Genomic DNA, 72,089 nt, shown 5'->3' on the forward strand with positions numbered 1-72,089 from the left:
GCGCGTCCGAAGAAGGCGCGTTTGCTCTACATATATGGTGATTGTAAAGGAGAAAAGAGACGCCTACTTCTGCAGCCCTTAAGCGAGCACGGCGCAGAACGCGCGTTTGTTCTCCGCCGTGCGTTCACTCCCCGTGAAAGACGCGCCCCTCGCGCCCTTTTACTCGCACATACAGCGTTCGGCGCGCGGCGACGATTTCATCTCCAAATGACGTCATACGGAACCTCACGGCGACGGCGACGGCGACGCCGACGGCAGAAATCTGCTTTTGAGTGTCCATATAATTGCTATCGCAATAAAAATTACGCCATCTTCCCGTAGGGGAACCCTGAGTAGTATGCGAAGCAGCCATGGGGTCGACTCAAGGTAGTTTTATCAGCTGTATAAACTTGGACATGCAGCAGCACCAGCAACGCGCAGAACTGTTGTCGACGCCGTCGGCGTTTTGCCCGCGTTCGCACCGAACGCGCGCGGCGTTTGTGACTGTTGCCGGTGCCTCTGGGGCGCCTACCGTCGCGTCTCTAACCTAAGCTGCTTCGCATTATTGCGCGCGGAGCCGCAGGTGTTGCCATTCGTTGCGCAATCCGGAGAGGAAAGGAGCGTTGGAGAGGAGAGGAGGAATGCCGAGAGGAGAGGAGACAAGGAGAGGAGAAGAGGGGGAGGAGGATGCGCATGCGCAATAGGGGTGTGGACGCACGGCGGTTGGATGGATGGAGGGAGGTAGGGAGGGTGTGACATAGCCCCGAGCATAAGATGCTTCGCATCTAAAAAAAAGTTGTCGCAGTTTCACCAGAAAGGCGAAGCATCAATTGCGATAGCAAATTTGTAGAGAGCTATACGGAGTAATGATAGTAGCTTTATCAGTTGTATAAACTTGGACATGCAGCAGTACCGGCAACACGCTGAACTGCTGTCGACGCCGTCGGCGTTTTGCCCGCGTTCGCACAAAATGCGTGCGGCGTTGGTGACTGTTGCCGGAGCCTCTGATATAAATAGGCACTTGGTGCCACAGCTAAACGTCGCCTCCCTTCCCTCCCCCCCCCCCCCCCCCCACGGCCTTTCGCGCGTCGGAAGAAGGCGCGTTTGCTCTACATATATGGTGATTGTAAAGGAGGAAAGAGACGCCTACTTCTGCAGCCCTTAAGGAAGCACGGCGCAGAACGCGCGTTTGTTCTCCGCCGTGGGTTCACTCCCCGTGAAAACGCGCGTCCCTCGCGCCCTTTCACTCGCACATACAACGTTTGGCGGCGCGCGGCGACAATTTCATCTCCATTGACGTCATACGGAACCTCACGGCGACGGCGACGGCAACGGCGACGACGACGACGACGGCGACGACGACGGCAGAAATCTGCTTTGGAGTGTCCATATAATTGCTATCGCAATAAAAATGGAGCTGGGCAGGCCATGTAATGCGTACGGCATACATAACCGGTGGACCATTACAGTTACAGAATGGGTGTCAAGGCAAGGTAAGCGCAGTCGAGGAGCAGGAGGAGGAAAAAACTTAAAGGCCAGCATAAAGGCCCAGTAAAGAAGAGCGCTTGCTCCACTCAGTCGAGGACGGCACAAAATTGGGTGGGGTGATGAAATTGGGCAATTTGCAGGCGCAATTTAGAATAGCTAGCGCAAGACAGGGGCAAGTTGAGTTCGCAGGCAGAGGCCTTCGTCCTGCAGTGGACATGGATATAGGCTGATGACGATGATGATGATGATGATGATGTATACCTCAATCACGTGACCGGTTTTTCACACTTCACACAGACAGAAAGACATGAACTTTATGTGGTCCTGAGGAGCCAGCCCCCTGTGGGAGATCCGTAGTAGTCGCTGGCCGAGTACGCCGCTTTTGAGGGCATTGTCCCAGTCCGCTTCTTTGTTAAACGGTGCGTTACGTAACGCAGAGCATTGTCAGAGCATGTGAGTCAATGTACAGAAATGCACACCACAATCGGGCCAGTGTGGTTCTATATTTGGGGCGATGCGACTTAGAAAGCCCCTCGAAGGAAAGGACCCCGTTTGGAGCATTCTAAAGGTCGACGATTGAGGCCTGTTAAGCTTAGTATGTGGTAGTGGAAAACTTCTCTTCTATAACTGGTAGTGACAAACTATTTCGTGGAATGTAAGTAATGGGTCGCTTTGCTTAATTTCATCCAGCCCCCCAAAAGCTTCCATACCAACGCGGCGGACAAGATCTCGCGCACGGTTATGAGCAAGCTCATTGGTGTTTGGGAGATTTATAAGAATATTCGAACCCATGTGGGCCGGAAACCACGTAATGGAGTGAAAACCAGTAACCACTTTATTTCTGAGGATGGCCGTAGCCTCTCGGGAGACTGAACCTGACGCAAAGGCACGTATGGCCGCACGAGAGTCTGTGTATATATTGGGACGCGCAGGGTCCCTCATTGCCAAAGCTATGGCTCTCTGTTCTGCTACATCGATGGAGATCTGACGGACAGAAGCCGCGTTGATAAGTGTACCGTTCGTATCAACTACTGCTGAAACAAAGTTGCTGGTCTTTCGATATTGGGCCACATCTACGATTGCTGCCAAGTTTGGGCTATCTGTGAGTGTCTTTAAAATAGCCCGGGCGCGAGCCTTGCGTCGCCCAATGTTATACTGTGGTGGAACTTTCCTACAAAGAGGACTAACAGCGAATGACGCCCGGATTGTTTCCGAGAGTGATTCCTCATGGTCGTTAATTAAGCTTGGAGCTAAGTTGACTGAGTCCAGTAAACGTCTGCCGGCTTTGGATGTAGATAGCCTGACCATTTGGGCTGTTCTTTGGGCCTCTATCACCTCCGAGACGGTATTATGCATGCCCAGCTGCATAAGCTTCTCTGTACTAGTGGTGACTGGTAATCCCAGTACTCTTTTAATGCTCTTGCGCATGAGCATGTCTATTTTCTTCCTTTCTGTCTGAGTCCAATCTAGGGCAGATGCCACATAAATGATGCAGCTCATCAGGAACGCGTGATATATCCTGAGAAGATTGTCCTCTCCGAATCCCCTTTTCGATTCGAGACTGTAGACATGAGCTGGAGCATACTCTCCGTTTTCAGGTGATGCGGGTAATTGTCTTTGTATTACAGCCTCTGGCGTCCAGTAACTGGCCCAATATCCTGTTCGAGTTGACTCGAGGAATAGCCTGAGCATCCTTCGTGTGTAAGGCAATAGATATCCGTTCCATCGGAGCCAAACCCCTAACGCCCTGTCTCGCCGACCTGTACAGCCATACCTCAGACTTGGTAGGTGAGAGGCTGAGCCCTCACCTACCAATTCTTCCGTTACATTTAGTGCTTGTTGTAGCGCCTGTTCAACGTCCGCGTCTGATCCACCTGGACACCAAATCGTGATGTCAGGCATGGCCAATGTTTTGCATGGAGGATAGGCGCTCCGAGAGTCCCCGCATGGCAATATTAAATAAGAGAGGGGAGATTACTGACCCTTTCGGGGTCCCTCTTGCCTCCAACTCAAACTCATCAGATTTAATTTGCCCAATTTTGATGGTAGCAACTCTATCCTTAAGAAAGGATCTAACATATGTGTCGAATCTCCGTCCCAAGTTTAGCTCTGAGACCGCCTCAAGTATGAATATATGTGAGATATTGTCAAAGGCCTTAGCCAGATCCAGGGCGAGTATTCCCCTAATATCTCTAGTCTTGCGGTCGATGATATGGCGTTTGATGAGAAGCATCACATCTTGTGTGGAGCCTACCACATTGTAGGGAAATAGTTCCCGGCCCTCGGTATACTTCGAAATCCTATTGTGAATAGCGTGTTCTGCAACCTTACCCGCACAAGAGGTGAGCGAGATCGGGCGCAGGTTTTCCGGGGCTAGAGGTTTCCCTGGCTTAGGAATGAGGACCACCGAAGCAGTCTTCCAGGACTCAGGAACCGTTCCCGATTCCCATATCCTGTTGATTTCTTCCGTCAACTTCGTGATGGACTTATCATCCAGGTTGCGAAGGAGGCGGTTGGAAATACCATCCGGCCCCGAGGCCGAGCGGCCATTAAAGGGACGCTAAAGTCAAATATTAAGTCAATGTGCAATGTTACAATACGATCACAGAAACCTCGAAACGGTTGTTTTGTGCCAAGAGAAGACTTATTTTATCAGAAAATTGCGTCTGAAGCGTCCGCGTACCTCTAGCGCCATTCAAATCGCCCGCCCTCCCGAGCGAGGAGTGGTGACGTCATGTTCTCATAGTGACGTTGTGCCACCGGTGAGTAAAAGGCCGCCCGCAGACGGCGCTACGGCTTTTTTTGCGGAAAACGCAGACGCACAGCCAGAAACAGAGCCAAGATAGAGCCGACGGCAGTGCGAGAGCGGAAGGAAAAGCGTCCGCCGTATTGTAAACATGATCGTCGACGGTCGTTGCAATGGACCTTGTTGACGACACAGACAACGACACATTGGCTCGCGATGCTGGGCTCGATTTCAGCGATTTAAGCTCCCATTAGCGTGACATACTGCTGAGGGCTCGCACTGCCGGCGTCGTTGCGTACTGCGACGGCGGACTCGACACCGGCTTTTCCGAGCGCGAAAGCAGCGGCTGCGAGGATTCCAGCAATGCGACGTCGGGCGACGAAGCTATTCGCCGTCTGGACGTGCCGTCGCGCGGACTGTTCGGGCATCCTGCGACATCACATGGACGTGGCATTCTCTGCTGCTTGTAATTTCAAGTGTGAGTTTAGTGAGCCAGTAACTCCAGCGCAGCACTACGCAATAACGGAACTACTGAAACTCGAAAGCGCGCGGCGCGGAGTCGAGCGAAAACGAAACCTTTACACCACCTATGTCGTTATCAAGGGTGACGCCAAAGAGTTACTTTTTCTAAGAATCTAATAGAAGTAGACAAGTAGTATTTTATTCCGTCTTATAATCCAATGGAATGATGTTTTTTATCCGAGTGGTTCAGTACTAGCGACATAATCTTTTTGAGGAGTGCCTTCGTCATCGGGTAAGTACCTGAATGTCCCTGGGGAGTCTCTTATCGTGTCCTGCATTTACCTCAATTTCTCATTAGTAAAGCTCTGTTCGCTGATTATATTGGGGCCTTAGACGTTCTAGAGCATTGCTCTATTACTTTAGCTTGACTTTTTATTTGCCTTTAGTGTCGCTTTAAGGTTATGTAATACCTCTCTGATCTCAGCCTCTGTAAAGGGGACGTCCAGCTCCCCCACCTCTTCCCCCCGGTAGCTGGGATAGTCCCGATGACCAGCCGGGCCCATCGGGAGATATCGATCAGCCAGCTCCTTGATGAGGGCCGTCTCTGAACCTCTTTTCTTCTTGTGCCTCCGCACTATCCTATCAACTGCAAGCCTTTGGTTACTCTTTGCCTGCGAGTCGTCAAGAAAATGTTCAAGGAGGTTCCACTTTACTCCCGCGCACATTCGCCCATCCACCGCCGAGCAAATCTCAATCCTTTGATGCTTAGCTAGTTCCTGCGCAGTACTCTTCAATCTCTCTATTGAGTTCCGCTATTTTCTTCCGGAGTCTGCGGTTGAGTTTGTGTTTTCCAACGTGCCTGAATGGAGCTTTTGGCCTCCAGAAGGTGCGTTAAATGCGAATCCATTCTGGGGACCTCAACCTCCGTGCTGACCACCTTAGCAGGCTGCTGAGAATCTTTCTTTAATCTTTCGAAAAGGTCGCCTATGCTACCATATTCTTCGGTGTCCTCTTCTGTGATTTTACGGAATGCATCCCAATCCCTGACTAGAAACTCCCTGAGAGGCGCGGCTTTGACCCTGACTAAGATGATTATGACGAAGTGGTCACTACCCAAGCTCTCCTGAAGGTTTTGCCACGCCACCTCGATTACGTTCTTAACGAATGTAAAATTCGGTGTCTTATCCCGTGCTACGGACGTCCCCATCCGTGTGGGGAACTGTGGAACCATGATTAATTCCAGGGCGCAATCGTCCGCGGGTCGAACGAGATTCATTCCTTTCGCCGTTTGCCTTCTGTAAACCCCATACAGTGTGCGGGCATTAAAATCTCCAGCCACGATCGACGGGGAACATCTAGCTAAAGAAGATGCTTCAGCTAAGATGGAATGAAAGGTCTGCCTCTGCTGTGATGGTAGGCTGTATACACTGAGTATGTAGACGCGCTGCTTAAGCCAGCCATTGGGTATGGTTTCTACAAGGAGTGCGTCAGCCCTGGATCTGCATAGCGGCATTCTATGCTCCTTGAAAGAGCATTTCTTACTAACTAGTTTGGCTATCCCTCGTTTGTTTTCATCCCGCCCCGCAACGGCTCGATAGCCCGCCAAGAACGGAGACTCACACTAAGGTTCCTGTAATAATAGTACCTGCGGTTTGACCGCCTGTGACTTGATATACTGTTCTAGTGGAGCCTTGCGCCTTTGGAAACTGGCGCAATTCCACTGCCAAACTACCAATTCATTAGTATTCCCCGCCATGGTGCCTGCATTACATTAAGAGCTCCCTAGGGGCGCTACTATACCATCCGTGCCCGACATGGTCCGTACTGAACCCTGGTTCGTGGCGTTTGGTGTACCCATGATCGCTAGCTTTGTTTCGACCACGCACATTCTCAGGCTGAGCATGTTAATACTCTCCATAATCTGCTTCATTGACTTCTGTAAATTCTCAAGAATTTCATGACTAGATTCGCTGTCCATAGAATCCGACTCGTCTTGCGGAACAAGGGCCTTGCATTTGGTCTTGTTAGCCTGGGACCCTTGCTCCTGGGTGGAAGGTTTCTGAGCACTAACATTTTGTTGGGCGTTCGCCTTTCGAAAAGCATCGAAGTCGGCCCTCATTTGCTGCATTTCCGCCTTTAGACGAGCATTTTCTTGTAAGAGAAAAGCGACCTTCGGGTCCTCCCTTTGCTCTGACATTGCTACCTGCGTTACCTTTTTCGGTGTCGATGTCTGTGGCTTGACTCGATCCGCCCAGGTAGGCTCCTCCTGGATCCGCACCTGGGAGTTGGATCGAGGGATAGACCGAAAACTTTATTTGGTCCTGCAAGGCTATGGGGTGACCCATAGAAGGGCTAATCCCACGTCGGGACCGGAAGACGGAGCTTCGTGGCCGCGTCGTGGGCTTGCTGGACTGCCGAAAGCTGTTCAACCAGATCCGGACTGCGAATGGCAGCCTCGAACCTAGCATGGTCCTGAGTGTAATCGGCATTGGTGGTTCGGTCGCATGGTCAGAGCATATTTTTGAGGTCAAGTGGTTCGTTACAGTTCGCGCACTGTGTATAGGGGAATCGTTCCGCCATGTAGTAGTGTAGGCGTTTGGGTGTGGGTGTGGGGTGTGGGAGTTGGAGCACCCCCTGGAACGGGAGCTCCCCCTGGAGAGACTATTTGACTGACCTTTGTTACATTCAGGCCATCCCTCGGTCTGATAATGATGCGTATACTGTCCCTCGGGAGTCGAGGAAGCCTTAAAGCGGCCGCGAGGCGTTTCGCTGCGCCCTGCAGAGCGGTGGTACGGCTATTGCCCTTCCCGCCAAAAACGTGCTGCACTGCCCGACGAGGTGGAGGCCTCAAGTCGAGTTTTCTTCTTGTTTCTTCTTAACGCCGTGGTCCATCCTGGCCTATTCGCTTCTTCGTGGGTGATGTCCACCCCTTCAACCATCTCTACTTCGGGTATCCGGCCCCACTTCACCGGGGTTAAGCCTAGGCCTACCCACGTCGCCTCGCCGTGGTCGAAAGATCTCAAGCTCACAAAATGGTGAAAAGTCCACCTACCAATAAAAGTCCGATATCGGTAGGTTCCTTGCGACTTGGTGCGTCGATAAATACACAGTTTTCGTGGGTCCTGTTCGGAAATCCGATCAATAACATTGATGAAAGCAGGAGCCGTCGAATGTACGTCCGCACTGCTCGGCGCCTTCTTTTTTTCCTTCTTATATTTTTTCCCACTTTGGCGCTCTATAATGCTAACGCTTAAAAAGCGCCTTTGTTTGCGCAGCCAAGGAGTAACTCGAGCTGCAGCAGGGTGCACGTCTCCTACGTCTTTTAGACGTCATCCTTTGTTTGCACTGTTTCTCCGCCGTGTTAAGTCTTTCGAATGCTGTAGAGACGCGGGGGCAACATTGCTCGAACCTCCGAGTGTTGTTGGAAAGCCATCCGCGAACGTAAAGGAATGGATGGCTTCAGCACAGCACGGCACTCCTGGCCACAAGACTACACGTGCCATCCAGGCCAGCGGCGTAGAAATCTCCTTCCACTGGCTTCTCTCACATATAGTAATCTCAGGTAACGAGAAAGTAAACGCATTCGCCAAACGGCTTCACAAGTCCTCAATGGCAGTCAGCAAAGGAGTAGCTGCCTTGGAATCGTCGAGGCATTAGCTTCGACGGCTTTATGCTAAGCTTCTACCCAGACTCCAGGGTGGCTAGAAGCAAACCCCCGCCGGTGCTCCTGGATCGAGCCTTCACCAAGAAGGAGCGGACACTCATGCTGAGAATCCGAGTCGGCTACTGCTGGACTGCTGCCCGCAAGCACCGACTGAGGAGGACCTGCCTCCCCTGCTTGCACAGACTCTGGGAAATGGTGGAACACTGGCGCACCTACTGCGTGACTGCCCAGCATACACATAATGACGATCTTTTGATAGAGGGCTGGCAAGAGCTGCAAACTAGCTGTCAATAGTAGGCTTGGTGCAAAAGTCAGCTGTGCTACTAACTTGCATGTAATCGAATTGAATTGAACATTTAATTGGCGTTTTTATTTGCAGTGTTGTCGTCTGCATTAGTGCAGGCGGCTAATGGCTTTCCCGTTGTCACGGCGGCTCCCGAGGGTGTTGCGATCACCGGCTGCCTGCCGATCTCGCTTGAATAAATCATTTCATCCTCCTTTTCTCCCGAAGATGCACACTGTTCATGGCAATGATAATGAATCAAATTTTTTTCCGGTTTCACGCCGAAAATTCTGTGCTGCTGTGGCCATCCGTTTAACCACCGGGCTTCTTGGCCCGCGTCAGCATATCGAGCGTCCCACTCCTATGGCCAGAAATTTATTCGCTTAAGGCTTGTCGAGCTGAGCACCATAAGGGAACGCCGCGCTCGACTCAAAGCCGGCGAATCCCCTATGCTCCTATACCGAATCCCTCATACCTCTTTCCACGTGCAGAAGCATCTCTTATCCGACAATCGCAGACCCTCACTCTCCCGAATGATGCAATCATTCATCGCATTGAGCGAAGAACAGGCGACCCCATCTGCCAGGTCTGTGGGCAGCATCCTAACGCGGTACACACGTCCTGGGAACGTCCATGCTCCAGCGCTTCACCCCACACCATCACACGCGGCAACGTCCATGCCTTACAGCTGGGCGAGCCGGTCCGCACCACCCGAACACTTGCGCCAGATTCTGCGGCTTCTCCTGGTGCGCCACATCCGCCACATCCAGGGGCCGATTGCAGCCGTCGCCAATGCGCCACCGTTCAGCGCCATCTCCACAAGCGGGAATGACTCGAACTTGAGTCGTCATGCAACAAAGTGTTCTTCCTTCCTTTCTTCTTGGCCAATACTCCGTAGTGGGTACGCGCCATGGTATAAAGATCAAGCAAGAAAGTCAGCAAGCTGATGCGGTGGTCTCGCGGGCGCAGGCCAGGAACAAGAGAAAGACGAAGATAGGCGTGCTGTGATGGCCGTCCAGCGGGTCGAATGGACCGCAGCACGGCGGGAATGAAGCCCGGCCGTCGAGTCCAGCTGCGGGAAATATGAAGCTGCACTTGCTCTGCTGTTCACTACTCGTGCTGTGCCGAACAGGTAACGTCCGTCGTGCGCGTTTCCTGCATGGGTAGCTCCAAGACGGTGTAGTGCGGCGAGATATTGGCAGCGGCAAATCTCTCCGGCTTTCCTTCCGTGATTTGTCGAGGGTACTTGTAGTATTTAGCGACGGTACATATCCACGTTTCCACATAACGCTCGCGCACAGCTAGGGCGGTATTCGCTTGCCGAACGACGGATACCGGGTGCCGCGGCCACAGCGCACATTGTTTGGTGTTGTCTAGTCGCACTGCAGCTCATGTAATTCTTGCGAATGCGTTTCATCTACTTAGGTAAAGCTACAGAGTTAGAGTTACGCGATACACTTTTAACGTCACAGCACATAGATTCTACAATACGCTCTAAGCAGCAGTGAGACTGACCGTGAGAGATCAATCACATACTACAAGTGCGGAGCATCTGCGCTTTTTACTTTTTTCTTTTTGTTCTCTTGTGCCTACTCCAGTAGAGTCACTCCAACCCGCTAGCGGTGGACTTAACCTCAAGCTTTCATCAAAAATAGCTTTCAGTGGCTTTTCTACGTGTGCGAAGCGCTTATGTACTCTCATGTTGCAGTGGTGATGGAACCTTGCAGCTTTGATTGCCGATGACCTTCTAGTTTCTGAGGAAATGTAATAATCCCCGAGCTCGGTTCGTATTTCTTTATCACTACCAGAGCGACCACCTGCATTCCTGTGAGAGCTGCTCTTTTGAAGTGTCGTTTCCTCTATATCTGAGCATGCGCCTCCTCTTGTGCAGGCTGCGCGACAGACGGGATCTCCAGCCTTTTCTCTGGCCCCGACGTGCGCTTCCTGGTGTTAGACGATGTCCCCCGCTCCAGGGAACCAATCATGCTCGAGCAGAGGTCTTACCCTGGAAGAGCGTGAGTGTGCCCTCCTCCTCCTCCTCCTCTGTAAAGTGGTGTACAGAAGGAGTTACATTACGGGCTGCATAGCTGACGCAAGCGTAAGGTGGAGGTCAGCTGACGCTTCAAGCGTCAGCCAAGGAAGAAGCTAAAGATCACTCTGTATACGAGTAATATAGTGAAGACCTATAGGCATAACGTTAGGGTGACAGGAAGACGTCGGGGCAAACGGCTTTAGCTGATGTTATACTTGAAATGAAGCGGAAGAAACTGGATTGGGCAGGTCATGTAATGCTTAGAGCAGGCAGCCTGTGGTCTATTAGAATAACAGAATGAGTGCCATGGTAAGGGTGACGCCGCGGAGGACAGCGCAGGCTTTGGTGGTGTGATAACGTTAAAAGCGGGTGCCCTAATATACGGCTGGAAGGAATTGTTGAATTTATCTAGTGACTAGATTCAAAAACAATGGGCAGGTCCTGATGGCATCCCTGCTGCCTTTCTCAAACGATACGCTGACGTTGTGGGAAAGTTTCTAAGAATAGTATTAATCAGATCAATAGAATCCAGTGAGATCCCAGATGGATGGCATATGGCTTGCGTGATTCCGGTACAAAAGAATAACTGTCAACTAAAGATGACCAATTATCGTCCTATGTCGCTTACGTGTATCCCATGCAAAATGTTCGAACACATCTTAACTAAACACTTAAATCAATTTCTCGGTCAGAACCACATCATCCACAATAAACAACGTTTATTAGTGGCACGAGCAGCGAGTGACACTCTTGTTTCTTAAGCAGCGATTTACGGTCGACCACCGACTTCCGGTTTGTGCAAAATTAAAAAAAAAAGATGTTTCTCAATTCGAAATAAATCATTAAAATGAAAACTGTACGAAATGGATGGTTCTACATAATGTTAATAATAAATATGACATCAGAGCATAAGTTGAGTTACAAATTGTGTTAGCTACGTGAGAGGAATAATTAGAAAGAACTAAAGAAAGCCTAACTGCCGTACATCAAAGCACACAATCATACACTTTAGACACCCACCGCATCAGTAATAGTTTGGCTCCATGTGCGTGGCGGTTTTCCCCCCGTTCCGTTCGCCATGTAAGTAGACGACGAGGACGCCGGGCCAAGTCTTGTGTACCGTCGAGCTTTCGACGATGAGGACGCCGGGCTTAGTGTAGTGCAGTGTACTGTAGTTAACATCGTTTACATCAAGAATTCACCAGAATTCTCTGTGCCGTACTTCACTTTAATAACACAAAGTTAACACAGGGAAAACACAAAGTTAACCCAAGGATTACACCAGGGCACACCAACGCCGAGGTGCGAGTGCCACTACCCGACACCCAATTCAAGGATTAGGGTCGCCTCAAGATTTTTTGGAGTACCCCAGGGGTTAGTGTGTTGAGTCCGGTGCTGTTTAATTTATAGAGTAATGATATTGTACATCCTTGTACATCCATAAATCTATTCTCAGACGACTGTGTTACCTTCCATAACATTAATTCTGCAAGGGATCAAATTACGTTAAACAGAAATCCTAAGCTTCTAGCAAACTGGTGGGAATCCTCAGACGTGGTCATAAACTTTGACAAAACTGTTTACTTTTGCATCACTAACAAAATTAGTATCTCTGGGTTTACATACGATATCCGTGGAAAGGCCCTGACACATATTGAGCAGCCTAAGTGTTTGGGTGTGACGATAACTTCCCGTTTAAAATGGTCAGAAGATATAGCTAACGTTTGTTCTAACTCTAGATGCAAATTAAGGTTTTTAAAACACAAATAAGGCAGCTCCACCTGTCAGTTAAGATTAGAGACATATCAGTCAATGCTCAGGCCCTCTCCTCAATATACCAGTTTCATCTGGGACGCCCATACAGCAACCGATAAAAATGAGCTAGAAAGAATTCAACGCCTCGTCACCCGGTTTGTCTATAACCGCTTCAGGCGCATTTTCTCCGCCTGAGATTCTCTCCTCAGCCAAATGAGACTCGTCGAAGGATAGACGCAAGTCAGCGAGACTTTACTTCTTCCATTCACTCTATTTTGCAAAGTCGGGTATAAAATCAGAACAGCATATAAAAAAAGGATATGGCTAGAGCATCTCTTGATAAACACAACAAGAGTGTGAAGCCTGTATTTGCACGCCAAGACTGTTACAGGTACTCCTTCCATAGAACAGTAGATGACTGGAATTCCCTGCATCATAATTTTAAGTTGCTTGTTTCAGTAGAGTAGTTCATGCGCTATTGTGTGTGCGTGTGCGTGTGTTTGTGTGTGTGTGTGTGTGTGTGTGTGTGTGTGTGTGTGTGTGTGTGTGTGTGTGTGTGTGTGTGTGTGTGTGTGTGTGCGTGTGGTGTGCGTGTGCGTGTGCGTGTGCGTGTGCGTGTGTGTGTGTGTTTCACATGGTTGCTTTTGTTCTTTTCGATGATCCTGGTGTGTTGTACTTTTTTCAACGTCTGAAACGTTCTTATAATTACAAACTTCATTAACAGTTAGTAGCAGTAGCTGTACATTTCTGTTTGCCCTCTCCTGCTTGGACCCATTGTGGTTCGCAGTGTTCAACAAATAAATTAGTTTAGGACACATTACATGCATATTGACACGCGCACAATGTTCAACCTTCTTTCGAGGACCCCTTTTTACCTGCTAACAACTGTAAGGAAACAATGTGGACAGGACAGGCGCGTCTGTTCTGTCCACATCGTTTCCATCTGCAAGTTATCGCTAGGCGCAGAACGCGCCTGTCTGCATTGGAACTTTCTCGAAATGATATCTGCCCCTGCATGGATTTGTTGTGAAAACAGTCGCACCCTCTTGGATAGGCCGTGTAGTGCGAACAAAAATTCTGGGCCTATCCTGGAGGTAGTGCAGAAAGGGTCGAAGCTCAATGGCACATACCCCGGTGAACTAGCGAAGCTGTTTAAGCTCGAGGATGGTCCGTCGAGTGTACGCCGCAAAACCTCCGCTTGGCGATGACGTCACCATGCGTCGCCTAGCAACGCTTCGCCCCAGCTGCGCCGACCACACCGAGCCTTGCCACCGCTGCGTGGGCGTGACGTCATCACGCGCGCCGCATCGCTTCGCCTTAGCTTTGCCGAGCCATGACGTCACCGCGCCGTGCGGAGCGGTTGCCGCGGCTAGAGGCGGAGCTAAGCCGTGACGTCACTGCTCCGACCCACGGGATATATAGCTCCATGTCGCCGCCGCGGCGGCAGAAAAGCCCCGCTGTCTCCGCGCCGAGCACATCACCGCGAAGATGGGGCCACCGAAGAAGAGCGTCACTCCCGAAGACGAGGAAGCACGGCGCGACAGCTGCCGCGCCGCTTCTCGAGAGCGCGTGAGACGACTTCGTCCGATCCCGAGTATCTCGCCGCCGAAGCGGTGGCGAAACGTCGGCGATTCACAGAAGTTGCGGAGTTACGAGTGGCCCGCATAACCGAGCAAGAGCGTTTGAACTCCCAGATACTTTAATGACCGAGTCTTCGTTGCTCCTTGGGCTGCCGATGATTTCGGGGTGATCTTGAGCAAAACAAGGCTTAACCTTGCAAAAACTTGGCCGAACCAAGATAAAGCTAGGTGGGGTCGCCAACTTTGCTGTTTGCCCAGTCTTCGCACCACTAGTGTGAAGCCGTCCCTAATCTCTTTTTTTTTTTTTTTTGCACAGTTGCCACCAATAAATAATTAGTTTTCTGACTCACTTTGTACTATGGTCTAATTATTCGCCGTCACGACGATGTGACAATATGATAGCTGGCACAAGACAGGTGTTATCAGAGATTGTTGGAAGATGTCTTCTTCCTGCAGCCGTTTTGTCGCTGTGACATGGCTTCGGACACCACCTATTTCATATTTTTAAGTAGTGGTTGCTTAGGCCTTTATTATCTTTCTTCTTTTCAGTTACGGTCGCAATGCTCTGTTTTCGCGCGACGATGAAGACAGTGACCTCTTCAGCGAAAACGAATTTCTCGAAGACGACACACGCGTTCGAAATCACGTAAGTTTCCAAGGGCGGCGCTCTCGTTTGCGAGGCCTGTGCTGATCCCTGCTTTCTATTATATAGCTTCTGATAAAAACGCACGTATTAAAGAGCCGGCAGATCCCACGCCCTGTGGGAATCAATGTCATGCGAAGCAGTGTGAGGGGAGCCTACCAAGTTAACGGAACGAGCATGAGAGCACCACGACCTAGGTGGCTTTTTCATGACCTACATGACACGAATGTCATGACATTCACGTCATGAGTCCTGAGGAGTCCCTTTAGCAACGCCTAGGAGACCTTAAGGCGAAAGCCTTAGCCATGCTCATGGCCATGACTTCAACCACTGACCTTTAGACTTTTTCTTCATTTAGTACCACATCTGAACCCATTCCATTGGTTTTTGAGTTTTAATCTTTCTTCGCTGAGTCGTAGTCATTTTTGCTGAGCCATGGTAATGACTATGGCTTCTACCACCATCCTTTAGTGTTTTTCACTTAGTACGCACGTCCGAACCACTCCAGTGGTTTTTGAGTGTTCATCTTTTTTTGCTGGGTTATTGGCATCTTTGCTGAGTCATGCTCATCATTATGACTTCTACGACTGTCCTTTAGTGTTTCTTTTACTTAGTACCTACGTAACAACCCATTTCAGTGGTTTCTGAGTGTTAATCTTTTTTCCCTGAGTCATTGTCATTTTTGCTGAGTCATGCTCATGACTATGACTTCTACCCCCATCCTTTAGTGTTTCCTTCCCTTAGTACCGACGTCAGAACCCATTTCAGTGGTTCTTGAGTGTGAATCTTTGTTTTTCTGACTCATTGTCATTTTTGCTCATGACTATAACTTCTACCATTATCCTTTAGTGTTTTCTTCACTTAGTACTCACGTAAGAACCCATTTGAGCGGTTTCGAGGGTTAATGTTTTTTCGCTTAGTCATTGTCAGTTTTGCTAAGTCATGCTCATGACTATCACTTCTAGCATCATCCTTTTGTTGCATTCACTTAGTACCTACGTCCGAACCCATTTCAGTGGTTTGTGAGTGTTAAATGTTTTTTTTTTGCTGAGTCATTTTCATTTTAGGCGGCTGTTTTATGACCTATATGACACGCATGTCATGACATGACCTATCATTTATGTTGGTCATACACTGTTGTCATACTATGCCAATTTTGGTAAATACCAATTTAACGATACGACCATGAGAGCACCAAGATGTAGGCGGCTAGATAGATAGATAGATAGATAGATAGATAGATAGATAGATAGATAGATAGATAGATAGATAGATAGATAGATAGATAGATAGATAGATAGATAGATAGATAGATAGATAGATAGATAGATAGATAGATAGATAGATAGATAGATAGATAGATAGATAGATAGATAGATAGATAGATAGATAGATAGATAGATAGATACTGTCGAAGCGGCAAATGTTCACCAAGAAATGCTTCACATTTAAAGCGTGCTGTTTCATGTTATACTCAGGGAAGAACATAAATTCTATATCCGGTGGTTTATTGGATTGGCCACCGGATTGGATTGGTCACCGGATTCGTTGAAACCACCGGATCAGATATATTTCTCATTCTTGAATCGTTCAAAAAAAAACCATTACACCATTACATCTTAATAGTCATAATTGGAAATACATAATTCCCACTATAGTACAGCTTCGCTGGTCTTCCATATCCTCCCCAGTGGAAGGGCTGACAGTTTTTTTAATCATCTTTACTTCCTGGGAGATCCGGCAGCAACACCCATGTACCCATAATAGCGCATTAATCAAGCATTGCACCCCTGCACTTAGAACAGCCGGTAGTAACACCCACGCACCAATAATTGCGCATTAAACCTACATTGCATCGCTCCATTCAAGAGCTTAAAATAAGATTCGGTGCTTTTCTTGAAATATAGTGTAAAAACTTAATGTTATCATGAAATATTCGTAGCTAAGAGGAACTGCGCCAAAAAAGAAATGTAGAAGAACTTGTACTAATGTTGTGGCTTAAACGAAAGGATTCCGCATAGGACTGCATATATAACTGTATGCGTTAGCGTTTCCATCTATGTCTGTATTGAGCGTAGAATAATACGTCCGACCGAAACGACTATTTTCTGTGGCAGTGGAGGCAGTCCTAGATGGGCTTGTCTTCCAAGCTCAAGTCACATGGTCGCGAAGGCGATGCTGAAGTGCGGTTACAAACCAATGAGCACCGACATCAATTCCGGTCGTGCGATTGAAACACGACTACTCGGGGGGCAAAGCACTAGTTGATAAAAAATATGCATCCAATACGTCAAAAATGGAAACATTTGAAAACGTACAGACAATGTCATTACAATAGGAAAATGTGAAGTCACAGGCTGTTTGCTTCCCTCCACCAATAATTATGAGTACGAAACAGTGCAGGCTTTCTGAAGTTTGCTCGTGGTGATGCGTTCTGAGATATGCCGCGATTTTATTACCGTATTTAACACTGTAATGTCGTCAAAACTCTCTTATGCGTAGCCATAAGAACTAATAGCAATATATGTAGTATTAGCCTTATAAGACTTGGTCGGTGCCTTTTATTTTTTAACTGCTTTTTCACTAAATATTATGTTTTAGCTATGTCTTCAGTACCAGAGAAAAACTACAGGTGGCCCCGCGTGCTGTGCTATAAAAGATTAAAGTGTAGTTTTTGTGAATTATTTCAATCTAATGTTGATTTCATCTTGACGCCGAAATAACAGATGTATGTTGGTATTAAGGACATATGCATAGGGTACTTAATTCAAAATCTGGGTGAACCCATTGATCTGAATTAATGCGAAACTCTCACGGCTCACCAATGCAATGCGTGGCCGTTATAGAATGAGGGCTATAAGTACGGATGGATTTATTCAGGTTCGATTGTGACGCGATGTTGTGGCGAATATTCTCGCTTACTTACGCTTTATTTGTTCTGTTGTGGGCTCTGTATATGCGATGTGATGTGAGCTGGCGCAGTAAACGGCTTGACACAACAAGCCTCGAACGGCAAACGTTGACTTTTAAATGCAAAGCATTTCTTGGGCGAACATTTGGCACTTTGACAGTATCTATCTATATAGCCGCCTACATCTTGGTGCTCTCATGGTCGTTTCGTTAACTTGGTTGGTGCCAAAATTGGCATAGTATGACAGGAGTGCATGACTAACATAAGTGATAGGTCATAACATGCGTGTCATGTAGGTCATGACAATGATCCAGGGAAAAAGATAAACACTCAAAAACCACTGAAATAGGTTAGTACGTGGGTACTAAGCGAAGGAAACACTAAAGGATGCTGGTTGAAGTCATAGTCATGAGGATGACACAGCAAAAATGACAATGACTCGGCGAAAGAAGATCAACACTCAAAAACCCCTGAAATGGTTTCTGACGGGGGTACTAAGTGAGGGAAAAAGGTGTCTAGTTCATACTCTCTAAATATTGCTTTAGTGCAATGCGTTGATTAAGTCAAATACCTAGGCGTCACTTTAACGGCGGCATTAGATTTTACATCCCACATTGACATAACAAGCGCTAAAGTGTGCCGCCTATTGTACCTTTTCCAGAGGAACTTCAAGTATGCGCCCAAACCTTTGAAGGAAACTTTGTATCTCACAAATATTAGGCCGGTGTTAGAATACGCTTGCGCAGCATGGCACCCCTTCACAAAAGTTATTGGAGATAAGTTAGAGCGTGTTCAGAAAAGGGCTGCAAGATTCGTCACGGGCATCTACGACTACAAAATTAGAGGTTCGCAAATCAGGGAAAATCTGGCGTGGAAGTTGCTCACACACGCAGAAAAATAATCAGGTTAAAGCTTTTACACAACATTAACAGCGGTAACACAGGAATCGATAAGAACATATATTTAAAACCACCTCATTATCAGTCTAAGAGACGCGACAATTCCAAGAAAATAAGGGCCTACCAAAGTCGTATTAATGTATTTAAGTTTTCATTCTTTCCGCGTACAATTGCAGAATGGAATTTGCTCCCGGATGAGATAGTGTCTACACCCAATTTTTCATCTGCCATAGAGAACTTTACATGAATCTGTTTTAGACAATATTTCCTGTGCACCGTTTCATGCATTGTGTAAAAAATTTTATAATTGGATGTTTTTGGTATTGGATGTGTTGTCTTTCTCTCTAATTACTACGATTATATTTTTAATACCATAAATTATATGATGCTGTTTTTCTTGAAGACCAGTCTTTGGTCTTTATGTTTGTAATTAGCCTCCCTACGATAATGCCCAACTCGGGTGCTGTAGCTATTTGTAATAAACAAAATAAATAATTAAAAATGATGATGGTAGAAGTCATAGTCATGAGCATGACTCAGCAAAAAAAGATTCACACTCAAGAACCACTGAAATGGGCTCTGATGTCGGTACTAAGTGAAGGAAACCCTAAAGGATGGTGGTAGAAGTCATAGTCATGAGCATGACTCAGCAAAAATGACAATGACTCGGGGAAAAAAGATTAACACTTAAAAATCGCTCAAATGGGTTCTGACGTTGGATACTAAGTGAAGGAAACACTAGAGGATAATGGTGGAAATCATAGTCATGAGCATTACTAAGCAAAAATGACAATGACTCAGCGAAAAAAAATTAACACTCAAAAACCAATGGAATGGGTTCGGATTGGTAGTAAGAGAAGGAAAAGGCTAAATGGTAATAGTCGCAGTCATAGTCATGAGCATGACTAAGGCTTTCGCCTTAAGGTCTCTTCGGCGCAGCTAAAGGGATTCCTGAGGACTCATGACATTAATGTCATGACATGAATGCCATGACATGCGTGTCATGTAGGTCATGAAACAGCCGCCTAGGTATTGGTGCTCTCACGGTCGTTTCGTTAACTTGGTAGGCTCCCCCCGCACACTGCTTCGCATAACATCGATTCCCACAGGGCGTGGGATCTGCCGGCTTTTTTTTTCTTGTGATGTTTGTAGCCAATAATTAACTTGTTCACGTGCTATGAGCTGCTGATTTGAATATTTTTATGAAACATTGCGAATTGATTGACTGTACACCAAGTCGAGATTTGTAATTACACTGTAATTATGAGGACTCGCTAGGAAATGCAGAAAGGATCATTCTACCGCCTTGACTTTCTTTCAGTTGAGCCTGCAGTGCCTTGTAATAAAACTACGTAACTTTGACGTGTTTATTGACAGTGAAACGTAATTCCTTACTCAAGGGGTTATACATATTGCCTCAATTTCATTTCCCTCTATTTCACATCCCACGATTTACACGTACCACACAATTTCTAACGAAGCCATCATTATCGCGTTGTTAGTTGTTTCTTTTGCACGCAACACCTATGGAGCGTTTTCATTCACCACTGCTGCAGCAGTTATCTTCCTTGTGAGAAAAACTTCGCCATCGCCCATGCGGCAGTTTTCTCTTCATTGCGTTAGTATTTCCTCCAAAAATGCTCGTTCAAAAGAAATGACCCTCATCATTTTAACGTAAACGCGAATTACAAAGAACGTACTGTTATGTTTACATATTCTTTAGGTTTCATAAGTCTGCATTTCACTTTTTAACGCATACACTGTACTTTTATTCCTTTTTTTTGTTATTTGCGGCCTGTGTTTTTCTTTATATTCTGTATAAATGAATTTCCCGCCCATTGTATAACCGCTAGCTTCTATTATTTATATATGAATTAATCTTTCATTCAGGATTCTTTTTTCTTTTTCTTTTTCTAAGGCTATGCGACATATTGACCATTCTCAGAGCCATCCTGTGTCATGGAGTCCCAACTTTATATATTAACCATGTATTTTATTTTATTTGGCTACGAATCGACAATTATTTCTAGTGTGTTCACATCGTAAATGACCGCATGTTATTCGCTACAATTACATGGTCTTGCTGAATCTGCTACAACGTATTGTGTTCTCCGCGCTTGTCATGGACGTTATAAGTGACGCATGTGATGAGTTATATTGTATATTTGTAAGTTGATGTTACTTCCTATATATTTCGAATTCAGTGCTTTGTCCTGTTGTTTCACGTAGTTTTCTTTTTTTTTTTGCTTTTTTCATCAGCATCATTTATTTCGCCAGGAGTATCAGTAAGGGTACCCTGGTTCAATAAAGTGGAGGAGGGGGAGGGGGGGGAGAGGAGTTGCAGTTTTGTTTGTATTTGTGCCTTTGCTCAGTAACTTTCTCGCCGAGTGCAAACCAGCTATCCCGCGAAGAGAGTCCTTCCTTGTCCCTTTTCTCCCCTTGGGCTGAGCTGAAATCGAAACTATACGTTGGTAAATCGAAACTATACTATATCGCAGGCCGAGCCGTGGCGGGAGAGCAGGACCGGTGGCTGGGAGCTGGAGGACATGCTAGCCAGGCGCCGGCCCCGGGTGTTGGCTCGCAACAAAACCCTCTGGGGAGGAGGACGGGGAGGAGGTGGGGGAGTCCGGAGGCACTCGTTCAGCTCTCTGCTGGACGAGTTCGGTGAGTGCGCCGGCGCGGCTGACATTTTGCGGTAAACGCGGTTTCCTATCTTCAACTTTGTATAACGTCTGTTACAGATATACCGCTCTGGTGAAAACAAAACGCTCGCTGTGAGAAGCGAGCCACACGCGGGACTCGTTAGAGCTGGTTAGTATAGGCAGATCGAAAACATTGATAAGAACGCTAAGAGAAGATAGAACGAGGGACACACCGACAATGTCGCTGCCTAATCCGTGTTCCTCGGTTTGTTGAGTGTGTTACAAAAGGAACGGAAACCTCACAAACAATTATTTGGCGACTATCTGCCAGATGGCATGCTCGTACATTCTCACATCTGGGCTCGCGGTCGCTTTCAGATAGCACTTGTGTCCGGTTGCCACATGATCTGATCCCTCGTCTCGTTGTTTCGCTTTTCTGCTCCATTTTTGTGGAACTGTCACTGCAGTGGAAGCGCGCACCTCGTGAGCACACCTTTCAGTGCACCCTGCGAGAAAATTCAGAGCCCTTCCACTATGTGAAGATGGAAGACCAGCGAAGCTGTTGGTTAAATATATATTTGTTTTTCAGTTTGTTGGTTATGTTAAATGGTTGAAAAAACACAACACATAACTTCGTTGCGTCGCCGCGTGCCGTATGCTGTATGTGCGAGTGAACGCGAGTTTAGGCGACTAGATTCACACCACCTTGCACCATCGGCCGCAGCACGTTGGGCCGCTGCGCGTTCGGCTTCTCGTCGCTTTCGCATCAATTCGCGCTGTTGAGCGCTTCGGCACCCCTTGAAGGCTTGCTCTTCCTTTTCGGAGCGAGCGACACGGGTCTTACCCATACCGAATCCAAGGGGCAACTGATGACGTCGCTAGGAAAATGACTATGTCAAAAGAGAATGAGACACAGCTATTGGTTGGTAGACTATTACATTTTATCACTGAAGTTTAGACACGCATCTTCATAGACTAGCGTTTTGGCTACAGCGTTCATCGCTGCGGTGCATTGTTTTTGTCTCTTTGGGTCCCACGTGTGACAAGGGTAGTTCAAGGGCGCGTTACAGGTCCCCGAGCCCACAGGGACATGTGCCATTGAGCTTGGACCCTTTCTGCACTATCACCAGGATCGGCCCACTTTGTTATTCTACGCGTCGTTTGGCCCGCGGGCGCGATCCGCCAGAATCTAGCCATATACAGCTTCTCTGTAAAAGAGGATGTACAGGGTCGACCACATCTAAGGTGAACACCTCATTAGTATTCAAGACATCATAGAAGCTGATGTTCAGTACATAATTTGAAAAATCATTATTGGGTTTATCGACTTCATGATTACACATCGTAAAACGAACATTTCACTCGTGAAGTAGAATAAACGCTGTAGTTTTACCAGCTTGAATACTAACGGTGTTCACCTTAGATGTGGTCGACCCTGTGCATACCCTTTTTATAATTAGTTCAATTGCTTCATGCACGTGTACCTTCATGTCCGATAATTCACCAACTCGGTGATAGAGTGCGTTCACTCCGCTTACGCACAAGCGAAATGGCCGTTCTCCGTGGGAATGTGCCGCATCGCGGAATACGAGCATCCTCGTAGATGAGGCTTAATATTCTAAAGGCAGTTACTGCCGCAAGAGCTACGGCCAGCACACAGTCTTTTGGGTGCCTCAGTGCTTTGAAGCCATCGAGTATGAGTAACTACCAAAGTTTTGAGTATGCAACTAAAATATGTTGACTCCGTCCGGCAGGGAGGAGACGAAAGTTGTAGGCCATTTTGAATGGCAACAGGCATGGCTATCAACGTTTGCTTTAGCGTGATGCCTCCATCCAAACTCTACATAACCAAACGTGTTACGAGGAGCACACGCCCTGTTACATTATATCACGCCGGTCCGACGCTGGACAAGTGCGCCTCAAGATGAGTGGTGAATCTGGGGGCTGACGCGAAATCGCAGCATGTGCTTCCAAATAACTGTTTTCTCCTCTCGCTAGGCCGTGTTACGGCGCTGATGTCTGCACGTGAAGTCCGAACGCTGGTTGCCCATTGGAGGCAAAGCTATACGCGCATACATGGAGACCGACTAGCGGATACAAGGTTCACTACATGCAGAACTGCATCCTGCTCGGAAAGATGGCTATGGAAACAGCGGAGCATGCGCCTCGTTACAGCCACATTAGGAACCGTGTGATTGTTATATATATAAAAAATGTAGCGAGGAAAATGCATTCCTGATGCTTCACTTTTCTTGTATGTCTTTGGAACTGCGTCTCAGAGTGTTTTTTTTTTTTTTTTGCAATTATGGGGCGCCCTTTGTAACTCATGGCACATCAAATCGAATCAAACTGATTTCGCGTCACAAAGATGATAGGGGCATGTATAAAAAGCCTCTACAATGGCTAGATTACAGCTCTGCGCTCCTTAAATGCACTTGGCTTTTTTGCTACATACATAAAAATGATTGAGGACTTTAATCTAGAAAGTCTAAGAATTGGGTTGAAGATGAATATGCAGAAGACAAAGATAATGTTCAATAGCCTGGCAAGGGAACAAGAATTCAGGATCGCCAGTCAGCCTCTAGAGTATGTAAAGGAGTACGTTTATCTAGGTCAATTACTCACAGGGTACCCTGATCATGAGAAAGAAATATACAGGAGAATAAAATTGGGTTGGAGTGCATACGGCAGGCATTGCCAAATCCTGACTGGGATCTTACCACTGTCGTTGAAAAGAAAAGGGTACAATCATTGCCTTCTACATATGGGGCAGAAATTTGGAGGTTAACAAAGAAGCTCGAGAACAAGTTAAGGACCGCACAAAGAGCAATGGAACGAAAAATTCTTAGGACTAACGTTAAGAGACAGGAAGAGAGCGGTGTGGATCAGAGAACAAACGGGGACAGCCGATATTCTAGTTGACATTAAGCGGAAGAAATGGAGCTGTGCAGGCCATGTAATGCGTAGGATGGATAACCGATGGACCATTAGGGTTACAGAATGGATACCAAGAGAAGGGAAGCGCAGTCGAGGTCGGCAGAAAACCAGATGGGGTGATGAAGTTAGGAAAGTGGCAGGCGCAAGTTGGAATACGCTAGCGCAAGACAGGGGTACTTGGAGATCGCAGGGAGAGGCCTTCGTCCTGCAGTGGACATAAAATATAGGATGATGATGATGATGATGATGACATAAAAAGCAATAATTAAGCATGACGGCAAGATAATGTGGGAAAATCTAGGAGGATATAAAATATTCTTATATCCTCCTATAGAGGAAAATTAAAGATGCTCATGCGACTCACTTTCTTTCGTACTATATTGCTCGTTCTAACACTTGTGCATGTCGGTGAATCTTCCATGTCTGTGTGCGGTTTCGCGTCTGTTCCTGTATATCTATGCAGCAGTATCTTTGTTCTAAAAAGTGCAAGTCAAACGGAAAATTGCAGCATTAACCCAGTGTTGTGTCAGCTAGTAGCTGTAGCAAGCGCCATTAGGGTTGTGATGCCCTCGTTTGCCTGGCAGATCCGGCCCTCGCTCCCCGAGCCCCAGCCGACCAGAGCGGCCTTGTTCGTCTCGGCGTGCACCGAATCTGGTACCCCGGAGGCCAGGTACCTATCGAGGTCAAGCTCAAGCCAAGGGATGACTCGCGGTCATACGTGGTAAGCTATATACTGCGCTTGGTCACTACGATGACACCTAGCGGGAGAAGACAGAAAGTATTTTTTTTTAGTATTTGCTGAAAAGCATTCCAAAACAGAGCATTGCGCTTTAACTTCAATCGAGCCTCATTCATCTATAACAGAGCTATGTCGCTTAGCCAGCTTACCGACCTTTAACGCACGAAAAAAGGTCAACATATTGAAGACGTTTTTTAACACTCGCGAATGGTCACATCGGCCTAGCATCCATACGCTGACGCAGGGGGCCTGGTTTTACTATCGAGGCACCCTACGCTGGTGTGCTGAGGCGCGTACACCTCAAAGGTGCACGAAGTGCGACGAAAAAAAAAAACCCGTTAACATTTATTGCTCGAAGTGAATATTGTCCGTTCCGTTCAGACCACGGTATGCACCACAGCTGGTATGCACACAGCTGCTCAGTGGGAACGCCAGTGTTTGTGCGCGTAACGCTCATTCCGGTAATGGAAGGCAGAACGCTGTCCTGTAGGGGCGAGGTCGCCCAAGCATCAACGCCGCGCATCTCTCTTTCCGAACGTTCACTTACGCTGTCGTAATTGGCCAACGCCGCTCATCCGTCGGTGGTTGTTGGCACGGCAAGGCTGGAGCGAAAATGGGAACAGTGCCTAGTCATTGCATGACGTAGGAGGCAAAGCGAACGTTCGGAAAGAGAGATGCTTGCGCTATTTCGTCCCCTGCCTCTGATGCAGAACCAACTGAGCGAAACGTGAGGGATTCAGCGAAGCGTGAGGATTTTGCAGGTGTTGGTTTGGTGCATGAGACGGTGCCAAACGCCCAGCGCGTCTCGCGCGTCCCTAGATATCCCCTAACCCTCCACACGCGGACCGCACCAGCGCCGCTGATACCTTAACAGCATGACCGCGGCGATGGCGAGAACGCGCCTCAATTGCCCTCAATCGCAACAATATTTTAGACCATTTATTATCTAAATTTAAACCAATTTGATGCAAAAGTGAATCCTAAAGGTAGTATTTAGAAAATGAAATGCGTCGCCGACGAGTAACTAAAAATGGCAAGAGAATAAAAATTACCGTCGATGAGCTCATCTCGCCATGGTGATGGGCCATTGTTATTGTAAAAGCGCGCAGGAACGGTTTTGGGTTAAATCACCCAAAATAGTTCGAGTAAACTGCTATTCTATATTCATTTCATTCCATTCTATACAGGAAAACAGGCCGCACGATAGTCGAGTTCGGGCAGAATGTTTCAGAGCCAGCCGTTGGTTCCCACTCATGCAGGTGGTGATCGCGAAGACGGTGCCGGACTTGAAGAACCTGACAAAAGGTGGCGCAGGGGACGCACGTGCAGGAGGCCGACCGGAGCCCGGCGGCGGTCGCGGTGCCGTGTCGGTACCGCGAACTCAATCCATGTACACGTACCGCGTGCCAGCACCGTACCTGCCCACAGAGCCGCGTCACCTGTTCGTCACGGTTCTCATGCTGTCGCCCGGACCTGGCGTCGACCTGCGTGTCTACCGGCGTTACAAGCTGATCGCCGTCATCGGGGACTGCCGCTTCCTTGACGAAGAGGAGTACGACAAGTCACCCAATTGCAAGGTGCGCGCTACGCCATTCTGCGGAGGCATGCTGCAGGCCCGAGAATCCTTAACGGGCCCTTCGCCAGAGGTCGTCGGAACGTTAATTAAGTTGTACGCTAGGAATTGTAAGGGGTCGTACGGTGAACATTCTGTCACGAGAACTTTTAACAAGAATTTCGTAGCAGCCGAAATAGAGGCAAAGGAAATGTCGTTAAGTAATGGTGAGAAAAGGCGAGCTACCCTCTCCACACCAAAGACTCTTTCGCGTATAGCATCGGCCAGCGCCTGCAACAGGGATGTCGCTGAGATTTTTCTGCTGGGTGGGCCCAGCATGATTCTCCATTCTCGTTAAAAAGGAGGGGGGGAATAGGGGGTGCAGGAGGGCACTCAATTACTTGACACTCCACGGTGGTAGGATAGGGGCAACGGCGAGGCAGAAGAATATATTGGGGGGTCGACCGTCATCCCTCGCCCCCCTTTAGAGCCGCACTTAGTTTGGAAGCGACATTGCATAACCCTACTACTGCTCTGCTACGGTCCATGAGTAACGCTACCTGGCTTTTCTTGCAAACATGATGGGCGGCTTCGGAGATCCACTCCACTAGTGCGCTTTCCTGTGAACACCAAAAGTGGCTGATGACAATGGATCTTGCCATGAATCTTTACGTGAATTGAGACGAAAGCCAGAGTGGTCTTTCAAGGTGGCTTAGTAGAGAACATTTTTAGTGCTATTAGCATTCTTTGGGTACTATACCCCGTTTGCGGTATGTATCTATGTATTCAAGTATTTCTACGCGTCTAATCTCTTTCCTGCCAACTTGGGTAACTGGGTAGTCTACGGTCAAATGGGTAGAGCGTCCGGGCTGCTATGCTGAGGAAGCCGGGTCGAAAATTAACCGTTGGACCAACTTTGGTCACTGGCTATGTAAGTAACTCAGGCTATGTGGTGCTTTTTAATGAACCTCTCTGGCGCCAACTTGGGTCACTTGGTTTGTGCCACTGTGCATATGCTGCTCTTCGATGAACCTCTTTAACGCCAAATTGGGTCACAGGGTATGTACCACTGTGTCTGTGCCGCTCTTCCATGAAAAAAAAATACACATTAGTAGTCTGTCCGGGGCAGGGCGCAAACGAACCTGCGTCACATATATTCAGGCAAGACTGTCCGAATATCTATTCACACATGCGCCACGCGCGGATTTCACGGCCGCGCCGCTAGATGGCGCAACATGCGCAGAGGGAAGCGCGAGAGAAGAACCCTGGTGCATACGCGCCTTATACATAACACGTCTCTGCGGCGGCAGTGTGATGTGTCACTACAATGCGTCGCTATTAATCGCATTAACGTCGGCACTCACCGTGAGACGGGTTCTGCCGATTTCTTTTATTCTCTAACTTCCTTTGTCTTTCTTTTCTCTTTTTCCTTTTTTTTTTGACACTAGCAGCCAGTCCACCCCTTACTAAACGTCTCTTAGCCAACAACCCACGACGGAAGACGAGACGACGCATCAAATGGAGGAATGTTTAAGGACACAACATTTATAGTAACGAAGCGCTCGACATAGTCTGAACATCCGTGACAGTGGTTAATGAAGTGTGCGTGCGCGTGTCTGCGCTCGCAGAGTGCCATGGTGGCGGGTCGCACCGAGGTGTTGTGCGTGTGCAAGGTGGACGCGAGTACGACCACGCAGCGGCCGGCATCGCCTGTGCCGGCGGTCACCACGCCTACCACACCGAAGCTGCAGCTGCGCGAGAAGTTCAAGCCGCGCAAGACGTTAGAGAGGAGGCTCTTCCAACTGGTACGCACGCGCTGTGTCACTCCTGACATGCATACCTTCGCCTATACGCGCGGAAGTTTCTTTTTTTCTTTTTTGACCAGCCTCGAATGTTCTGTTGGTATCATATCTCGTTTTCACGCGGGTTTCGTTTCGCGCCAGCCGAACCTGACACCCATCAGCAACTGCACGTTGGCCCAGAGGACCTACTTCCACAGGCTGCTCCAGAGGGAATATCCACTGGACAACATAACCAGTAAGTACTTGACGTCACATAAGCACGGAGGTGATTGTAACGTCTTCGTTTCGATATTGGCATCAGGCGCTGCCTAATATTCGGCTTTATTGCCTCCAACATGTAGAACCTATGCCAGACTCGATCATATGAGATACAAGTGATTTATGGTGAGGATCGTAAAGCCATGCTCGAAAGCCGTCCGGTTCACTGGGCAAGACGTGCGGTCCACGAACGTGTCTTGTCCGCGGACGCGTCTTTCGCTCCGGAGCCTTTCATACGCGCGGCACATTTTTCGTTGTTCACTAGAAAATACAACCCGTGCCGGAACCCGAAGGTACTACGTATAGCACCAGAGGTTGCACCGCGAGGCTCGATCCCCCGTTTTTTCTTGTGTACGCTTGCGCAGTGGTTACATAGATTTGACTTGAGACCCCAAAAAAAAAGGCGTTCACTCTGGTGATTGTGCGAAGGGCAAATATCTTTGCGTAAAAATCACACGCTTGTCTGCAAATAGAGGAGGTTAAGGTTCTTCTGGCGCTCAATACACGCATATCACCGAAGTACATGCAACATGCGCACCAAGATGTTCCCGAGAGGTCTAGTCTACAAAGGGGCACCTCTCTTGAGTGGACATTTGTACATAACTGATACGCATACTGTCCTAACAAAGAAGGGGGAGATTGCATTAAAGCCGGAGTTCAACCTTTTCACCTTCTCTCATTTTTACGATAACTACGAACGCGCTGAGTTCAAGAACGCCAGCAGTATATACTACGTCCGAGAAGGAGGTATATACCTTAATCCACGTTTTTGAACGTAGATTGAATCCTGGTGCGGGGAATGTCGTCGGGACTTCATAAACGAACGCATCCGGCAGTGTGGTGGCGATATCTGTGCGCAGCTGCTGAGCTGCTGGCCGTGCAGATCATGCAGGCGGAGAACGTGCTCAACAACCAGACGCTGTACTGGACCTGCAACGCCTTCGCGCCCATCGACGAGGACCGCGTTATACTCGAGAAGGCGAAGGTACGCGCACTCGGACCGGGTCATCATGTTTGCGCGCCACACTGAACAGGTCCTTCTCAGTCTCAGTGCCACACATTTCGCGCCAAACATAGTTTTCTACTGAAACTACCAGAGGAAACTGTGGCGCCGAGATATTTTGGCCACCATGAATATGTCCAGTCTTTGTTGTTGTAGCTTCGTATGTTCTTGCAGCTTTATTACGCTTTATCTGTCTTTATTGGCCTAAATTTTCAAGCAACCATGTCATTATAAACGCGTGTAGGCAGTAAGACTAGCGAGCATCCATAATCATTGCGATTTGTTGCATTTATAACGCAATATATTGTTGAATATGATCAGTTTGCAAAGTCGCAGTGCCATTTGAAGCCAGGATTGAACTTTAGGCAGATCAATGTACTGCCCATTATTCGACTGCTGGCTTAAAACCGCCTATTGCTTGCACCTCCTGTAGACGCCAGCGCCAGATTTTCCTCTAGTAGCCTTTGTAGAAATTAAAGGCTGTGGCGCCAAACACAGCCTCCGATATGGCCGTACAGTGCGGATAGTTTTCGGAAGCCGCCGTACAGCGAGCCCTTGGTGACGCTGCTATAGCTAGTATTGTTAACATTAGGCAACGAATCGAATAATTGGAAGTAGCGCTTCAGTTGCCTGCTTAAGGTGCGGCCATAGTTGAGACTTGTTTGTGAACAGCGCGGTTAGACGATGTGCGATGTGAGCTGCATGAGTCGCCTTGTAAAAATGCACATGGGACGAAGGAAATAAGCCTGACTTGTCGTTCACTGCTCCCCAGCCTCGTGCTATACATGAAGAACACAGATGGAACCGATCGAAGTTGAGTCAGAGCATGTGTAACTTTTCTTTAACGTTACATACGTCGTACGTTGCGTAAAGAAAGAAAGAAAACGTAGCGTCAGTCGCACAAGTCAAGAAGCGCCAGTAATCTACTAGTCATTGTACTGAGACGGTGAGTGTAGTCTGTAGCAGCCGTATAGATTGTATGTGTTATATATATCTCGTAAAGCAAGCCTGTGCACCCAGTGGCCGGTGTGTGGGGGCAAAAAGCGACTCTTCCTCTCCATAGCTCAGGTCTCTCTCGATTCGGCGGCTGGAGGAGATCCTCTCGAAGCACTACCAGGCGTGCCCCCTGGTGGCCGCGGGAACCGTGCTCGCCATGCAGGGACCCGCCATCGAGGTCGACTACCGAGTGCACGTGAGTGATGGGCTGCACATGCGCAGATCCTATTCTCTCTGCCGCTCATCAACGTGTACAATGATATTTAACAATTATTAAGGAGACCACGTCGTTTCGTTTGACGGAGCCCGTGCAGTGAGGGAGAGGGCACTGACCATGCGGATGTTGATGCGTTGATACCAGTTCGATTTCGAGTGTCGTGAATGAATAGCTTAGAGCGTTGCTACCGCGCCAACGCATAAAAGAGTGTCATGCCTGTGCTTTTAATGTATTAGCATGAGTGTCAAAGGGGAAAGTGTGCGTGTGTGAAGTGTTGGAAGCCGGTCACGTGACAGAAAAAAATTTATACATACACCTATGACGCATGATGACGCCATGTCATATGAACTTTATTAACGGCCACAAAAGTGTCTGCAAAGGTCATAATGTTCATGATATTTGTACTGTATCATGATACTGATGCTAAAAAATTACGAAGTTTACCACTGCGTTTGCTGTCTACACAAAAATTCAGCTTTGTACTTCCAGTGTTCGGCGGCCACCGTATGCTCGAGTTGTGCCACCTCCTCCGCAGCGCAAGATCGTGGCGTTGCTATAGTTTTGCTGACCGCTATCACAGTGCGCGTCTGCGCCTTCCGTTGCGTATTTCGCTTTATGTGTAAAGATTGTGCACACAAAGACTCACTCGAACGCAAGCAGACGCGCAGCGCGAATGTGGCGTTTGTCGTTTTCGCAGCTATAGAATTAAATGGGAGACGTGCTTCAATATAGCCTTTTTTGCTGAAAATAAACGCGATACCGCGACGTCGCTGCGTAGTTGTTGGCTGCAAAGGCGGCGAGAGTGAAGAAAAAAAAAACATGCACTGCGCTGGTTGTTGCAAGACGAGCAACTTCGGCAAGTATGTTAGGTGGAAGCCTTAGTTTAGTTTAGCTTGTTGTAGGCGCCAAAACCGGTAGTGGCGCCTACGGGAACGTCTAAAACCAAATTTAAACTGCGCGCCGTTCAGTTGGCGAAGCTTTGCGGCCGCCGTAAGCTCTTCAGTGCAAGCCACTGAAGAAGGAGCGGAAGCACCGCGGAGGGGATGAAAGGCGACTCCGCTTCTTTACTGAAAGCATTGAAATGCATTTTGCTGCAAAACATTTCTAAGATTGTGTCCTTTCATGTGAAACGCTTTGCACGACATCGGTTAAAAAGTGTTGCAGGGCCCCTTTGACAGCATTACTGCAAACGTTCGTAAAATCTGAATTCTGTGGACAGGGCAGTATACATCAATGGCCAATCACTGTAGTCCTCGTATTCATCATAAATTAAGTACAAGCGCAGGCGACTGATTTGCCATCGTCGTCTCCTGCGCAGGAGGCAGCGGTCAACACCCTCCGCAAGAGCGTCCGCGTACTGTCACGCCTGCCGACCAAGACGAGGCGTGTTATGCAAGAACTGCCCAACGTCATAAGGTCCGTCGGCACGGTCGAGGTGTCCACTGTTAGGGATACAGTGCCTTTTCCTATTTTCTTAACAACTGTAACTATTCAGGTATGTCGCCAGAAGGTTGGTGATGCGAGCCCACGACTTGGAGTGGTGTCTCGTTCGACGCCACGGATGATATAAAGTTTTCGTAGTCAACGGCGTGGTTTTTTTTTTTTTTCGCAGAGGACATCAATGAATGTACAAGTGAAGCAAGCACAAAACCAACAATTCATGAACTCTATCCAAAAACATGCCAGGACAACTTCAGTTCTCTAATAAGCTGCCGCCGAGTAGGCAACGGGATCGTAGGATATGGAGCATTTAGGCCGTTACATTTAGACGAACTGGAGTGCTGTGTTGAAAGCCCACATCGACAATCCGCGAGAATATTTATCTGTAAGAAAAAAAGAAAGCCTAGCTTCCTCGAAAGTGTGCTGGTATACCACCAAAATTTCTAAGAAGCTAGAAGCACCAGCTGAACAAACGGTGTTTGGTGCATCGGGAATTCCTGGCGCGCTTAATCAGTACAACCAGTTTTTCATTTAATTATTGTGTATGGAAGTGTTCCAGCTTTCTGTAGAATTATATCGGATACGCGGGGAAATTTGATGCACCCGAGTTCAGGTTGAGGTTTGGTTATTCTACAATCGTGTTAGCTGTTGCCCTTCTAGGCAAAAACAAAAGTTGGCTTATTAAACCATACTTGCCCTTTCTCACTTGGGGGCTTCGTGAGCTAATGTGTTTCACTTGGCGGCCACTGCTGACTTCAAGTACTAAAGCACTTAATATGCAAATAGTAAATGGGATTTCATCGTTGCAAAAAATTATCGCAGAAAGCGAGAATAACAAGGGGCTCATTTTATTGTTTCCTACAAGCTCACAAAGCCGGCAGACAATAACATCAAGAAAGGCATAGAGGAAACTAACAGTCATTTTTATTTGAACTGTAGAAGTAATAAGGAATGGGGAGATGAATGAGGACGAAAGGACGACTTGCCGCAAGTGGGAACTACATCGTCCACATTATGCATGCGATGCTCCATCATGGGGCCGTATTCTGTAAACGGTTCGCTTTGGAATCGGTTCACTTTCACGAACACCATTCGCCTTCCGCCAGAATGCCACTCGTTGATTGGTCACCCTCGAGGCGCCACGTTCCAATCTTTCTCCGAGTGACGTAACAGCCAAAGCGAACCGGTTGCAAAGCGAACCGTTACAGAATACGGTCCAAGCTCTGTCGGCTGCCGTCCTGTCGTCCACATCGTTGGGTATATGTGTATGGTACAACCTTCCAATTTTTTAACCAGAACGCGCCATAATTGACCGCCCCTCTTTTTTTTCTCTCTCTCTTTGTTTTAGGACAATACCTTCACGTGTTCATATATTTCCTTTCTTTTTCAAATCTTTATTCACTGGCGGATGAGCGGGCTCCAGTAACACGACGAGAGAAAGAGAAGCGCATCGCAGATGAAGAATCTTAATCTACACCTATTCTCTAACCGCCTTTTCAGAAACGAGACTGCGGAGATAAGGGATAAGGCTGACTCCTCCTAATGGGAATAGCGTAGCAGACAACGCTCATTGCGGACAGTGCTTGGTGTGTTTGCGCATATTGTCGCCTATCTCTCCGCTTCTATAGCCGTTATGAGGCGTTGACATGCCGTGCGGACGACACCTGTGCGTTCTGATTAAAACATTGCAAGGGTGTACTACCTTGGGAATGTTAACGAGCGCCACTAACGGCCACGGCGGTGGATGAAAATTCTTTAAACCGCATGCTTCACATGTAGTACATGAACTTAGGCACAAAAATGTGGCCACTAAACCCTCGTATGTTGCATCTTGGCATCAAGGCTGCCATATTTAATAGCTTACGGCGCTACACGACCATCAATCCTATAACTTAAATTTACTAGATAATATAGACAATTTAGGCCTATAGCTATAGCTGCATGCGAGGGTCCTTTGTAACGGGTGGCCCAACTCTCTCGCATTTCCACCTGCAAATGTCGCAAATCTGCTCTGCAGGTCCGTCCTGAAAGGGGAATCCCTTATCCTGGCACACAGGGGAAGCGTTGAGACCCGTGAGGTAAGCGAGCCCAGCTGAAATTTCAGGTTGCACCGCTATTTGACCTCAGTTAACACTGAGACGCCTACAAGCTGTTGTGTCTGTGAAACGCTCGCTTTAAGGGCAGCTCGCGACACGTTCACAGGCCAACGAGCTTGGCAGTCCGAGGGGACTTCATGTAACCTGAAATTTCCTGGTCGTTTTTGCGATTTCAGGTTCCTTGAAGCGCTCCTGGACTTGCCAGCCCGGACGGCCCAATCTAGCACGCATGGCTCGAGGTAAACATTCACGTTACCTAATTAAAGTGAAGAGAACAATATCACTGACGCAAGTTTCTTTTTTTATCTATTTGTCAATCCTCCAATGTCTGTCACTTCAGTCTACGTGTATGTTTTTATTCGCGTTCTGATGCGAAAAACGTTTTGGTGTTCTCACATTTGTTTAACTGTTGACGTATAACATAGATGAGAAAACCGTGAAGTACAGTGGTAGTCGAGAACACTACTATATGCGATTCCTAGGCAAAGGCCACGCATTATACCGTGCGTCCCAGCTATAGCGTTAGCCAAGCCGTTCAAGGAACAAAAATTTAAAATCACTTTGCAGCATGCGAGTATAAGACCTATGGTGTTCAGTCGTCAGACCTCTGACGACACGAATACTGTGTCTAAAAATCGTATTTTTCACCGTCTTTTTAAAACATATTTTTCTTTAAACGGCTTGGCTGACATCAGCTAGGACACCCTCTAAAAGCGCTTTTTTGCTCACTTCGGTAGTCGTCGTGCTTTAAGCGCACTTGGCCACCCATCAACAATAAATCTACGGTTTATATGTTATTACGTTAGTGGCGCTTACATTACGGCGTTTAACTATTTTGAGTTACCCGTCTGCAGTGCGTTTTTTGTACTTTCTGACACACAGACGTTGACCGCTGAATTTTCTATGCCTTCGCCTTGCGCGCACGCTTCAGCCGCTGTTTCAGCAGATCCCTGGCGCAGAGTACAGCGAATTCGCATGCCGTGTAACCCGTTGCAGCAAGTGTGCAACCTGTCGAGCGAGGCGATGGCCGTGATGGACGACACCGTGAACCTGGTGGTGCAAACGCAGCAGGGCGGCAGCGGCGACCGCGCCGTCTACATGGCCAGCGGCATCTCGCTCTGGTACTCGCGCGTCGATGTCGCCCAGATGCGGCGCAAAGCCCGCTCTACGTCAAGCCGAGGATAATGCTCACCTACGACAAGAGCCTCTACGCGTACTCGAAGTCCCTCTCCGTCGTCGTGAGTCGTTTTCTCCAGACACGTGCGAGTGAGTGAGTGAGTGAGTGAGTGAGTGAGTGAGTGAGTGAGTGAGTGAGTGAGTGAGTGAGTGAGTGAGTGAGTGAGTGAGTGAGTGAGTGAGTGAGTGAGTGAGTGAGTGAGTGAGTGAGTGAGTGAGTGAGTGAGTGAGTGAGTGAGTGAGTGAGTGAGTGAGTGAGTGAGTGAGTGAGTGAGTGAGTGAGTGAGTCAGTGAGTCAGTGAGTCAGTGAGGTCGATAATTATTATCTCATACACTTATCTTTGATAGGTATATGACCGAATTTATAGACTACTGGGTCCAACAGTGTTTTTCCTTCTTTTTTTTTATTAACCTGTACACCCGCACTTTCTCAATATATTCGCTGCGAGCCGCGACACGATGGTCGAAGGCAACAAGTTGCGCCTCTTCGCGGTCCTCACGCTCGGCATGGCAGGACAGCGCCTCGCGTCCCCGCATATTCATCCACTGTACGAGCTAGTCACTGTCTAGCAGTGCTTAAAATGTATTCAGTGCTGTTGCCAGGACATCACTGCCTCCACTCGTTTAGGGTAGCTTTTTCGCGCTACATTACTGTAAACGCGGAAGCCCACCTCGCCGAGAGCGCGCCGTGCTAGAAAGCAGTCACGCAAGACAGGCGGAATTGCGAATCGTTGAAAGCTGCAGAGCATACTGCCCGGACGCGGTGCGGCGTACGCGATTCAAGAAGCCATCAGCTACGATAATCAGTGACGGCGCGTTTGAATAGTTAAAACACTGTAATCAGTTTATTAACTCGTTTGTCATCTCCTGCCATTTCCGCAAGTAAACGTGTCACCGGGAAATAGGCAATTCTTCGCCTTGGAAAAGCAGCGCATACGATGGAACCACAAGACAGTAATGCATAAAGACAGACCCGTCTGTTAGCGCAGCTTTTACAAAATGATGAATTTACCTACTGGCCCATTCAATGACCTTGATGAAAGGTGCAGTAGTCGCTCATTAAGGCATCAATCTGCCTTTATATAGGAACGACATCCCTTTCTGATTGGCATTTGCCTTCTCCTAAATTACAATCATTCTTGTGCGCAGCTTCCCGGTTTCTTGTACCATTACCATATGACTGTCCTTTCAGGTTTCTCAGCTTGTATAGAACACCTTAGTGCGGCGTCTGTAACAGAGGTGTTAAAAAGAAATGGGTGCTGCCAATATTATGCTCGCGCGTGTAGAAAACGCTTGGTTTCTCAAGCCGAGACATCTTACACTTCCTACTCGCGCTTTCTTTTTATTTTTGTTCCAAGAAATCGTCACCAACCTTCGGAAACACGACATGGCGCACAAGTTGACGAAAGCTGTTGCGACCACCAGTGAAGCTGACACTATGGCTGTAGTCTCGGCCCCTAACTTAATGTTGCCTCATACCTAACAAGCAGCCACAGTTAAATGACCCGACCTACCATCGTGGCGCACTGGTGCATATCCCGAATGCTTCTGTTGCCCAGGTTACGGTGTACCAAAAGAACCCGTTCCACTGCGCCATGACCATGGGCCCGATCACTACAGACTTGGTGAGGCCGTACATCAGGGACGAGGCGACCGGCATGCGCATACGCGGCACATCCGACAGAAGGCGTACCCTGAAGGTGGCGCTCCAGCCCGAAGGTAAGCCTCGCTCCAGGTACCCAAGTTGGCGCCACTCTAGTATTGCCAACTTCGAGCGCTCGGTGGGCGTACGAGAGCAACGCCGTGGCGAACAATCTTATATGGGCCTATGGGCTTGCTATATCTACAACGGCTCAGGCAGTACGGAACGTTTCAGCATATCGTCTTATCGTTACTCTTATAGCGTCATCCATCTGTGCGTTGCAGCTGATGTATACTATGACTCACACGCGCAGGCAGCGCCTGGCGAAGCGGGACAATGACAACGCAGCTTAAAGCGTTCTAAAATGAGCAATTCCTTGTAGTCGCTTCTATAGTGTACCGAAGTGTGTTACTCATGCGCAAAAACTTGTGCGTATGCCGTTTCGACTGCTTTTGCCCTTGCGAAATTGTCTTGCCCTCTAGTAATTTCTTATTCAGATTACCCTATGAGGGTTGAACAGGACGGACTACAATGTGCAAGCATTGTACTCGCAACCACTCGCCATCTACAACGTATTTAAAGGGCAACTGGTGCATGCTCGACTCATTTTGTATACAATGAACACGTTAGGGTTCCGAAGCGTAATACCTTAACATTTCGACTTCCCAGCGCCATTATGAGATGGTTAAAGATTATTATTTACCCCTTTCACACATGGCGTCCACATTTGTGGACGAGACCTTTTTTTTGCCATTTCTGTGCAGTTGTAGCAAAGAATAGAGCACAATCATTAAGCTTAGGGTAAATGTAACATTATGCTAACCTAAATTATACTTCCATTTTACTTCTGAGTGATATATATCGTTACACAGTACCGCTTTGGTGAATGCACTACCGTGTTTTACGTGACATTTGACGGGGGGCATGTCGGTGGCAACCTCGAAATATCTTTTTTTTTCTCGAAACATTTGTGGCCGATAAATAACTTGTGCATGTAATTCGAGCAGGTGATTCAATCCTTTTTACGAAGAAACGTAGCATGGCTGACTTTACAATATTCAAATATTTAGTTACTCTGTGCATTTTATGATGAGTCATCATAATTACAAACAGTCATTCCTTGACTTGCTTTAAGTGGAGTCTCAAGCACCCTGGCATAAAATTATGTATGTTTCACACATGTATCGACAGTCGATCATTAATCGTCTCTGAAGGGGTTACGCCTTTTACCTCCCGGCTCTAAAACAAGCGATACTACGAGCTCTTACTTCTTTTCTGTCTACTTTTAGAGGAAACTACATCTTTAGGCCCTGTGACATCCCTCAACCAAGCTCGTACACACAGCCATTCATTCCTTTTCTGCACGCAGTTACGCACGGCGAAGACGCCATGGCGCAACTCACGGCTAGCACCATGATGATTGTCAAGTTCAAGCTACCCAAAAGTGACGGCGCCATCGTGGTCAAGATTCACCCCGAGTTCATCAAGTACTTCTTCATGGTGCGCGTTCCTAGTAGCAGCTTCAGCTGGTCTGAAACAGTTTCCCCAAGTCCAGATCTCGCTTAGTTTAACGCTTAACCCCAACACCCCTGTCTTCAATCACTTCCATCTTAGCAGACGTTCTAGTAGATCTAGCGATCTTAAGATTGTTTGGCGGCAGCAGTGTGTTTACCGAGAGAGGGGGCATTTAGAAGATTTCTAATAAAATATTCGCGCATCTTTGGCAGATACGGATATCTAAACGTAATTAGCACGTTCTAGTGGTTTCTGGTTGTTAATTTTCTGATACCTCTGCAAGAAAAATTTAGACACTGATTTTCTGTTTCCCTCTTTGATAATTTATACCTCCTGATTGAACCCGTACATCATATTTTATTAAAACGCAAATATTTTTTCAAAATGTATTCGATTAACACTTTACCTTAAAAGTGAGAAAATCTTGCCGCCATATTGAGTTAAATGCGTGCTCGAATCACTTTGTCTAGCACGAAAATGAATGCTGAAACGTCGACGAGGATACAAGCGCAAATTTTGCATTCTGTGGAGGTACTGATCAAACCATAGACCAGATCCAGCCTACTGTGCACGTGCGGTGCGTTACTGGATGGCAGCGTTTAAAATTTGAGCTTCTGCATGGGAATCATGTCGATGACCCTCATTTTGTGGCGAAGCCCTTGCAGTCCTTGCAGAAGGATATTCCTTGGATACAGAAGTATATTCCAAAAGGATACAGTCCTTGTAGAAGGATAGTACCTCTGCTAGAAACAAAAATGTGGTTGATCCCTCTTATATAGGAATCGGTATAGAACACGAAAGTGAAACGTGTCTTCACAGAAGTAGTGTAATGTTTATTGCACATTGATATATAATGTCTATTGGTGTTTTGTGGCTAAAGCGCCCTTAGGCGTTGATGCACCCACGCTGACGCCTGGTGGCACGTCTCCTCCATCACGACTACCAACGTCGATGACCATGAGCAACCGTCGTGCATATGGAAGCTGCACTACGCTGCACACGCTAGCACAACGCGAAAGACGAAGCACGTAACTGACACACTAATACAACGCGCAAGACAAAGCACGTAACTGAATCGTCACCGAGTCAAATCAGCGCGTACAGCGCGTCGTAATTGCAGCCTCCGCGATCAACTTCAGAAACATTTTCAGAGCTAATTGCGGAGGCCACGCTCCGCTGTGCTGAGTACGGTGAACGCCACCTAGGTGGCGTTGGTAGTGCTTCTTGATGCCAGCGTCCCTTCGAATGCTGGCATCGAGGCGTCGTAGTGCTGAGACCACCGAAGCGTTCACTGTCGGTGCGCGTTAGTGTCATAATGCAGTACTTCCCTTTTCTGCTCGTAGGCGGCGGCACCGCCCCGAGCAAGAGCGCGGGTACACGGAGGAGTGTTAGATATATAAGGCGCGTCTGTGTAGCTCTCTGCAAATGCGTTTGTGGCGCAATGGGTTAAACGCTCGGCGATCTATCGTCGCGGACCGAGAGGTCGTGGGTTCGATTTCCAAATTTTGCATGTCTGTGGAACTTTTTCTTCTGGTTTCTTTCTTTGTATTATGTTCTATGACGTATTTCCGTGACGGAAATACGTCATAGAATGTGGTTGAATGTGTGTGTGGTTGGTTGAATGTGTGTGTGGTTGTGTGTGAATGTGTGTGTGGTGGGAATGTGTGTGTGGTTCTGCGTCATTTCCGTGACGGAAATACGTCAGTGAAGTCTTGGTGGACCCCGGCATAAAACACTTTCGTGTTAAAAAAAATGCTGCTTCGATGACATCCTCCATAACTGTCCTTGGTGGAGAACAGATTTTACTCAAATTGTCAGCCGCTTACATAGATAGTGCTCACTTTGTGAGCCTCACTCGCGCTCAATACGAAGCTCACTATGTGAGCTTTCGCTCTCTTAACTTTTCTTAGCTCTGCTTTATAGAACTGACGTTCACCATGTGGCTCTATAGTGTCTGCATTAGGTTCACAAAACGTCCCTTCTTTCCGTAACCAGAGTGAGCTACTCTTCTTCGATGCTGTGGCAGGTCTTAATTTGTAACAATCCATTTCATTTTTTTCCTTCTCATTATCATCCGTTGCGTCGAGTGGCTGACCCTGCAGCGATAACAGCGGTGCAGTGACGTCGTATAGCCAATGACGATGGTTGAAGAAAGTATAAACTGATACAGATTGTTACATATCTTATAGACATGGCAGTCGTGGTTCCAGTACGATAAACGTCTTCAACGCCCTCAGAAGTTCCCCACATTCGATGCGACTGTTCACAGAGTAATTCAAGACGGAGAACTCGGTCGGAATCCCGGCTGGCTCTTCGCTCATCGAACTCTTTGTCCTCAATGGTGTCGCAGGCATTCGTGCACACGGGCTCGGAGCCCAGCACCCGGGACCTGTCGCAGGGCCAGATGTACGTCCTGCACCCGCTCGCCAGCTTCGTGGTCGTCATCCCCGAGGAGTACAAGGCGCGCGAGGGCGACGAGATGTACGTCACGTTCGTGCCGTTGGTCGAGCGGTCGGTCAAGGCGCTCAACTTCAAGGACGTCAAGTACCCCTTCTGGCACCGCAGCGACATGAGCATCTGGTACTCGGTATCGGCCATACACTGGTACTGCGTCAACAAGAGTCCCGACGGTAGCAGCCTCGGCACGAACGAGGCCTGCGTGGTGAGCCCCACTTCTTCAGTTACCTCCTCTCCTCTACAACTAGCGATGGTCCTGTCACCCCGGTAATACACCTGGAGGTCAATAAATTATCTTTTAAGTACAGAAAAGGAGCGTACGAAAATTCTATGGAAGGTAAAGTGATAGACCCAAAGTTTAGTCAGGGAAACTGCACTATGTAGTATACATAGATGAAGCGCAGGTAGGCGATGTGCCGGTTGAGGTGAAGAAGCGGAGCTGAGCAGGTAGGCGGTGGTATAGCAGAGTAAAAAAAAAGGGGGGGGGGGGGGCAAGGTAAGGAAAAGAATGGCAGCAGATTACATTGGAGGATGAGGTTAAGAAGTCTTCCCAATATAGGGTATGTTTTCGTGAACTCAGGAGTGGACAAATGAAGATACTTATTCAGAGAGGCATTCTTGCTGGCACGAGCACGAGCTTTTGCGAGGACACTTTTCGAGCAGTTCCGAGTGTTCCTGTTAGCCCATTGGAGAGTAGAATAGGAGAGAGGCGTGAAAAGGCAAGAGCCTTAGCTGTAATTGAGCTGGCTTCTTCGTAGAAGCGCGCGGGTACTTCACAAAGCGGAGAACAAGCGCGTCAGCCACGATCGTCAGTTTATTTTTTATTTTTTCTTCCGACGTCACTTCTCTGCCTATCTCGTCCACATATCTCTCTACATACGCGCGCTCCACAACTACCCTATTATTTTCCCTATACTTTGCCGTTGCGTGTAGCAGATTATATATACACTGTCTGAAACATGCGTTTCAACGAAGCACGTTCGCCGCAGTTCTCGAACGTGAGCCGGCTGGGCGAGATCATCTGCGAGTGCCACCAGAACGCGTCGGCCATCGCGGGCACTTCGACCAAGGTGTCGTTCACGACGCACCTCAAGCCGCTGGAGAACGTGTCCTCCGAGGCCGGCGGCCCCGGCGAGAAGGAGGAGCCCAACTTCTACTTCCTCCAGTACCTCATCCCCATCCTGCTGGCCGCCCTGTGGGTCAACTTCGTCGTGCTCTTCTACTGGACCATGAAGATAGCCGAGATAGACGAGCAGACGGTACGCACGCCCGCGTACTGTACATGCAAGCTCATGCAAGCACATGCAAGCACATGCAAGCGCATGCAAGCACATGCAAGCGCATGCAAGCGCATGCAAGCGCATGCAAGCGCATGCAAGCACATGCAAGCGCAAAAGTGCGCTGCGTCTGCTTTTCATCCCTCCGCGCTCGGACATTTGGTGCAGTGGGGAACGATTTTGACGGTGACGTGTACGCACACAGCGAAACGTCACCGCAGAAAGAGTCGCTATGAAAGTGAACTGAACAGGCTCGCTGTTCGGCAAAAACGTGGTGTATACAGAGATGGTGGCGCGTCTATTCACCCGAAACGTACGCGTATAGTATGAGGTCGCATGAGCACCGCCCGAATGCACGTGCTACGCGCATTTTTTATAGTGCCTATAGTATGTAAGGTTGGTGCGAATGGCTACCAGAATAAGCTCTCTTTAAGATAGAAGTCGGCGGGACGAGATGCAATGTCGACTCTATACCTTGAAGACAGAAGGCCTGTTAAATGTATAAATGAGCCACCAGTCCGGAGCCTGTGCTTTCAGCTCTTCGAGCTGCATCTTTCTTGCGTTCGTTTTTATTTCATAAAGTGAGCCTTACCAAATTCCACTGGTGTTACAGCGACATCTGTCAGCGTTTTCAACCATCCGTTCTCGAAGCGTAGCAATCGACCTACCCACCGGCTTATATGTATACAGCACATCTATGGAATCGAATATGATCGAATACTGACTGCATTTCAACTAGCGCCCTCTTGCATGCGAGCAGGAACTTCGAAAGACCACGATCATTCGCATGAGAGGACCAGCGTTATTAAAAAATACCTGCGGCATTTTGAAAGCTGGAAAACAGGATGATGCGGTTGGCGGAGCGCTGCAAAAAAGAATTGTCGTGCACCGACAGTGCATTACACCTTTACAGAAGCATTCTTCCGAGCACCGCGGCTAAGGACCATGAGGTTATTTCGATCGCAACCAAAGTATGTCGCCACCGATTTGCATGTATTTCGTTGTGCTGGATTGCGCGATTCTCCTCCTATTTTTCTGTAACACGCTCCAGCTCCCGCGGCCTAGCACGCTTTTCTGGTGTCGGTGGAGGCTAAAGTGGCATGCCGAAGCCGCACAAACTAAATATCAAAGAAAGTACAGCAAACTGAGTTGTCACTGGGCGCCGCATTGCCTATCACTTCGATGCCGAGTGATACATCGCGAGTCTTCTCTGCGCAATACTGCGATAACTGTCACGGGCTCGGTGTTTCAGGAAACTTCGTTTTCTTCACGGCGAAAGCTGCTCATATTGAAAAAAGCCTTCTGCTAGTAACTAAGCCCACCGTGCGAGTTCCATGTCATTTGGAGCGGCAGCCAGCATTCAGATTTCGAGCCTTTTTGCGAACGTTATTGACATTAGTGACGTTATTGCTATGGTATCCAAAACTCGTCAAAGCGCACAGGCCAACAAGAGACGAAATGTCTCCCCTGCAATAACGTCAAGCGCTGCCTTAACGTCTGTGGCACTGCCCTTAGGAAACCTTGCACAGCCGGCAAGGGCGGCACGCGCATAAAGTTTTCATAGAACGTTATATAGAACTTTCATAGAAAGTTTCATAGAGCTTTTTTTCTTTCCTGAATTCGTGTTGCAATCTTCACTGTGGACTGACGGCGTTGTCTTTCAGTTTCGATCTCTCTCTAGTTTCCGTTTCAGTTAACGTAGTAGACGGTTGCATTATACAGAAAGGAACAAGTGCTGTGGAGTTGTTAGCAGCCGTGTCCGCATGGACATCTGTGACATAAAACCGTCATCTGTCCATGCTTTTGTTCAATTTTCTCCCTGCAGGGGGCAACGGCCATAGCGCCGGAGAACAAGCCTGGCAACAAGGAAATCTACGTCTTGATATTCCAGACCAGTTACGTGCAGGTAAGCACGCGTGGTTGTGCGTCGCACTTTCCCGTCTTCAGATGACTCCTGCTAAGTCAGGGATCCCATGGCAAAGTATAGACTGTGCTGGTAATATTGTAGCCGTGCGTACATGACCTCGCTGTTGCATTTGGTAATGAAAAAAAAAACATGAGGAAGGAAAAGGCATGCCGTTTCTTGTATCTCTATATTCAGTAGAGAAAACTGAGCTGCTGAATTTTTTTTATACGTATAACAGCAACCATTGTTGGCGCACGCTTGAATTAAAATAAACAAGGCGTGAGAGAAAAGAGAACTAAGTATGAGTGCCGACGCGCATTTGATCTTTATCAGAACGTTGTTATTCTTTCTGGGTTTTTACGTGCCAAAACCAGTTCTGATCATGAGGCACGCCGTAGTGGAGGGCTCCGGATTAATTTCGACCACCTGGGGTTCTTTAACGTGCCCTACAACGCAAGCACACGGGCGGTTTTTTTTTTTTTTTTTTGCATTTCTCCTCCATCGATATGCGGCCGCCGCGGCCGGGATTTGATCCCGCGATCTCGTGCTCAGCATCTTTATTAGAACAAAACGTCGCGAAGTGTCTAAACACTTTGGTACGTTTCATCTCACTACCAATCTTTCCTAATTAACACTGCACTTACCTCCGTATAGAAATCAAATCATGGTCGAGAAGTAAAGAGAAAAAAGTCAGTTTCGCCCGAAAGGCGAAGCATTGATTGAGATAGCAAATTATTAGACAGCTATACGAAGTAAGGTTAGTCGTTTTATCAGTCGCATAAACTGCTGTAAACACTCGCTTACAAGCTAAATTAACAAGCAATTTGTCACGCGGACACGAACACATGTCACCCGATGACTGCGGACACTCGTTGTCAGAACGCTGGCCTGATTCAGACCGGCAGCAGCGGCGAGCGAATTCCCCTACACGAACTAGGCACAGCGCACGCGAAGCCATCAGCTATCCTATAGTTCGGCCAACCTTCGAACCAACGGCAGATTGCCTCCAAGATAGGACGCTCGCGGCCGCGCTCAGTAGAAGAGGAGATGCATCACTAACCTGTCCCCGTTCAAACAGCGCAGAAAGCTTCGCTTACATCTATTCCCACAGTGTGTGGGATCTGCATTGTTTTTTTTTTTTTACAATAAAATACGGCCTGCTCACCGCTCTCATCTGTTTGGTGCGACTGACCGGCGTCTTTGGAGCATTGTTCACTGCAAACCACATACAGACCTCATAAATGCAACAATCAGCTCGCCTCGTATGAAGCATTGTTCACGATAGAAACTACCACCCATGGTGATCAGAAATCTCGTTATCGATGTCTGTTTTTTTTAAGTATGTACGGCAGCAGAGTTAAGAACGGAACGTGAAGTGTACGGCTCTTTTACAACACTCCGTTTGTGCTTCCCAAGGGAAAAAAATGTTGCTGTTTAAAACAAAAAATTTGCAGGTTTTACTTGCCAAAACCACGATGAGGCACGCCGTAGTGAGGGACTCCGGAATAATTTGGACCACCTGGGCTTTTTAGCGTGCACCTAAATCTAAGTGCACGGGCGTTTGCGTATTTTTCCCCCCATCGAAATGCGGCAGCCGTGGCCGGTATTTGATCCCGCGGCCTCGTGCTTAGCAACCAAACACCATAGCCTCTAAGCAACTATGGCGGGTTGCTGTTTAAAAGCGGAAGTCGCACTCGAAGAACAAATATTATCAATTTATGTTATGCCGAAACAGCGATTGAAACGATGCCATTGGGTGACATCACAAAATTTGCCGCCTTTTCGCGAATTGTGACCTTTTTTTTTCTGCTGGAAGATCCAACGAAAGTTACCAGGTTGAATTTTCAATATATCGGAGTGTTAGCTATTTAGCAAGTATAATCGAACTTGGTCCATGACACTGAAGTATTAAAGCGCCAAACAGACGGCACAAGAAGAGACACGGACGAGCGCTTACTAACAACTGATGTTTTATTGAAAGAAACACAATATATACGCAAATCTGGCGGCGTAACTCACACGTTGTCGAAAATCGCATGGCAACCAGGCAAAAGGCGATAAAAAGATTATAAACGATGATGAAACTCGAATAAAATATGACGTTCGCGACAATGACACGTGGTGTATAGAGCCACAACTCCATAAAAAGACAATGGTTAAGCGATGTTTCTTTCAATAAAACATCAATTGTTAGTAAGCGCTCGTCTGTGTCTCTTCTTGTGTCGTCTGTTTGGCGCATTAATACTTCAGTAACATGCACCAACTAGCCCAACAAAAAGTTCTGCTTGGTCCATGACGTCACACTTCGGGAATATAGGTGCGATTTTGGCAGCAGTTTCGCATGTCAATTTCCAGGGTGCGAAGCTTACACTTTCGCTAACAGTGATTAGCATCCTCTTTATCAAGAGCAAGTGACCCCGACATACTATTGTCCCTTATTCCTTCTGTTGACAGTTCTCAGTGATGTGCTTGAATTCCTTTTCATCGGCATAAATGGGTGAACAGGGTATGGCCACTCGATACAGCGTTTCGACAAAGAGACGCAGGCAAGTCCTCTTGTCGAAACGTTGACTGCAGCAAATGAATGAATTCTGGGGTTTTACGTGCCAAAACCATGATTTGATTATGGGGCACGCCGTATTAGGGGGACTCCGGATTAATTTTACCACCAGGGGATCTTTTACGTGCCCCCAATGCACGGGACACGGGCGTTTTTGCATTTCGCCCCCATCGAAATGCGGCCGCCGCGACCGGGATTTGATCCCGCAACCTCGTGCTTAGCAGCTCAACGCAATAGCCGCTAAGCCACCGCGGTGGGTGTTGACTGCAGCAACACCCCTTGTTCTACTATTGACCACTCAGCCTCTATTTTCCGGCGATACTCACACGTTTGCAGCAGCATAGGTGCTCATGCTTCTTCCGTATTACACCAAAGCTGTTAGCCTCTCGTTGGTCCGCAATTTTCGTGTCCGCGGCCGTTAACAAAAATGTGGGCCGATCCCGGCGGCAGTGCAGGGCCAGGAGCAGTGGCTCGTACCCCCGTAAGGCAGAGGATTCAAGCACTCAGCAAAGTGAAGCAAAATCTGCATACATTCTTCGGAATCACGCATACAACTTACAGAACAGCATTCGTTTCAATAAAGAACAAGCTCAAAGCAGGCATTCGAACCACATAATTGGTGATAAGGCGTTCCTGATAACAATGCCAAGCACGTAGCGCTCCCCGCATACGTTTCCCTGTAAAGATTACTGTTGCGCAAGCTGCCGTCATCTGCGCAAGCTGCCGAAGTGACGTCTCTAGCATTTCGTACCTAAAAGAACCAGCCTAGCAACTGGTTTCATTGTTGTAGCACCGCTATGGGTAAGCAAAGCGTAGGTATAGGACTTCCGAGGTGCAACGTGCATACGAGGAGTGGCAAAGGGAAAAGGAAACGGCAATATGACCAGCGGCGGCGTGCTGCCAAAATGTCCGTTACTCTCATCGCTCTAAATTACCATTACTACCATTACTCTAATGCAATAAAGCAGTGCATACCTCCCTCAGCAGTTGTATAGTGGTATTTTTCATCAGCTTCGCTGTACATACACTTTCGCAGGGCCGGTATAGCGAGTCATTTTTGTTTTTCTTGCTTTCTTCACCTAAAGGGTTCTCATTCTATTTGCTCGCGTACAAACAAGCTCGTCTTGCGCCACCGCCACTTGGCCCGTCGTGTCGTAACAGCCGCGATCTCGGGTGTCGTGCCACGCAGTACGCCGAGACGACGGCCAAGATCCAGGTAGAGCTGCACGGCACCGAAGGCACGTCGGGCAAGTTCACGCTGCGCGACCCCCGCTGCAACCCGTACTTCCTGCTTGCCGGCAGCACCAACGGGCTGCTGCTTACCACGCAACAGACGCTCGGGAACATCATCGTGCTCAGCATCTTCTCCGACAGCGAGGGTACCAGGCCGAGCTGGTCAGTATATAGCACAGGCGGCTTTGCCAAGAGTTTCCATATGCCAATGATATATACTATACTATAGAGGCAACTCTGGCACAGCGATCGTTCACCTGCCATGGAAATGATCGTTATTGTGCATATATTTGTCTGATATTCGTGCTTGTGAATTCGGACGTTGTTGCGATTCTATTTACTATGCGCTTTATCTGCCTTTCTCGGCCTATATTTCCAAGAAATCCGATTTTTGCAAGCGTAAAAGGCAATAAGAATTTCCGCGCATGCATAATCACTACAACGTGTTTCACTAATAACGCAATGTGTTGTTGAAAATTATCCATTTGCATTGTTGGCACGCCTTATAATTGAAGCCAGAAAGACGAAGTTCAGGCAAATACATGCACTAAACATCGTTCGCGTGCTTGCTGAACCACCATGCTTGTAGCTCCCATAGGTCAGAGTTCCCTCTAGTACTAAAATTGTTGTATGTTCAATGGCAACGGCAACTTGTCTATTTAATTCTATAGTACGTCACCCGTACCCATGCCAAGGTGTACTTATCGCGTGTTTTAGGTGAACACACAGTGTTTTACAATGTATAACATGGAGCATGACACGCCACGGCGGCTCTGTGGCTATGGCGTCGCACTGCTAACCACGAGGTGGGTGGTTCGATTCCCACCGCGACGGCCGCATTCCTATACAGGCGCAATGCAAAAACAATGCAATGTGCCTTCGGTGTACATTAAAAAAATGTACCTAGTGGTGCAAATCTAGTCCGCAGCCTTCCACTACGGCGTCCCTCATTGGGCAGTTTTAGGGACAATGAAAACCTACTTTTTTTTTTTTAACTGGAGCATCTACAGTGTACATGCGCACTAGATTCGGTACGTACATATGGAACGATGAAAGGTGAAGACAAACGCCCTTCACTAAATATTTAGTAATGTTAACGTTACTAAATTTTTTGCGGTCCGTGTTTGTCTTCATATTTCATCATACTGTTCTGTCCCGAACAAATGGTATTCCGTTATACACTGGACATCATACCTATGGCTACACGGGAACTTCACGGCGCGGCAGGACCCGATACGTATTGTGCAGATACCATCGTTAGGTATACCGCAAGAGAGAACAGCCGCAGCAGAGACATCTTGCGCACACTTGAGGCGGAACAACGCGTAGCCATGGGTTGGAGCCTAGGGACCACGGCTACAGGGCCGTGACTTCCTCACAGTACATGTACAGTCTGAACCACACTTATCTAGAGTGGTCAGTTGGCCGATTTGGCCGCCATCTTTTGCGTACAAAAGGAAAAAAAGCACAGGCCCACGCCACAATGAGACCACGCATGGTAACGCCGCGTTCGCTATAGGACATACATATATGTGGAATCTAGCGGCTACCGCGAGGTAATGGCTGCGGACGGTGGCGCAGTCAGCATCCGGCCACTCGACCGCTCGTCGGAAAGTTGCGTAGGATTTCCAAGAATCATGCGCTCCCTTATTCCAGATTCAATGTATCAATATAACGCGCAATGTGGTGTTTATCTACAGTAACACTAAGACACCACTAATAATTAGTGAAGGTTAACGCCGTGGAGAGTTCAGAATTAATTTTTAACGCCTGTGGTCCTATATATTGTACACTTGAATTTAATTGGATGGGTGTCCTTGCGTCGTACCCTCATCGGAATGCGACCGTCGCGGCTAGAAATCGCACCCGCGACCTCGTGCTCAAGAGCGGAACGTCAAAGCGAGTGAGCCACCGTGGAAGAAAGAGTCTCCATTGAACCACCCTAACAAATAGCTGTTCCTGCGATATGATTGATTGATTGATTGATTGATTGATTGATTGATTGATTGATTGATTGATTGATTGATTCATGAGTTTGTTATATTATTAATTATGTATATGACCCGACTTCTTTCTCATGACTGTTCGTCAAAACCAATTGGTTGTCAGCTGGAACGAAGTGATCGGTCGATAACATAGAGAATGTTTCAAATGCACGTAATCTACTAAACGTTGGACCCAGGCACTTGAAGAAAGTCGACGTGTTTCACGAGGGCACGCCGGAAAAGTTCCTCTTCGTGGTGGATAAGTGGCTCCGGTTCCAAGACCAGGACCACGCCGACATCCTGCCTTTCGTGGAAGGCCATGGCAAGAAGATGTCCATCATGTTCCAGCTTACGTTCCCCAGGTATGACCGCAGCTCCGCAATTGGGCAGCACACGCAGCTTATAGTGGCCATTTTCACTGGCAAATGTACTGTCCAATTTTCGGACATCTAAAAAAACTGACGACGCTTGCTTTCCACGCTATAGTTGCTTCAGGCAAGTAACATATCGTTAGCATGTGCTTTCAGTTGCAGTTTCAGTAACGAGCTTCAAATCATCGGCCGAGCAATATCGCGGCTTGATAACGAGAGCACGGGAGCAGCGAAATGGCGATACTTAAGGACTTTCACTCACGAAAAACCTTTTGCTCCATTGATCCATAAATCTGATGGGCTAGTTGGTTTGAGCAATTTGACATATTTACAGCGAAACGGAAACGCGCAGCCTAAAGGAGACAGGGCAGCGCCCGTCCCGCTTACTTTATGTTGTGTGTTTGGCTTTTTTTCAGGGCTGTAAGTTTTTAAAAACAATTTGCGCGCCTCGCCCCACATGTGGCATGAATGCCAAAGCTGCGTATTGACGAAGCGCGAGATTCCAAACTTCGAGCCCCACGTTGAGTGCTAAGTTACGGTTACTTGTACGTCACTCACCATCGAGACGGGTGGTGCACTGCCCGTCTCGATACGGAGTGTCGCTCGCTGGTTGAATCGGTCTTATGTAAATGCGCAAAGAAGCGATTCAGGATGATCTCGCCGCACCCTACAGAAGGCTCGACCTATGCGTCAAATCGAGTTATTGTACACACGCGACGCTACTTTCAACAACCTCCGTTGTTGAAAATATATAGCCAAGTGTGTCCAACGTGTTTCCTTGCGTCCTTGCGGTATTTTGCGCTCTAAATCGCCTTGAAGTGTTAGAAAAACAAGCCCATATGACAACCCCGATCGACCTATGCCATTCAGGCCCATACGCAAGCACGCGTCGGCTGTTCCTTCTTCGATCGCAGGGTGTTTCGGCTGTGCCACCTCCTGGTGAGCGTGTTTGCGTGGCCCAGCGGCAGCCGCTACACGCGCCTCCAGCGGCTGGTGACCATTCTGTTCCTGGGCGTGCTCACCATGTTCATGGCCATGGTTCTGCGCGGTTTCCATCCGATGCCCGGCGAAGCTGAACCCGGATTCGCCAAGGAGGCCGAGCGCGGATGCATCATCGCGGCCGTCGTCTTCCTTGCCGGGGTCATCCTGCAGATTCTGTTCACGTGAGTGGTCCTCCTTATTAATCGACTCTTGGGGAGGACTGACCAATCCTCCTCTATGAGCAGAGTGTCCGGACGAACTCGGGCCAGCAAGCACATTGCAATTGAAATGCAATGTGCTTGCAGGCCCGCATTGCAATTGATATGAACCAACCTGCACAACAAGGAGCAACATTTAGGCGGGTATACCCATCCCAAACCGTCCCCAAATATGTTGCACCGCTTCGTGGCTCGTTCGAGTTATAAAAACATTTACGTATCGGGGAAAAAGCATAGGGGTGGTATAGAGAATTGATGAATTTGTTTTAAAAAGCATTGGAAAAACAACTCCTCCAAGGACCAGCCATCGTTCATCTCTGGGTTGTTCTCGCTCTTAGGGAAAAAGTTGCGGCGCGGTAGTGGTTGACTCCAAGCCAGCTGGAAATTTCACGACCGAGAAATTCGTTCTCATCGAAATGCGGCCGCCGCGGCCCGGATGGAATCCGCGATCAACTCCAGCTCAGCAGCCCAACGCCGTAGCCACTAAGTTATCGCTGCGGGTCAGTTGTCAGTGCTATTTGCATGCAGCACTCGTTGTTGATAGTCAAAGGGGTCTCGTAATTTTTTTTTCCTGCTTTACTTTTTCTGTGTTTGTTTCAGTGACAACAAATTAGGTTTAGCAACGAGGCGGAGCAGACTTTCGTTCTTACTCTTAAAGCGGCACGAAAGAAAAAAACAGGTTGGGTGGCTCAATTAATTGGGCTTATATATTACCAGAAAATCCGCTCATATGCCATGACAAGAGGCTCAGTGAGCCAGAAAACAAACGCAAAAACGAAAGACTGTGGACGACGCCCCTTAGAAATTCCCGCACCATTTCGCCATGACGTCATGAATTTTGACAGTGCCTGCTCGGGACTTAGTTAACTTTTGTTTTCGGTAAGGATGGATGACATTGTATTCTAAATGAGCCAATGGGCAAAAATGAGGAAATTTCAATAACTTTTACTAAGCCTCAACGGTTGAAATACCAAAATATACTTTGAAATGTGTGACGTCACGCCGACATACCCGCCCTAGATTTTCGGTGCAATTTTTTTTTATTTGCTGTCATTTTTTGTTCTCATAGTCAATATTACCACAAAATTAACGAAAATACACGAGGGTAAATGAAAAAACTACAGACAATTTTTACATAACATCTCAATTTCCTGGCAAAAAGAAGGAACTACACATATTGTGTAGCATTGCCAGATATGCCGCCTGCACTAAAAATTCACATTTAGTATCGTGTAATCAGATCGTGAAGAAGGTGTTTGGTTGCTCACGAAGCCACATTCGCACCGCATGCTGGACTTCGTCATCTGATTTGAACCGACAACCACGCAGCGTTTCCTTCAAAGGGCAGGAGATGCGGGTCATCCGAAGATCTGCGGTGCACGGCGGATGGGGAAGCGTTTACAGCCGACGGTGGATTTCCGCCGGTTTGACTCCCTCCGATGACAGAAAACGCACTGTGTGCGCTGTTCGCGTCGATGGTGCAATCAGGGAGTAGTGCGTCCATGCATTTGGCCTTGTTGCTCCACGACATTCCACTGAAATGGGCCAGTGAAATGGGTATTCCTACTACGACGTCACTCCAAGTATCCGCGTGGTGACGTCAGGAACTCTTAGTTTATACCCGCAATATCACAAATTGCCTCTCGTTTATTTATTTATTTATTTATTTATTTATTTATTTATTTATTTATTTATTTATTTACCCTCGTGGCATTGAAATATAATACAGTCGAACCCGGGTATATTGAATCTGAAGGGTATCACAAAAAAGTTCGATATATGGGTAATTCGATATATCCAATAAAAATTTTATAAAAAATTTTTCAAGGGTATTTTACTGCTGTTCGTTATACACAATAATTCGTTATGTGTGGATTCGATATATCCGGATTCTTCTGCATGTCAGTTTAAACTATAGTGTTTCTCTTTGCCGCCTTTTTGAGTCATGCCTGATTGGTTTTGTGCTGGCGGAGTCAACATGAAAGAGTTGAGCCCGCGGTTTCGTCAGAGGTATATATACGTATATGCATGCACCCGTTCCGGAAAGGTCATTGACCACAACGCGCGCGCCTGCTCTCGATCACCGCGTAGGTTCTCGAAGCAGATGCCGCCGGAGAAGGTCCGGCTGGCATCTCGCGACAGCCACGCCGAGGCGGCCAAGACTGCGCGGGTGCTCACCACCACCAAGTTCACGCAGTACACGCGCAACCCGGAGATCAAGATCACCTACGAGATGCCCGAGTACCGGGACGAGAGCGCCGCCGCGGTCTCCAGGGACGCCAGGTGAGCGGCCGTCGTTCTCCTCCAGAGTTCTCGAGATCGCTATCAACTGACTCCCAGAGCAGTATTAAAGCGATAGCTCTACTACTCCAGGTACAAACCCAGAAAACGCCTGGTTCCGTAAATCTGACCTTCAATCTCAGCCAAGGTCAAACTGGTACTTAGTCTGCCTAATGCGTTCGGACGCGCGCGCGCCTCGGGATAACAGCAAACAATAAAATTATAAAAAAAGGTCCTAGGGCCTTCATATTTTGATACAAAACGGCTTATATTGCCCCTGAAAAAGCGTCTTCCCAGCAATTCATTTGTGTTTAAAAGTGAAGCCGACTTTAAGGGGATCGGTGTAAGCTTGGTCTTTGTAAGCTGTCTTTCCCACATCGTGTGTTGCAGTGAAGCTTACTCGTAACGAAAAATGCAATGCGAACGGGGCCCGATAACGCTATCGCATTCCACTCTTAAAGGCGAAGCTTAAGCGTCCTTATTTTGTTTCAGTTGCCCTTTTTAAACTCTAACCGGTGCTTTCATATTTGGGCAGCGGAGGCAGCGAACCGAACATTTGGAGAAATGTCTCACAGCTGCGAACACTGTGCGACCGTTGCAGGTCGCTGTCGCTGGCCGAGGAGCGCGTCGAGGAAGGCATCCTGCCGACACCGTTCCTGTACATCGGGCTGCTGGTGGCCCTGGTGTTGTCCGTCGTGCTGTCGGGCTTCATGGTGCCCATCGGCCTCAAGTACACGTACAACGCAAACGTCTCCTGGTTCAAGTCGCTCATCGTCGCCATTCTGCTCAACAACATCGTCATCGACGTCATCAAGTCTGTCGGCGTGGCCGGTTACGTGGCCAGCAGGAAGAAGAAGTAGCCCCATCAGCGCTTCGCTCATCTGCTCATCGATATCTTCAGTGCTTTGACTTGTCTCATGTGTGTGCTCGCGCCAATAAAGGTGAAACATCCCTCCAGCATTTCCTCCGAGGCATCTTGTAGACCGCATGTGCAAGGAAACATTCAAGTTGGAGTTAAGGAAAGGCCTGGATAGGATTGCTGAAAGGAAGGGTGCGTGCGCTTCCCCTTGCAAGCGTAAAAGCCTGTGGGTGCAGTGGGCAGCATTAGGGTGTATGAATGCGCTCTTCCTCCCCCGCTCCGTATCGGGGTTGCGACATTCTTCGAAGAAATCGGTGCCGACAGTCTCGGCACGCTCCGCCCCGTTCGATCCCGAGCTGCGGCTCTCCGCGCTTGTTGGCGTCATCTCAATAAGATTCGTGCAATATTCCCGAGTGATGTGCTCCAGAGTTCACCAATCACTCCTCCCGGAATAGTTCACTTTTCTGGGGGAAAAAACTAAGAGGCTTTTAAGGACGGTACAGATGAAATGCGAGAAGGTGTACGTAGAAGCTTCGCCAATAATTACCGAGTACTCGTTTTCTTTCTGTTTGAAGGCGTACGAAGGCGCGCTGAGTGTTTGCCGGCTGTCCTCGGATTAGTGAGTCTCGCCGAGCGAGTACAATGTGAATATCGCAGCTTTGGTCTATTCAACATTCATGTTAGCTTCGCGTGCAGTTCCAAACAATGTCCGGAGCATGCAAACGCACCATGTGTGCACGTATGCGTACATGCGTTTAAATTTGTATTGATGCACGTGTGTATGTTTGTGTGTGTACGAGTACCCACAAATCTGTGTGCAAGCAAGCGAGCGTGCACTAACCTGTGTTCGTGAGCGCGTGTTTGTCTTTTCGTATGCGCCGCACACGTGCAAACGTTCAAGTTTGCATGCGCAAATGAGTTTGCGGTTTTTCGAATTTGCAGACTCACTTCGAGAAGTTTGTATAGCTTCGAGCGAAACCAGGCGGATAGATGGAACAAGCTCAGGCCAAGCGCTATGCCAAAAAAGCATAGCATAATTAGCACCCTATAATGAGTCTTCACTTGTGAGTAGTTGAGGAAACCAATAACCAAAAAAAAATTCCTGTATAAACCATCTTAGGATGACTGTCGAATTTGATGCGGTTAATAGGTAATATTTGCTATAATTTTTGGTAATATTTAATTTGCTAGCGTTTACGCGCGGATACGTTCACCTCATGCGACGCACCGAGTCTCCAGACTGTGAATTGTGCAATGTCAATGAGACTATGGGTCATGTGCTTTGTGACTGCCCTAGGTACGTGCAAGAGCGTCAAAGGTTGAATAATGACCTTACGCGTCTCGACAGCCCAACGTTGTCGGAGGACGTTATTTTAGGCCCTTGGCCAGGCGCTCAATCAAGTTTCAAGGCCATCCAGGCGCTACTGAACTTTTTAAAAAGTACGGGCCTGGACTGTAGGCTTTGAGCATGCCCAAGTGCTAGCCATATGTTTTACATCCTCCTTCTCTAATCATCGTCACCCATCATGCACCTCTTTCTTCCCTCTTTCTTTCCCTCTTCCCCTTCCCCCAACGCCGAGTAGCTGGCTAGAGGAATTTACCTCAGGCCGACCTCTCTGCATTTCGCATCATTAAACTTCTCTCTCTCTCTCTCTCTCTCTCTCTCTCTCTCTCTGATGCGGTTAACATTGAAGCGATGTAGCGCGTCACACCGTATTGCCACCGCCGAAACGCGTCACGTGTGAGGCGTGTACTCTGCAGCCGGGCTTTCTCTCTCGCGTTCCCATCTGGACACGCCGCGCCACCTAGCGGGGCCGCCGCGAAGTCCGCGCACGACGCGTGTCTGAATATATATTCAGACGAGATTTTCTTAATGTGTGTGACGCGGGTTCGATACCGCCCAACACCTAAGAAATCTTAAAAGTTTTTTTTTTCTTTTTATTGCGATAGCAATTATATGGACACTTCTACCGGATTTCTGCAGTCGGCGTCGCCGTCGCCGTGAGGTTCCGTATAGATTTCAAGGGCGATAAAATCGTCGCCGCGCGCCGTATGCGCGAGCGAAGGCGCGCTGGGGGCGCGCGCTATCACGGAGAGCGAACGCTCGGCGGAAAGCAAACGTGAAGCTCGCGCTAAAGACCGTGGGGGTATGGGAGGGAGGGAGGGAGGGAGGGAGGCGGGGCGGCACTGTGCTCCGGCACCAAAGGCGTATCTTGCCACTCAATCTCAAAAAGCGAAAGCAACAAAGCGGGAAGAGGGGGGGAGGGGGGGGGCAGCTTCTCCTCTGCCAACAACTTCTTTGCGCTTTGCCCGGGAATGCCGGTCGACCGCACCGTCTCTTATCTCCACACGGCTCTGACCTTTGTATGCGCTGTGCATTCGCCGCTCAGTTTCCGTTGAAGCGATAGACCGCGCGAACCTGCGCTGCAGCCAGCGTTTTGACAGTCGTTGGCTGCGGTCATTCAGTGTGATCTATTCATGTTTGCTTGTGCGCGCTGACACCACGATTGTTAATTCAGTTAGTAAGCCAATGTGTCCAAGTTCATGCAGCCGATAAAACTACTATCCCTACTCCGAATAGCTCTCTACTAATTTGCTATCGCAATCGATGCTTCGCCTTTCGGGCGAAACTGCGACGTTTTTTTTCTTTTTTCCTGTCGTTGAAGAGTGGCACATATCTATATTGACGCATAATAAGTGACCCAAGTTGACGGGATGAAGGTTGGATCCATATAGATACCGGAAAGCGTGCGAAGTATCCTAAGAATGTCAATGGCATTAATAAATTGGTACTAATTATTTATTTACTCAAATACCATTTCGTTGGTTTGCACGATTGTGCTCGACCCGCCGTGGTTGCTCAGTGGTTATGGTGTTGGGCTGCTGAGCACGAGGTCGCGGGATCGAATGCCGGCCACGGCGGCCGCATTTCGATGGGGGCGAAATGCAGAACACACCCGTGTACTTAGATTTAGGTGCACGTTAAAGAACCTCGGGTGGTCTAAATTAATCCGGAGTCCCCCACTACGGCGTGCCTCATAATAAGATGGGGGTTGTTTTGGCACGTAAAACCCCATAAAAAAACAATTGTGCTTCTCATAGCCAGATAGGAAGGTGAACAAGTAGTTTTAATTTTCCTTGACGTGAAATGGCACGTCGGCTTTCCGGTATTAATGCTTTATTATGCGTTTTGTAAATAACCACTGAATGCTCGTTTTTCTCCCTATTTTCATGCGTTATAAACCAGACGCGTCTGTATAGTATATGTTTCCGCGGTGTCCTCGCTACCCTAATCGATGCACCTTGCTTATGTAAATTTGGTGGCAGTATATAGGGGGCGTTTGATATAGGTTATGTGTCGCTAAAGTTAATATTGTCTATGTTAATTACGATCTTGGCAGCAAATTACTTAGGAAAACGCTCTATATTGCTACAAGTGTGTTTTACGAGCCGCGTATGTCTTACCCGCAGCTGTCCAGGGAAAACTATAACCGCCACCAAGATAAAATTTGCTGAAAATGGCGGGGAAGATAATGTCTCATGTGCATGCAAGCATATCTGTAGGTGAGTTAGTTCTCGCAAAAAAAAAAATCTTAAGCAAGTGTCCGAGGGCATTACACGGCCGTTATCCGTACGTTTGAGAGAAGTACGTGCTATCGGAGAAGTTGCTGTTATCACATTCCTCAGAGAAGTGCAGGTATACACGTGACACCGCGGGTATATACACACTTGGTGGTAAGAGAGGAAGGGATGCGAAGGTAATGAGTGGCGAAATTTTAACATTTCTGGCTTAATTACGAGCTTCGCCAATAATTACTGTGTACTCGTTTTCTTTCTGTTTGAAGGCGTACTAAGCGTTTTGAGTGTTTTCCGGCTGTCCTCGAATTAATGAGAGTGGTATTCACTTCATATAGTCGGTGAAAACTAGGGGCACGTTATGTCTGATGTCCCTGGGGACATATACGTAACTTGCGGCATTACACGCACGTTTACTCGGTCTCCTGAGAGAATGAATTGCGACACCGAGGCTAAAATTTTTCGCGAAACGGGGTCCCTGTCTCATGAGTCACGTGCGGGCAACGTTTCAAAGTATGTGGTTTATTTACAGGCGATTGTAAATTCCTAATGCAACTGCTCGAAAGAAACAGCTTCGCTGGAAATGGGGTGGTAATTCTGCAAATCAAGGTCGCGCAAGTCTGCTGTGTTTTTGCGATCGCGATACTGTGTATACCCTGCGCGTGATGATATCGCCGAACGTCGGTCGTAAAGACCTTGCAGTGGCGCCAAGGTCAGAGCGTATGCGCGCGTGCGGACTTGAACCGGCTGCCACCTGGCCGAGAAGACGGCGGCGGGACAACTGAGTCAATATCGCCGATCAAGGAAAATCGCTCCGTGTACTCGAGGACATAATACAGCTGCACTCGGGTATATATCGTGCGGAGACAGACGCAGCCTAACGTCGCGCTGTTAAATTTTGCGCAGTTTGTGCTACACATGCGAGCCAGCAGCTTCCGCCAAATGGACTCTTACGTATCAGTATACAAAAACAGAGAGAGATGGGGTAGTGAAAAAAACAAGCACGGAAAGGAAGGCAGGTTAAGCCGACTAACGTTAGGTTGGCTACCCTGCACGGGGGAAAGGAGAAACGGGGATGGAAAAGGATCACGTGTATTCTCAAGTAACGTGCACAATTTGTTTTTTTAATGTAAAGCGAAGCTTTCTAGGGAGATGTACAGATACAGATGTTTCATCCAGCTATTTCATGCAGCTGCACGAAACTGTGTAATTGAAACCGTAGCACTACCATGGCGTGGGAGCGCAAGACTGCGTCATCACTCTTTTTTTCTCTTTTTCTTTCTTTTTTTTTTTTTTGCGGGATTTTTATGAAAAGCGGTCAAAAAGCTATTCTGAAGATAGCGTACCGGAAAAAAAACTGAAACATGTTCTCAGATGGGCTTTAAACGCTCGTATTAACATACCGGCCGCGCAATGTTCACCGTTAGGTATAGCTCATCGGCTAATCATTGGTAATTTCGTTAATTAAGGGTAGCAGGAGAAATACCGGAGGCTTCTTCCTGTGGCTGCTAACAATATACACGTAGTCTCACCCGTAAAGGAGACTTCGCGTTTCCTTGAAATTCGATGCCTAATTGTTAGCTGGGACATCCCGAATATAGCAACGACCGTGGTCCACGTGTTTGCGGCGGCTCCTTCAGACCATTAGGTTTGAAGGAGCCGCCGCCAATAAAGTAGTAAAAGGAGTAAAGGAGCCGCCAATAAAGTAGTAAAGAAACTACTTTATTGAGAGGATGGCCTCAAAGCGTGCGAGGGGATGGAGTGAAAATAGCACCACGCTCATCTATTCACAGAAGTGAGTCCAAACCGGCCTCCCAAATGCACGACAGGAACGTGTGATACGAGTTGCCGTTCAGCCACGTTTGTAGGCCGTGTTCGTCTTGCACGCTTACTTTGGGTTGGGGGGCATGACGATGAATGATACTTGCGTAGCTGGGCAAGTCAACAGTGAGTGAGATGTGTCCACGGGCTCACCATCTTGACGACAGATCGAGGGGCAGCTAACGGTCAATTTGCTGAGTTCACCGGCACTGTTTCGCTTCCGCTTTTCCCTGGAGTGAGGTACTTGGGAGACACCAAAATGATGCCTGCGTTGCATCCCTTCATCTTTTCTGTTCAGCTCAAGAAAGATCGCAACAGAGAACGGGTGGATTAGGGCACGAGCCTGAAGACGGGGGTGATATTGGCAGGCGAAGAGGCGCGCGGGATTAGCAGCACAGGAGAATGTGGCAGGGTCTGTTTGATTTGTAGGCTGTCTGTTTTCCAAATAAAAGTTTATTCTCTCTCTCTCTGGAGAGTAAGTCGGTGGCATTGTTTCCAGGGATGGCCCTATGTTCAGAGATGGTGATATTACATTGGAGTTGTTGGTTGAACTGGCGAGTCTAACGAACGAGCTTCACTTTCTCTAGTGCTTCTGTTGAGACTGCTTTAAGAACGCTAGATTCACTGCTCTTTACTAGTTTGTATCGTTTTATAGCGTCTAGAATGGCCAATAATTCTGTGGATATAATATAGCATCTCTTAAAAATAAGAAATTGTATTTAAAAAGATTCTTTCTTTTTTTCTTTTGCTGACCATGCCTTGCAGCAGTGGCGGACGTCAGTTTTTTCGCGGTAGATCCCCAATACAATTATTCATTAAGAAATTTTCACTAATTGTTTTTAATAAAGACATAAGGGGGCATGTTGTAATTGCAGAACTTAAGACACTCAGTACTCAGAGCACAACCTTTTGCTAGAAAATGTTAGAACCCTTGCATGCAAGGTTCTGTATTCTGCAACCTTATATACACAGAAGTTTGTCGACGTCCAGCGAGAGGTGTTCTCCCTGTTGGGATCAAGTTTCCCAATTTCGATCAAGCATGGTCGCTGCTACAGCGGTCCAACAATCCTAATCGAGTTAGTGTAGCCAGAGGTATGGCTCACTCGGTATGACGATGTTTTTAAAAAGCCTTTTAAAAATAAACTTGTAGATACGTCGAAAGGAGTCGCATCGCAACAAAAGAATTCCGCAGTTCTTTTTCTTTTTTTCAGTTTTGTACTGGTTGCAAAAAAAAAAAACATCTAAAACTGTTTTTTTTTTCCCGAAATTTTCAATGTTCTTTTTTTAACTGCTTACATCGATCTCTAGCTACGACACGCACGACGCGCACCTCACAAGCATGGGACCTTTGCAAGCAGAAGCTTCGAGATCTTTTCGGTCAGCCGGATGGGCGTCAGCGCGCCGCGAAACAAGAACCCGCCACTCGAGTGTAAACAACTACCGAATCCTACATTGCCTATACATTCAGGACATTTGGCCCTTTGTCGGAAGGTCGATGACAAGATGCCGGAATCGGACAATATTGGTCACATATTGAAAGGTATCGCTGACGATGCTTTTAATTTACTCGTCTTCAGGAACTGCACCACAGTGGCTGACGTTACTGCAGAGTGTCGGCGGTTTAAGCAAACGAAGAGTCGCCGAGTCCAGTCGAGGTTCGTCCGGTTGCCTAACACTGCCGCTAGTTCATTTGGCGAGAATCTCCCGTGCCTCACCAAGCTTCAACAGAAGACCTAGTGCGCATCGTCCGACATCGAGATAGAGGCTGCTTCCCTTACTGCTTATGATAGCCGCAACTGCGAATCTCGACCAAGCATTGCGCTAATTCAAGCGATTGTGCGCCCAGTAGTGCGGCCGTGGACCCGTCGCCCATTAGCCTGCTTATCGCGATATCGCGACCTGGCAGAGTGGCGTACATGCACATGATGACAGGCCGATATACTTCAACTCAATGGCCACATTGCTCACCACTGCCGCAATCGGGCTTATCCACCATATCGGTCCTTCTTCAACACCAGCCGCCAGGAGTCCAGATACCATTATAATGACGCAACCTTACCCGCAAGGAGTTACAGCCGTTCACCGTCACCACGTAATCGTCGATCACGCTCCCCTACTTCGTCGGTCCCCATCGCCCAATTCATCCGGACGCTTCTCGGAAAACTAAAGGATGCAGTGTCCGGAGGTGTCGCTGCGTTGCCTGCCCGACCCGAAAATCATCTTTTGGCTGTGCCCACAACTGGAAACCTCTTGTACGTTGAAGTAGACAGCGTTAAAGTGCCGGCGCTAATTGATACAGGCGCACATATATCGGTAATGAGTTCGCACCTTCGTCATTGTATCCGCAAAGTGCTCACGCCTGCTACTTCGATTGCCGTACGATCGAGTCGCCGACGGCAGTACACCTCCCGTCATTGGAATGTACATTGCCCTATAGTGAGCATCACTGGACACAATGCCACAGTTCTGCTGTTCATCGTCCTGGATTAATCAGTGCCCTTACGAACTAATCCTTGGCAATGATTTCCTGTCGTCCTACTCAGCCCTCATCGATTGTGCCGCCGGTCTCCTACAGTTGGAACTCCCTCTGCCCCAAGATGCCATCGATAAACCACTCGCGCACTTGTTTTCCGTCTTCTCTCGCCTTCCTTGTTACAATATAATTCATAACGTGGAGGTTATATTGCGTGCGTCACATGACCCATCAATTTTTCAATATTTTTCGACTGATTTTGACAATTATTTTCATTTCCTTTTCATTCGAAAACATTTCCTGTATATAACTAAGCAGAATAGGTACGTGTCATGGGGCCCTTGTTTGCATCTATGTTCACCGGGAGTCTGGAACGCGAATGTTTAAGCGTTTAATGAGTGCGGGCTAGGCCTTTTCGCTCCCCTTCTCTACAGCTCGCCGAATCCGCCGAATCGCTTGGTGGTCTGAAGGTCCGGCTATACCTCGATTACATATCAGGATAAATGATGTCTTGTAGCGTTCTGATTTAAACTGCTACGCTCGTCTCCGGTGTTCGAGTGTTGTGTTACAGGCTTTCTAAGCACACGCTGGCGCAGCTGCGCGCCAAGCGAACACAATGCCACGCGGCGGATAACGCCGAGCGATCCTGCCATTTACCCGAATTGTTCTTGCGCGGCCTGTGGTGAGGCTGCTACTTTGTCTCACATGCTCTGGGGGTGCGGGTCGTTGGACCCGAAGTTCACCAAGGAAGAGTGGTCCAGCGCGCCCGTGATCGGGCCGATAGGCTAGACCCGTCGGTCCCGTCGTAGGATTAGACGGGTGCACGTTTTATCGCGTTTTTGCTGGACCCAATAAAAGTTTATTCACTCACTCACTCACTCACTCACTCACTCACTCACTCACTCACGTGGTATAAAATGGCGTCAGATGCTTCGCCGCGCTGCAGAGAAGCCAGCTTCACAGACGCGACGCCGCCATTTTGTTACCTGTGATGATATAAACATCGCAATTCGCCGATTCCGCAACACGCGGGATATGACATGTAATGTCGTGAACGGCATGACGTGACATGAATGACATGCATGCATGACATGGCACGCGTGACATGACATCATAAGTGGCATACATGCATGACATGACGAATAACATGCCATGGCATGAATGACATGACGTGAGTGGCACTCAATGTAACGACATCACATGACACGCGTGACATGACTAGAATGGCATTACACGCATAACATATGACATACACGCATGACACACGACAGGCACGTATGACATGACATGTCGTGACATGCATGCAGCGTGAATGAAGTGCCATGTCATAGCATTGATGCAATTTCATGCATGTGATCCTTGTTATGTCTTTTATGTCATGTCAGGCATGCATGTCATACATATGTGGGGTTAAAAAGGAAAAAGTAAACCAAATTACCCCAGCCCGTGCCAAGACAGACTGACCCAACGTGCCTAAAGTAGGCAAGAAGTGGTTCGCATAGCCCCCCTGAGTTGTTAGTTGCGTAGCCCCCCTGAGGGTTAGTTGTAACCCCCCCCCCCCCTTCCCCCTGAGGTCGACTTAAGTCGACTCGGGGGGGGGGGGGGGGGGGGGGCGACTGAGGTTTTGTTTAACCCCTTTTCTTTCCTTGCGCCTTTGAGTACTGCAACTAAGATGTAAGACATGCAATCGTCTGCACACTCGCAAAAAGCGCACTTTATGACAAGTTCCCGTGCATAAATTGAAATTAGTGGTGTTTAGATGGTATCGACAAACTCTCAACCCCCCCTGGCAGAGATCCTGGGTGCACTACTGCACGGAGGGCAACATCATCTGGTGGTGTTTGAGGAAACCGGAGGAAACCGAGCGCAGTGTCATGTGACCGAACTCTTCCCTCTCATTGAGAGAAGTGCAGCCTGTGCTTCCACCAATGGCAGCACATTCAGGCGCACTGCCAAGGTCTGCGTTGCTCCCTATCTCTGCGGACGGCACCGACACGAAACTGAGGATCGAGGTAACGCTTTAAAATATTGTACAGAATATGGGGATGAAGCCTGGTTGACATGAGTCATGTGCAACCACTATACATATATTTCAAGGAGGTTATATACTAATGCGTACGTATACGATACAACAAAGCGAATGAGTACCCGAATACGTGGCGACAAGCATTTGCAAATTAGCGATGAGTTCACCACTGCATCAGAAATATTTATTAGACCTGAGATACTGTTTATCAGACATGTGAAAAATACCATAGAAAAGAGTCGAAGTGTAGAGATGCGCCAACAGGAAATATTTCATCTCGCTTTATTTTACGCGAAAGCGTAGATGCCCCATCAGTCAAATCGGCGAGATTATGTTTGTGCCCGCGAGGGAAGCGAGCGCGGCGAAGGAAGGCGCCTGGAGGTGGAGAAGGGAATCGCCGCGTTCGCGCCCTTTCCGTTCGTGCTTCGACGCCGCGGTCCTCGCGGTGCATGTTCGCGGCGTCCCATACGCTTTCGCGTAACCTGCGTTCACGAAGGGAAACGTCTCTGTAACTTTTTTATTGCTTTCGCAGCAAGTTTAGGATCATAAAAAAACGCAGATGTAGGAACCTCTCATGTCTTTACTGCTTGCCAGTTCCATCTATGGCACTTCCTTATCTTTATACTTCGAACTTGCATTACACACTTAATTCCTTCAATAGTGGCCGTCATCGGTTAAATTACTGAAACAAAACTTTCATCTCTGCCTCCCTCGGCCCTCTTTTATTATTATTATTATTATTATTATTATTATTATTATTATTATTATTATTATTATTATTATTATTATTATTATTATTATTATTATTATTATTATTATTATTATTATTATTATTATTATTATGTAGTTGTGGACTTCCTAATTTCGGTGTCAGGTTCATCCAGTGTGCAACAAATAATCATATCAGCTCTTAATGAGACCGCAATGCTCCACGCAGCTGCATTATTTGTGCTAATTAAGTTGCAGATATCAGCCTAAATTACGAATTTGCATGCATCAGAACTCGAGGAGGCAAATATACTTTAGGCAGACATGTGCGATCCTGTCTTGCGCAAGTAAAGCGGTGATCTGTCTAAACACAAGCTCTTGTCTGAAATTGTGACTACAGGGAATCAAGACGGGCCGTCGGATCCTGAACCGCATCGGGCACAGAGTATCATCAACGCACAACGATCCTGCCACCATTCCCCCCAACATCAGAAAGAGGTTCTTCATCAATCCGCTGCCAAAGAACATGCTGGCAGGTCATCACGACGGCAGACGAAAAGCAAGAGATCAAGCCCTGCACAAAACCCACGGGTCCAACTCCGAAGCAGCATACGTCGACGCGGCTCAATATTCCTTACCAAATAACACGTACGCAATCAGCGTAATTAGCCTACCCAAGATCATCAACAACAATGCCAACAACCAAGCTACGCCCCGAGCAACACCAATAAGGACGGTCGGTTCTGTCCGTGCCCTCAACTCGACGGGAGGCAGAAGAGGCGGCCATTGCCATCGCTGCAGCGGCCGGATTTACAACTATAATCAGCGACTCAAAGACCACCATATCTAACTTTGCACGTGGAATCGTGACCCCAGCCACGCTACGAATACTGCATCCCCTACTCTCCCCTCAAACAACAAGATAGTGAAGAACCCACCCCAATTGAATTGATATGGGTCCCGGCTCACGCAGGGAACCCGGGGAACGAGGCGACCCACCAGTGTGCTCGAGGATTCGTCAGCCGAGCGGCGGGTCCCGTCTCTGACCCAGGGGACCTGGTCAGCGAGCCACTGACAACATACCACGATATTGCCCAACACTACCGCCTCGCAAGACGGACAAACCCCCCCCCCTCATCCCAAGCTCACCAAGGGACAAGAAGCAGTGTTGTACACGTTCCTCTAAAACAGGAACGAAAGCTCGTTCCTTCCCAATCTTGGAATGAGTTCCCGTTACAAGTTCCTTTAATGCGAAAGGAACGCGTTCCAGTTACACTTCGAACATTGGAACGTGTCATTACATTAACGTTACATTTGATTTTATTAAAATCAAAATATAGTGTCGGCTAATCCTGAGGCGAAATAAAGTGAGCAACTATAACTCACAGCGAACAAAGTATATTATACGAACTTGGACATCGCTGGTCAGTGGCGCACCGACGGGGGGGGGGGGGGGGGGGGATTCGGGGGTTGGAACCCCCCCCCCCCTGAGGCCGACTTAAACCCCCCCTTTTGTTCAACCCCTTTTGTTTCCTTACGAATTTGAGTACTGCAACTAAGATGTAAGACGCGCAATCGTCTGCACACTCGCAAAAAGCGCATTTTTTTAACAATTTCCCGTGAAGAAATCGAAATTAGTGCTGTTTAGATGGTATTGGCAAACTGTCAACCCCCCCCCCCCCCCCCCTGGCAGAGATCCTGGGTGCGCTACTGTCGCTGGTGGTAGATTATCTGGAGATAAAAAGAATCTAAAGAAATGCTCCTAAAGGAATTATTTCAGGGAGCACCGAACATACTCCAGAAATGCCGAACTGCAACTTTGGTGCTCGTCTATTACAAGGGTAACACAGTGGCGCACCGACGGGAGGGGGAGGGGGTGTTGTAACCCCCCCCCCCCCCCACGCGTCCAGCCCCACCAGTCCAACGTGTACCTTTAGTGCTCTGTTCACATTGTCATTACAATTCAGGAGGTGGCTTGAAGTCGAATTTTCCTGATTAACAAAAACACTCCATCACATGTCTTGTGTTTATTCATTCACTCTTACATTACTTTGAGTAAAACGCAGAAGAAATAAGCATCGTCATCATCCTTGGTGTCATTATATTATTATAATTGTAACAAAGAAGGAGCACAAAAACAAGGCCAGCCAGATCGTCTGTTCAATGCCTGCAGTGCAACCAGTGGGCCAGCCGGATCGCCAGTGCTTAGCACGTGTGTGAGCCGTTCGGGCAACCAGCTGTTCCTGCTCTGCGTCACCTGCCTTCTCGGTTACGAACAGACGCTACCATCTGAATGGTTCAGTACACCCCTTTACAATTGGTGGAGGTGCTGGGTAAATTTATTTCTTTTGTAAAGGGGTGTTTCTGTGTAGATTACCGAGTGCTCAACAAGATCACGCGCAAGGATGTGTACACCTATGCCTCGCATTGACGATGCCCTCGATTCCCTGCAAGGTGCCGAGTACTTCTCCAGTCTTGATCTGCGTTCAGGTTACTGGCAAATTCCGATGCACGAAGCCGACAAAGAAAAAACTGCGTTTGCAACCCCAGATGGTCTTTACGAGTTCAACGTCATGCCCTTCGGCCTCTGCAATGCACTTCTGAGCGCATGATTTACACCATTCTGCGTGGCCTGAAGTGGAAGACCTGCTTGTGCTATCTGGATGATATAGTTATTTTCTCGTCGACATTTGCACAGCACCATCAACGTCTCGACGAGGTTCTCACGTGCATAGCCAACGCTGGTATTCAGCTCAACACCAAAAAGTGTCATTTTGCAAGCAAGATGATCAAGGTCTTAGGTCATATTGTAAGCAAGGATGGTATTCGACCTGATCCTGACAAGATTTCGGCGGTGCTTCACTTTCCTCGTCCAGAAAAGACCAAGGACCTACGCAGTTTCCCCCTCGGCATCGCTTCCTATTTTCGCCTATTTATTCGCGATTTCGCCTCTATAGCTGCACCTTTACACCACTTACTTCGTTCTGGTGCTCCCTTCGTGGGGTCACCTGAATGTGAATCTGCATTTGACCAGCTAAAGCATCTGAACCTGTCCTATGTCATTTTGATGAGACTGCACCCTCACTCGTGCACACGGATGCTATAGCGGCCATGGCATCGGTGCTGTGCTCCTCCAGCGAGACAACTCTTCGCGTAAGAGACGCTACCATCTGAATTGTTCAGTACACCCCTTTACATAATTATTAGGCATTTTATTTGCTGTTGGATTCCTCTGGCTAAAGCAAGGAAATTGCATATTATGCAAAGTGCTTGCTTCCCCCATCCCACCCCCCACCACCACCACAAAAATGCAACCCCCCCTGGCAGAGAGCCATGGGTGCGCTAATGGTGCAACACTATGGCACTTTCCACTTCGGTCTTCACATGGCCGGGATTCGAATGGCCGGGATTCGATCCCGCATGAAGGATTCGATCCCGCATGAAGTTGCGGGATCGAATCGGCCGCATTCCGATGGGGGCGAAATGCGAAAACACCCGTGTACTTAAATTTAGGTGCACGTTAAAGAACCCCAGGTGGTCCAAATTTCCGGAGTCCTCCACTACGGCGTGCCTCATAATCATATCGTGGTTTTCGCACGTAAAACCCCTTAATTTAATTTTTTTTTAATTTGAATACCACGGATAGATGCCAAAAGCTCCGTCTCCATGTACTTGAAAAAAAAAAAAGACTATCTCTATCATCTATCTCCTCGTGTTAGCTGTGGTAAAAACTGCATTTACTTGTTTAAACGCTGACATGAAGATGGAACTACGTGTAGTACATTGCTATGATGCTGCCGCGTCTGGTATTTTCATGCAATCTCGGTGACTTAATTCGCAAACGCCTCGAGGTTGCTTTCGGCCGTTTGGGACGACACAGAGATCTAGACCAATTTATTGTCAGATATATCGAAAGCGGATGACAAGAATATGAGTAAATCACTTCATTACAGTTACACATGCACCGTACTTCATACCCAGAGTGAATATTTTGCGTAATTACTTCCGAGTGAATTTAGAAAAAAGGTTAAAGGCAATGTGCAATGTATTGTACAAGAGGTCTTAGGAGGATATTGTTACGGGTAGATTATATATACAATGGATATATTTACAAGGTAAGGCACACAACGCTACAGCAATGGTTCAGGAGAGCGCGTGCACACCAGAAAGCCACGCCGTCGTCGTCGTCGTCGTCATCGTCCAAGCACCGACCACAGGATCGCCGCTCGTGACATTACCCGCCGGCGGCAGGAGCACCGTCCCGGTGCAATTAGGGCCCAGGCCTAGAGTGCTACGCTTTAAGGTGCGAGACATGGACTATGTCACTCGCGATTGTTGCAGAGGCTGACTTAGAATTTAGCGGAGCGATTTCATAGGTCACATTAGTGACTTTGCGTACGACGCGGTTGGGCCAGCATAACTGGAGGTCGGTCAAAGCGGTGAGTGATACCAGGGTCCTTCAGTATTGAAGGACCGTGGTGATACGTTGACTTTTGGCCTGCTCAAAACGACGACATTCAGCGATGACCGACTCCACTGTATAGCAGTTCTTACACAGTAGCAGATTGAATGCGTCATTGGCTATGCCTTTCAGTACGTGTCCCACTTTGTACGCTTCAGGCATGTCCTTGTCGACCTTGTGGCACAGAGACAACACGTCCTGAATATACGAGATGTACGGCTCTGTGGATGAGCACGAATTGGGAGTTCCTGCTTGGCCGCTAGTTGTCGTCCGATAGGTCTCCCAAATCGCGTAATTTCTGCTTACAGATGTCCCAACTTGTCAGATCCGCCTCGTGCGTCTCGAACCAAAGTCGCGCAGTGCCCCACAAATATAAGATGACATTCGCAAGCATTATCGTCGGGTCCCACTTGCGGCTGACGCGCTCATACATTGCCAGCCATTCATCGACGTCCATGCCGTTTGTGCCGTTGAATGTCCCGGGATCACGAGGGTGCAAGAGAATGACCGGTGACGGGTCTTGCTCTCACTGGGTCGCTTGGTCGGTCATTGTGGTGGCAGCAACGCGCCGTCCGCTGCGAAAATCCAGTTCCCGGTGTTGTATAGCGAGCTTACGCCGAACCTCCATCAAAGATGTTACGGGGAGATTATATATACAATGGATATATTTACAAGGTAAGGCGCACAACGCTACAGCAATGGTTCAGGAGAGCGCGTGCACAACTGAAAGCCACGCCGTGGCTTTCAGGCACGGCGTGCCTACGTACAAGCACCGACCACAGGATCGCCGCTCGTGACAATATAATTCGATTTCGTGCACAAGAAACCGCATCGAAAGGAACAATACATAGGCGTTTAATTAATGTTAATTCAATATTGCAGTATGAGTGAAAAAGGAAAATTTTCCAGAATACATATTTGCAATTTAATAAAGACTCTTGTTTGAACTCAGCAAGTGTTACATCTCGATGTTGGTGTCCGACAGGCCGGCATGGGGGAAAGAAACTACAGGAGGGAGTGCGTCACGTGACAATTGTGAAGCCTAGTCATAAAAAAATATAATGGAGAACTGACGAAAGAAAATACACCATAGTCACGTGACAGGCAAGCGGTAGTTATTTGCGCCTCAGGCGGTCACTCATCCGCCCTGCATGATGTGCTGTGTACGCGCGTGCATCAGTTCAGTGCTGTCGAACGTTAACAGAAGGAACGGCGTTCCCTCCGCCGTTCCTTCGTAAATCTAACGAGTTACCGTTACAGTTCCACCGACCCTTAACGGAACGGTGGCGTTCCTCCGTTCCTCCCAAAAGAAACCAGTTCCAGGAACGCCGTTCCGTACAACACTGACAAGAAGTCACCTGGCGCCGATTACAAACGCACTCCTTTCCCAACCCACAAATGTACGCACACTTTTACCCTGACTTGACAGACCCACACTGTTCATTATGTGGGTCCATAGCCTCCTTACATCATATTCTCTGGGATTGCAAAGAAGACCCCCCCAACACCAGATCTCCTGGCCGCTCCCTCGCCTGAAGCGCGGGAAGCGATACTCATGAACCCGAACCTGGAGGTTCAACTTCGGGCCATCAAAAGAGCCGAGGAGGTTGCTGTAAGGCATCACCTGGTAGCCACCCGCTCACTAAGCCAAATTAACAAAATAACGTGGTTTCCTCCTCCTCTGAACCGGTCTGAACGTCGTGTGGTGCTTTAAAATTTGCCGCCAAAACGGCTTATGGCTCGTCGTCCACAGCCTTGAATCGCAAGGCAGTCTGGCAACTACGGCAGCCAATTTCGCTTATTGCTTTTTGTTTTATTCAAAATCTAAGATGGCGACCGATACAGGCGCTTTGAGTGTGCGAGGCATGTAAGGCAAGACAGAGACAGACGTCTCGCTGCAGAGACCCTGTTTGGATTGACTTTCAGCGCCGTCGCCCTCGCTGCCGCCGCGGGACTGACCTCACCGCACATTCAACATGATGGACGACCACAGCATTAACTTAAGCGATGACGAGGAGGATTTTGAGCACCCGACCAGTCCCCACGAACTCCAAGGAACTTTGTGCAAATGGACTAATTACATCCACGGCTGGCAGGACCGATTCATCGTGCTCAAGGATGGCACCCTGTCCTACTACAAGTCGGAGAATGACACGGCCTTTGGGTGTCGTGGCGCGATCAGCATTTACAAGGCTACAGTCAAGGTGGGTTGCAGCAAGTTTAGGCCTAATTGCCCCTGATTTTCTTCCGCTCCGTCACTGCTCCAGTGCGGATAGGTCTTAAATCGTTCTCATTTTATGAGCAGAAATGCCGCAGCACGGAAGTTAGCCCCGCTGCGGATGTGGTTATCAGATCCTGTTCCGTTCGTTTGGTGACGCCCTTTGAAGCTTCAGCCGCTTGTTTTCAAAGCAGGCTGTTCTCGGGAAGGAGCCGCTGGCG

General features: G+C 48.0%; 2 protein-coding genes across 2 annotated transcripts in view; both read left to right on the top strand.

The window, feature by feature from the left end:
* The first annotated feature begins 9,482 nt into the window (after nucleotides 1-9,482).
* Nucleotides 9,483-54,672, top strand: LOC119440513 (uncharacterized). The gene is given in 24 exon segments (XM_049661774.1): nucleotides 9,483-9,754; nucleotides 10,514-10,637; nucleotides 14,539-14,635; nucleotides 20,941-21,106; nucleotides 24,606-24,742; nucleotides 26,020-26,337; nucleotides 27,941-28,117; nucleotides 28,256-28,349; nucleotides 29,233-29,357; nucleotides 30,439-30,567; nucleotides 31,907-32,004; nucleotides 34,046-34,106; nucleotides 35,121-35,286; nucleotides 35,289-35,362; nucleotides 36,860-37,019; nucleotides 38,312-38,442; nucleotides 40,808-41,119; nucleotides 41,904-42,173; nucleotides 44,017-44,097; nucleotides 47,847-48,052; nucleotides 50,073-50,237; nucleotides 51,161-51,409; nucleotides 53,537-53,728; nucleotides 54,327-54,672. Coding segments are annotated over 24 exon segments (3,840 nt in total). The 5' UTR covers nucleotides 9,483-9,705; the 3' UTR covers nucleotides 54,586-54,672.
* A 16,790-nt stretch (nucleotides 54,673-71,462) lies between these two features.
* Nucleotides 71,463-72,089, top strand: part of LOC119441985 (ceramide transfer protein-like) — a 47,794-nt gene continuing 47,167 nt past the window's right edge. Inside the window, exon 1 of the mRNA XM_037706668.2 lies at nucleotides 71,463-71,854. Coding sequence (XP_037562596.1) covers nucleotides 71,627-71,854 — 228 coding nt within the window. The 5' untranslated portion in view covers nucleotides 71,463-71,626. The remainder of the gene's footprint in view (nucleotides 71,855-72,089) is intronic.

Source organism: Dermacentor silvarum, chromosome 2, assembly GCF_013339745.2.
Source record: "Dermacentor silvarum isolate Dsil-2018 chromosome 2, BIME_Dsil_1.4, whole genome shotgun sequence".
NCBI lineage: Eukaryota > Metazoa > Arthropoda > Arachnida > Ixodida > Ixodidae > Dermacentor > Dermacentor silvarum.